This window comes from Miniopterus schreibersii, assembly GCF_964146895.1.
Source record: "Miniopterus schreibersii genome assembly, chromosome: 12".
NCBI classification, from domain to species: domain Eukaryota; kingdom Metazoa; phylum Chordata; class Mammalia; order Chiroptera; family Miniopteridae; genus Miniopterus; species Miniopterus schreibersii.
This window is the reverse complement of record NC_138112.1, coordinates 65558532-65630620: the sequence shown is the minus strand read 5'-3', so window position 1 is coordinate 65630620 and position 72089 is coordinate 65558532. Positions and strand designations below refer to the sequence as shown.

Sequence of the window (72089 nt, the reverse complement as noted above, 5' to 3'; positions counted from 1 at the left end):
AGAGATCCAAAAAGAAAAACAATTAAAAAACAGGAGGACAGCCTAAGGGAGCTGTGGGACAACATGAAACATAACAATATTTGCATCAGAGGAATGCCAGAAGAGGTCGAAAGTAAGCAACGGTTAGAGAACCTGTTTGAAGAAATAATGGCAGAAAACTTCCCTACCTAGTGAAGGAAAAAGTCACACAAGTTCAGGAAGCACAGAGAATCCAAAAAGGCCCACGTCCAGACACATCATAATTAAAATGCCAAAAATTCAAGACCAAGAGAAAATATTAAAGGCAGCAAGAGAAAAGCAATCTGTTTCCTACAAAGGAGCCCCCATAAGGTTGTCAGCTGACTTATCATCAGAAACTCTACAGACCAGAAAGGAATGGCATGAAGTATTCAAGGAAATGCAAAACAAGGATCCCAAACCAAGACTACTCTATCCAGTAAGGCTATCATTCAAAATAGATGGTGAAATAAAGAGCTTCCCAGACAAAAGAAAAAAAGGCTAAAGTTGTTTATCACCACCAAACCAGCATTGCAGGAAATGTTAAAGGGACTGCTGTAATTAGAAGTAGAAATAGAAGCATTGCAAGAAATGTTAAAGGGACTGCTGTAATAAGAAGAAATAGAGAAACATAGATATAAAGAATTAAAATGGCAATAAATAAGGAAGGACCTATTATTAATAACCTTAAGCACTTTAAGGGAGAGATCAACAGCAATACAGCCATAGTTGTGGACTTTAACACCCCACTGATTTCACTGGATAAATCTTCCAGACAAAAATCAACACAGAAACAGTGACTAAATGGCACACTAGATCAGATGGATTTGATATTTACAGAACATTTCACTCCAAAGCTGCATAATATACATTCCTCTCAAGTGCACAAGGGTCATGCTCAAAGATAGACCACGTTAGGACACAAAACAAGTCTCTACAAGTTCAAGAAGATTGAAATCATATCAAGCATCTCAGATCACAAGGACATGAAATTAGAAATCAATGAGGGGTGGAGGGAATCAATGGGGGGAAAAATGGGGAGATATCTGTAATACTTTCAACAATAAAGATAATTTAAAAAAAAAAAAAAAGAAGAAAAAAAAAGACAAAGACCTAAACATAATAGCTAAAACTGTAGAACTCTTAGAAGAAAACTTAGGGGGAAAGCTTCATGAGCACAGGCAACAAAAGAAACAATAGATAAACTGGACTTCATCAAAATTTAAAATGTTGTGCATCCAAGGACTCAATCAACAGAGTGAAAAGGCAAACCACAGAATGGGCAAAAATATTTGCATATCATATATCTTAAAAGGGACTAGTATCCAAAATATATAAAGAACTCATACAACTCAATAACAACCAAATTTTTTTTAATGAACAAAGGACTTGAATATGCATTACTCCAAAAAAGATATAAAATGGCCAAAAAGTAAATGAAAAGATGTTCAACATCACTAATCATTAGAGTAATGGAAATCAAAACTACAATGAGATACCACTTCACACCCATTAGAATGGCTGTCAAAGAAGAAAAAACAGAAAATAACAAGTGTTGGCGATAATGTGGAAAAACTGGAATCTTAGTGCATTGCTGATGGGAATGTAAAATGGTGCAGCCATTTGGTTCCTCAAAACGTTAAACAGGGAGTTACCGTGTGATCCAGGAATTCCACTTCTAGGTATTACATCCAAAAAAAATGGAAAACGGGAACTTGAACAGATATATGCCCACCAATATTCATAACAGCACTATTCACAATAGTCAAGATAGGAAAACAACCTAAATGACCATCAAAGGATGAATAAATTTAAAACAATGTGGTTATACATGCCGTAGAATATCATTCAGCCTTTAAAAAGGAAGAAATTCTGACACTTGCCACAGCATGGATGAACCTGAAGACATTATGCTAAGTGAAATAAGCCAGTCACAGGAGGACAAGTGCTGCACAATTCCATTTACGTAAGGCATCTGAAATAGTCAAACTCCCAACAGCTGAGAATACAATAGTGGTTTTCAGGGGCTGGAGGGCAGGGAAAATGGGGAGTTGTTATTCAATGGATATAGTTGAGATTATGTTCATCCCAGAAAGGAAATAATTACCTCCTATCTCTTTCATCCAGTATCTCTGACACAGAATTACTCACTCATGGTATAAAATTCGTGCCTCCAGGTTTTCCCATAGCACTTGACACATTTTAACATACTATATTGCTTATTATATCATTTGCTTCTTTATGATCTAGCTCCTCCATTAGGTTGTTATGCTCCACAAGGAAGGAGATTTTTGCCTTTTCTTCACTGATATAGCTCCCAAACTGCTAGCACTGTGTCCGGCATACAGTAGCCCCTTAGAAAATAGTTAATTTATTGAATTAATGAATAAAATATTTTAGATTGTCTATATGAAAATATAAAGTAACAGGTGTAGACAGGTATTAATACAATACTTTTGGGGGGGGTTCCAAACCCAAAGAAGCATATTTATTAAGGGCAGAATCAGAAAGAATTCAGATGTCCATCCCATTACAAGGGGAAAACACTTTCGCTAGTGCTATTGCTGTCATTTTTTTGTGCGTTTGCGATATTATGTCTTAAATATGGATAAAGGTAAATTGAGAAAAAGACACAATGTTCTTTTCAACAGTTCCAGAACAGTCTGTGGCTTTTGAAGAAAGATAAGTGAAAACAGCTGAGGCCTTCTTTCCAGGTAGGATTAAAGGATGGCTTGTGTCATGTCCACGAAGCATCTTGGGCTCCACGCACAGCCTGGCAGATGCACCACAGGAGGCAGGCAGCCTACTTTCCTTTCCGCTTCTGTCATCTTTCCCCAGCTTCCCAAGTGATTTGCCCTCCCACACTCTATCTAAGGTTCAGGAGAAAATACTGTTGGAGGTTTGAACTCAGCAACAGGCAAAATTGGACTCAGAACTGAGAGCGATCGCTTGAAACTTATATAATCCTATTAACCAATGCCACCCAATGAAATTTTTTAAAAAAGAACCCAGAGCTATTTTATCTCCTTTGAACTCCATCACCAATACAAAAAAATGCTTCATTTTCTTTTTACCTTCTACCACTATTGCTGCTAAAAAAGATATGGGAGATCCAGGGCGGGAGGCAGGGGTGGGGATGGGAGTGGGGGTGATGCTGAGGCCCGAGCAGCTTGTGGGCCTTTGCTCAAGGCCATGATGGTGTTAGCCCTTCCCTGTAGGTGAGACAAATAGGCTGTAAGCAAGGGGGCAGGAAAAGAAATCTGAGAGTAGTATTTCTGTCTGTTCTGTATAGATCTCCATGACAGAAAAAAAATTTTAATTTCTTTGTGGTTGTTGTTGATCTTATCTGAAGTGTTATGGCCCTCCCAGCTGCTATCCATACCCATACAAAAAAGTAAATAAATAAATATACACTGGAACCAAAGGCCCAAGATTACATGTTGTGTGGGTTATGCTCCATCTTTCTACCCTATACCCAGGCTCTTATGTAATAGTCTTGTTAATTTGGCTTTACACCTGCATTCGTGCATTCAAATTAATATATGTGAAAAAAGGGAAAGCACAATTAAAGTATTGGTGCTGTTCTTTTTCCCCTCCTAGCTCTATTGACATGTAATTGACCAGGTTTAAAATGCACACTATGATGATTTGCTGCACATAATGTGCTGTGGACTGTTTACGACCATGAGGTTAGTGGGTGCATTCCTCATCTCACAGCGTCACCGCTTTCCTTTCATTGCTGTTGTTCTGGGGAGGCCATTTAAGATCTATCCTCACAGCACCTTTCAAGTACGCAACACAGCGTCGTGAACTACGGCCACGATACTGGACTTTAAATCCAGAACTAATTCATCTTATAATGGAACGCTTATACCCTTTGACCAGCATTTCCCTTTTCCCCTACCCCCAGCCCTGGGAGCCATCAATCTACTCTCTGTTTCTAGGAGTTCAGCTTTTTAGATTCCATGTAAAAGTGAGATCATACAGTATTTTTCTTTCTCTGACTCACTTCGCTTAGCATAATGTTGTAAAGGTCCATCCATATTGTTGCAAAAGGCAGGTTTTATTTCTGTTTATGGATGAATATAGTATTCCCGTGTGTGTGTGTGTGTGTGTGTGTGTGTGTGTGTGTGTGTGGACATTTCTTTATCCATTCGTCTGTCAATGGGCATTTAGGTTGTTTCCATGGCATGGCTACTGTGAAAAGCACAGCAATGAACATGGAGATTCAGATATTTCTTCTAGACACTGATTTCCTTTGCATATATACCCAGAAGTTGGATTGCTGGATCACATGGTAGTTCCGTTTTTAATTTTTTTTTTTAGGAACCTCAATACTGTTTTTCATCATGTCTGTACCAATTTACACTCCCACCAACAGTGCACAAGAATTTCCTTTTCTTCGGTTCCTCGCCAGCATTTGTTATCTCTTGTCTTTCTGATGAGAGCCATTCTAACAGTAACGAGGCAACATCTCGCTGCAGTTCTGGTTTGCATTTTCCTTATGGTCAGTGATGGTCAGCATCTTTTCCTGTACCTGTTGTCCATTTGTATGTTTTCTCTGGGAAAATGTCTACTCAGGTGCCCTGCCCATTTTTAATTGGATTGTCTGCTTTATTGCTATTGAGTTATATGAGTTCTTTATATGTTTTGTCATTAACTCGTCAGACATATGGTTTGCAAATGTTTTCTCTTATTCTGTAGGTGGCCTTTTTATTTTGTTATTTTTTTGGTTTTGCAGAAGCTTTTTAGTTTGATGCAGACCCACTGTTGAGTTTTGCTTTTGGTGTCCAAAGGCTGTCGGAGGGCACTGTTGTGGCTGCAGAGAGTCGCCATGGGCCTGTGCACGGCTGCAGGGCTTGCTCACAGCTGGGTGGGCTGCCGGTGAGCCCAGTGGCGCAGGCCAGTGGCAGGGTCAGGGCTAGGTCCAGGCCCCTGAGCAGCTGCCAGACCCTGGCTATTGGCATATATTCTTACTGTTGCAGGGTCTCGCCACAAGCACACTTGCAGCTGTTTTGGTTCATGGATAGATGTGCCTTAATTGCTGATCTTTGTTGGAGACAGACGCTGGGGTCTCTTATACCACCACCTTGGTGACGTCACTTTTCAGTGTTCTAAATGATAACATGGCCCTTTGGCCTCTTGATGTGTTGAGTTAAATGGGTCAGTTCAAAGTCTGAAAGTCTGCTTTCTTCATCTTCTCTATATCATTTTTAGTAGATTGAGGAGGCCAGTATTATAGCTAAAAATTTATAATTCCAAAACCCAGTTCCTGAAAGGGATACACTTAGAAGTTAAAGGACATAAAAAGAAGAAGACTACAATATTACCGACTGGATTTTATTACTCAGGGTTCTCTAGAAATGCAGAACCAATAGGATCTAATTATGGAGATTTTTCTTAAACTACTTTGTAGATGTATGATTGGCATATAAAAAATTGTACATATTTAATGTATGTAATTCATATTTAATGTATGTAATTCAGTTTGGAGACAAGTATATGCCCATGAAACCATCACCACAATCTATATTGTATACTTAAAATTTTGCTAAGAAGGTAGATCTTATGTTAAGTGTTCTTATCCAAAACAATAATAAAAAGGTATTTGGAGGTGATGGATTTTAATTGCATGGAAGGACATTAGTTATAAGGAATTGTCTTATTTGAGTCTTCATGTGGAAGCTGAGAAGTCCTGCAATCAGGAGATCCAGGAAAGCGGTGGGGAGGTTTAGCCTGAAGGCCCGAGAACCAGGGAGGCTGGTGGTGAACCCCAGTCCGGGCGCAGACCAGTGTTCGGGCGCAGGCGGTCAGGCAGGGCCGAAGGAGTGAACTCTCCCCGCCTCTGCTTTTTGTGCTGTTCAAGCCCTCAGCCATGTGGGTGATGCCTGCCCACGATGGGAAGAACCACCTACTTTACCAGGTTCACCAATTCAAATGCTAATCTCATCTGAAACCTCCTCACACACACCCAGAAGTAATGTTTAACCAAACATCCCGGCACCCTGTGACTCAGTCAACCGTCCCAGGATTCTATTTTCTAAAAGATTATGTCTATTTTAAGAATGAGCTAAATAAAAACTCTTGGCATAAAGCCTGACACACATTAGGTAATTTGTGAATGTTTTCATTCATTTATTAATATATGTCATTGAAAATTCAACATAAATGCCATTTCTTCCAGCACCTTCTCACATTAATCAGAAGGTAGTCCCCTAAAACACATTAAAGTTCATTTTATTTTTATCCACTTTGTGCATCCGTGAGGCAATTGTATATACATCAAATATTGTGCGTGTATCAAAGGTCATTTATTTATAGACGGAGCTGGTCCCACTTACCAAGTAGGAGGTGGGAGGAGTGTGAAGCAGCTCCCACGGCTACCAAAATAGCACACCCACTGTTTAGCATTTTTTAAGTTGAAAGTTTCTCCTGCCTTTAAGTATGCAACAAGCCTTGCAGGGAGTGACTTCTTCAGCCTATTAATACAGCCTGGCATATAATAGGAGCTAATGAAAACGTGTCAGCCTCTTAAGAGGGAGTAGTTGATGACAATTTTGATGGAGAGGCACATGGTGTGTACCTGAATACCTAAAGGAGGTCTCAAGTCAGGAAGGAAAGGTGTACCAAAGAAAAAATGGGTGCCTCCAAAAATATGTTTCCCCAGTTTCACCGCTGTGCCAAGAATCTGTCCTAGACCAATATCATGGCCACGCTCCTGCTAGCTTTCTGTGGCCTAGCATGCATTCTAGAATGAAACACACAGTATCGTGTGCAAAGGAAGAGGCATGCGCTGGGGTACACCGTTTGTTTAGGTGAAATAGGTGTTTCCTTCCATCCCCTTCCCCCCATCGCACAGCGGTCAAGTAAAGTTCAGTCAGGATCATTTCGCGCCTTGCACCTGGCGTCAGGTCCACGCGTCCTGCGTGAGCCTCGAGGCCTCCGTGCCTCCTTCCTCCTGGAATCGCCAGCTGCCTCTCACACAAGCCCCTCGCTCCCCAAGCTGCAGCCCCTCCTCGCAGTTCCTCGAGGCATCCTGTTTCTCGGGCCCTTGCATTTGCTACTTTTTCTGCGTGGAATAGTCTCCCCCACCCGTGACTCTGCCGAACCTATTCTCTAAGCCTCAGCTTAAATGCTAGTTCCCTTAAGAAAATATTTTCTGACCACATCTAACTAGGTCAGAACCCTGTTATGTGGTATAACAATATCCTGTGTTTCTTTTGTTCCACTTTCCAATATCATGTGAAAAAATCAATTAACTGGGTCATGGTTTAATATCTGTCTATGCCCCGGGTTCTAATCTCCAGGAGGAACCGTGTCTATCTTATTTATTACTATGTGCTGGAACCTAGTATTATGTTCAATACATAGTAGATTATCAGTAAATGTTTTCTGACGTGGTAAATAAAATCGAATCTCCATGGAGATGTTTCCCAAGCAATATTTCCAGCAGATGCAGAAGTCATTAAAAGGTGGCACCCGGATTCATAGTTATCTGCCTTCTGATAATAAAGTAAATGTCCTACAGGAGATGGAAGCAGATAGTGGTTTTCATTACGGGAGAACAGAAAATAGCTTGTGTTGCTTGAGGCAGATGGTTCACGGAAAATGCTTCAGAAATAAAATAGAGCTTCTGACCTTTGGTGATCAAGAAATATTTCAAAAGTTATATATGGGACTCAGTTCAGCTCTACATCAAGATCAAATTGTTTCCAGTAATTAGTGCAAATCATTACATCTTTCTTTTGTTCTACAATGTCTTGGTCCTCTATGCTATCTTTGAAAGCCGACTAATATATTCTAGTTCAACATTTCCCAGTCACATCTCCTTGCCCCTCCATTTTTTCTTCCTCTATTTATTTACTTGTATTTTCCATGACAAATACCTAAATCAGATAGGATTGAATATTGAGAAAACGGTTTTTGGTTAAGGCTGATTTCCACTTCACTACCCGCAACCAAAGAATGTGACTGCCCTTACTAGGTAAATAATAAGCTATTGTTTTGTAACTACTCAAGGTGCAAAAATTCATTTTGTAGAAAAAAAAATTCCAGTAGCTAAGAAAACACTCAACAATACCCAGATAGGGTCAGAAAAATAAATGTTACATTTTATAGCATGTTATTATTCGGAAGATCCTTTGACGTTCCATGTCTCTTACTCATGGCTTTAATCACAGCAGGGCAGAGCTTTTTACTGATGTGAAGACTGAGGCAGAGAATTCCTGGATCAAGGTCATAGAGCTAATAAATAAATTGCTAAAATTCAAACTCGATTTTTCTGCCCCAATATGTCTTTGTAATTATGAGATCTGGTTCCTGGGTTAAGGGGACAAGCCCAAAGCCCGAAGGATGATTTGCAGGAAACTTCTGAACTGATGGAGCTCAAGTTTTTTGCTACTTGGAAACCCCCATCCTATGAAGGGCTTTCTTCAGAGCCTCCTTCATTTCCTGTTTCTCAGGCTATAGCTCACTGGGTTCAGCAGAGGAATGACCACAGTGTAAAATACTGAGATAAAGAACCACGTACGCAAAGACGAGACCCATCTGCAGCTTCGCCTGCAGCTGGAACCCCATCATGAACTGTCACCACAGTGCCATTTTCTGCCATGAACCCTAGGACGCACTGAAATAATAAATCACTGAAGACAAGTGAAGGTGAACATGGCTGGATTTGATAATTTTTATTGATGATAACCACCTTCTAGGTTTGTATAGCACTTGACGAACTGTATTTCACCAGACCTTTCAGAAGTCCTTGGAAGCACAAATAGTTGATCCCATCATCAAAAGGGTACTCGGGCCAAAGAGGGGAAGCAACTAGCTTGTGATTTCCAACTTAGTCAAGAGGCAAAGCCAGAGCTAGTACTCAGTTCCTTTGACGTTTCCAAACTTCTGACAGGTTCCAAATTGAAAACTGCATCGGCCTCACCCCAGAGCCAGAGAATCCCACTTTGTTAGAGAAACGCTGGTGGCAGAATGTTAAGGACGTGGGCTTTGACATCAGACGCAGGTTCCAATTCCTGGAGACCTTGAGCAAGTCAGTTCATCTTTCTGGGCCTCAGTCTCCCTGTTGGTTGAATGGAGATGTCAACACCAAAGTCACAGTATTATCGTGAAGGACATAACGTACGTACTGTGCCTAGCACATGGTCTGACTCACACACTGAGAATTGTTTCTTCCTAAATTATGCAACAATTTGAGTAACGTGCGCCTAGGTTCACGTACATTTTGGAATTTTATCTCCCAGTCCACAGCCCCCTGGAGTCCCTATATCAACTCTATCATTCTTCGCAGTTCTTTTGATGTGCATATAAACACAATGGAACTGGGTGCAAGACCGTGAGCGGTGAGCCATGAAGAGCAGGCACTGTTAGAACCTCTGCAGCCTGTTCCGGGCCAAGTCACCTCCTCTTAGTTCCTGCCAAGCACCATAGCCTGGTTTCCAAGTTCTTCTCTTATTCCAAAGGACCTGCCCCATTTTTTAAAATGCCAGATCAATATCAATCCGTGAGATACGTGAATCAAGCAGTTCCAGAATTAGCCTGCCCTGCTCGGTAGGGGACAAAGCCATCACACTGAGCTTGGAATTCTAATGCAGATGGAGTTCTTGCTGCGTACTTGGACAATCTCGCCTCTGTACCTTTGGGTGCTGATAATTTGGGGTGATGGAAATACTTCAAAGGTGATTCTTCTTGTAATTCTTCCAACCTTGAAAAAAACTGAATTTGAGAAAGATCTCATAGGATTTCAGCTAAATAAGAAAATAAAACTTCGATTAATGTTTGACAAAAGCTGAACTACTGGTAAAATAAAGGTCAGCATCTGGTGTTTTCCCTCCACTGAGTTCCTGATAATGTAAGTATTTGGGAGTTTTTTTCTTTCCTTCGGGGCCATTCTAATTCTGACCTTTGACCAAAACAATCACTTGCTGTGTTCTGAAAGGAATTTATACAAATCATCCTAACCAAAAGGAGGAAAAATACAGAGAGAGAGACTACATTCATTTATTTATTCAGTAAGAATCTACTGAGAACTCACCATGTGCCAAGCACGCTTCTGGTTGCTCAGAACAAAATAGACAGAGATCTTTGCCCTTATAGAGCAGTCATGCTATCAGAGAGCCAAGCACATACAATATATTTTTAAAGTATATTTTCTACTATGATAAAAGATAATAAATGCTATGAAAATTTTTTAAAAAGAACAGCAGGGTGTGGGGAATTGGGAAAGCCAAGTGAGGAGAGGAGTGATAGGACTGTCAGGGAAGGTTCATTGCAAAGATGACATTTTAGCAGAAAGGCTGGGAATCAGGCAAGTATTCATGCTTATTTGCATACATCATTATCCACAGACAATAGAAAATAAAGACACAAATCACCTTCAGTGAACCACCCCATTTCCATTAAAAAATATGCTGAGTTCTTCAGGTCCGTGGGAGACACCTCCAAGGCAACTGTGTTCCCAAGGGTCCACCTCCTAACAGAGAGAGAGACCCCTGAGGTGTCAGAGGCCCAGTGATCAGCTATGATCACTTAGTGTGAAGGTAAGGCTGGAATCCCAACAATAGAGCATAGAGGCTAAGAAAACGGGTCCTGGAGACAGACAGGGCTTGTTAGTCCAAACTCAGGCTCATTTCTATTTGTGTGACCTTGGGGAAGGCACTTGACCTCTAGAGTCTCAGTCTGGACATATGTTGCAATAGCAACAACAGCACTGCTGTGTTGTAAGAGGTAAAGGAGATAATTCATGAAAACACATGCACTGCACCTAGGACACAGTAAACAACCCGTGTAATTGTTACAAGAGTGATTTTTCAACCACTGCGTTGTTCCGTCATTCAGAAATTTCACGTATCTGCATTTTATTGCTGAGTAAAATGAGGCCCAAAGTGGCTAAACCAACTCTCCCAAGGCCAATCTCACCAGGACTGCAGGCTCCAAACGCCTGGTGCCTTCTAGCCTACGCCGTGGCTCATCACTTTGGCCCGGGAAGCAGGATGCTGTAGCCCCGCTGCAGGCAGCCCCAGCTGGGGAGGCCAAGTCAGGAGGGCCGCTTCAGCCCACTGCTCCCTAAGGGACACCCTCAGGCCTCCTCTGGAGGGCAGCTGTTTCCCTTTGGAGAGGAATGTCATGGGGGGGGGGGCAGTTGATTATGATGAGCCTGAGAGAACAGATAGGGCAGGAGGGTGGAAACAGCACCCGGAGCCCTGACTTCAAGTCGGGTTTCTCCCCTAGTGTACTGTGTAAACGTGAGCTATTGCCTCCCCATCCCTGGGTCTGCGTCAGCCCATGAGAAGGCTGCCCTGAAGGACCTCAAACACTGCACCCTGTTCTATGACATAAGGCTCTCTCTCCTCCTCTTGGAAGTCCAACGAGAGAGGGAAAGAGCCCATATTAATATAAAGACAAAGAGTAATGTTAAGACACCGCTCACTCTGTGCCAGATACTGTTCTAGGAGGTTTACACTAACTGCCTCGCTCACTCCTCACAACACCCAGCCGCCGCTGCCGTTCCCACATGCACGCTGGGGAGCGGGCCTCGCAGGGGGTAGGCCAGGCGGCTTAGCAGACCCTGAGCTGGGACTTAAACCACAGTCTGTCACACTCCAGCTCCCACCCCCGTCCCCAGCTCACAGGTATGGTAATAACGAGTTCCCATGGAGTGAGCCCCTTTTTACGCCCAGTTTATATACATGACTCTGCATTTGAGCCAGGGGCACAGGAACATATCCCCTTTCTTCATATCTCGTCTGCAGGGGTGGGAGGGTAGAACTGATGCCAGGGCTGCCAGCAAATCAACTCTGATGAGGCGGGTGCAGCCCCCGAGGCACCATCCCCTTTAGTACCGGCTTCAGGGGCCAGACAAAAGCCGTGCAAGCCGCCCTTGCTCCTGGCTCTACATTGTCACCTGCCTCCCTGTCCTCTCCCTTTGCCCAAATCTCATCCCTCATTTTTAATTTATTTTATCTTGCTGCATGTCATGCATTTTTATAAGCCACTTTGCATCTCCTTTGGAAAGAGATATTGATGAATAAATAAATGCAAAATAAAATGGCTTGTTGGCCAGATGCCGGGATAATCCGAAGGATCGACCCTATCAGGGGCAGACCAATAGCAGTGCCACCGGGAGACTCAGCCAAGTGGCTTCTGGAAAGACAGCGCAGGCAGGGTGGTTCAGCCGAAATCAGACTGAGCTGTGGGTGACAAATACAGGCAGACGCTTGGGGAGGTCTCCAGGTCTGTGTCCCCTGGAGCCAGCTCAGAAATCTTCATAAATTCAAATCTCAAGACAGTGACCCGGGCCTCCGTAAGAGACAGTGAGCCGCACGAAGGTCTCTTAACTCATAATACGCCTCCATGTCATCCTTCCGAGCATCAGGGTGTCCATTTTGCAATGGGCAGAGGAAATGTTAAAGGAAACCGAGGTTGCCCAGTGTGGGCTGATGTCCCGAGGAGCTGGAAAGTTCCATTCTCTCCAAGACCAGTGCTTTGCCTTGCGATGCACTGTTTACATTCCTGAACTGACCCCAAATGACTGATAACTCCAGACAGACCAGCAGATCCCTTCCCTCATGATTAAGATTAGGGAAGACAAGCAGCAGCTCCACAAAGTCTCCAGGCAGGGGGAAGAACCCCGGATCCGTGCAGCCTCCAAGGAAAGTATTTGGTCCCAGGCCATGTAGATAAGCTAAGCTGCTGGAGAAATATGCACAGAACACTGAAGCAGCAGCTTCCTGTTTTTGAAGCCCACAAAATACTTGAAATTGCTGGCTTTGTGTGATGCACAGGAAGAAGGTGAATTCTTAATGCCATCATGAGCCCACCGTGCTCCGTGGTGTTGAGCAACGTCAGCATTTCACGTTCTCAGAGATCGGCTGTTGAGCTGTTGATCAGGCACAGAACTGTTTCGCTCCCAGACAGGCCTCCCCAGCTAGACTTCTGTAACCCCAGGGTTATCTTTCTCCCACATTTCTTACGTCTGCCCAGACCCACAGGCCAGTTTTTATGTCAGCCGATGGTAAACACACCTAGGACATGTGATTCTCACGCATTCCACAGCTAAAGGAGAGACCTTGAGATGGGCAGCTCTGTGAGATTACTGATGCTCCCCAAAACGTCCACTAAACCTCAGAAAACTAACAGGGGCTTCAGAAGAGAGAAAGCCCAGCAGGCATTGGTTTAATAGGCTCCCCTGTTGTCTTAGAGCAGAGAAGGCACTGAGCTAGGAGTCAAGAGGCTGCTATGGATCAAACAAGAAGATGATTCTAAAAGTAAACCATTTGCACTTGTTATAGGACTTGTTATAATAACACATACTGTGGGAAATATATAGCCATGGATCTAAAGAGTATTTATATAGCTCAGCAAAACTAATCTACTTAGATCCTCCAAGTCGGGTTTAAAGGTATTTAAAAAGGGTGAAGAATTAAGTTTGTATGATGTGCCCAAAGTTCAGGAGCCGTTGCTCTTGGCTGGAAGTGTGCAGCAGAAACGCCTAAAGGGCCGGCCTGCCTTTGTGCTCCATGCTGGGCAGTGAGCTGGACGCTGGGGGGAGGGATGAATATATAGAGCTAAATGGCCATAGATGACAGCGGTCCTCCCTCTGCCACTGTGATAGAACTGGCACCATCTGTCTGTGATGACTTAAAGGGGAAAAGGGAATAAAGGAATGAGCTACAAGGTGCTTTGATGGCCACTCAAAGAGTCAGGGTCGACTTGGGTCCTCAAAATGTTTGAAAGGTGAAAAACAGGCATAGCTCCCTCCACCCGCACTCTCTCTGTGTTCAGGTAAAGACGTGGCTCAATCTAAAAACGAAAACAGAGTTTCTGTTTCATTTTCCCTTTTCCTTAGTAACCTGTTTGAGAAAAACTTTAGTTGGTAATTTTTTAGTTGAATTAAAACTCATAAATATATAGAGAAATATTCTCCAGCAGGCCTCTGAAAATAGCAGAAAGGCAGACCAGCACAGGGTCACAGAACCAGAATGCTTTGAAGGTCTGTCACAGGGGATCAAATCCCAGCCAGTTGCTTAACTTCTCTGAACTTCAGCTCTTTCATCTACAAGATGAACATGAGCACTACCTGACTCACAGGACAGGAGTCAACCCTTCTTCTGGGTGTCTACCTGAAAAATGTGAAAACATTTGCAGAGACATACACCCCTATCTCATTGCAGCACTAGTCACAGCGGCCAAAACATGGAAACAACCCAAGTGTCCTTCATTAGATGACTGGCTACAGAAGATGTGGTGCATACAATGGAACACTACTCAGCCACGGAGAAGATGAAACACTGCCATTTGTGACAACAGGGATGGGTCTTAGGTATATTATGCTAAGCGAAATAAGTCAGACAGAAAAAATTAAGAACCATATGCTTTCACTCATATGTGGGATATGAAACTGAAAGCATCAAGCTAACAAATAAGTAAAACAAACAAACAAAAACTCATAGACACAGGCAACAGCTTGGTGGTTACCAGAGGGAAGGGGGTAGTAAAGGGTCAAAGGGGTCAAATATATGGTGTTGGAAGATTTGACTTTGGGTGGTGAACACAATGCAATACACAGATAATGTATTATAAAATTGTTACCCGAAATCTATATAATTTTATTAACCAATGTCACACCAATAAATTCAATAACAATTTTAAAAAGAGGTTGCCTGTGTCTCTAGCAAACTCCTGTCTCTCCCTGGTGGACAGAATCCCCGATGATTTTCACAGCCAGATGTTATGTGGGTGCCTCTTCCTGGCCCTGGTGCTCTGGGCTGGGGAGCCCGGCTTGAGATTGAGACCCCACTCTCTTCAGGGGGCACCCTGGCAGCTGGATAGCTCTCCAGTATCTCAGCCACTGCCCAACTATACCCAGAGCATTTTCCATCCTAGTGATCATATGAGCTCATAATGGCATTTATACTCCACCCCCTCTCATTTACTCCTGGAAGGTAAATCCAGCAGGAGATGCCTTTCATATATGTCAGAAATATTTCTTTATTATTTTATTTTTAATATAGTGGTTTTGACATATGGAATTTTAAACATTTTATGTAGACAAATACATATGCCTTTCATGGTTTCTTTCTGTGTTTTTTGATTTTAGAAAACACAGTTCCCCCACTGAAAGCTGACAAAGATTCACCTATATTTTCTTTATAATCTTTGATATATCTGAAGTTTGCAAACTCAGATAGATACAGGTCAATTTCTCTTCCCACATAGTTAACCAATGGTTCCACCATCAGCGATTCAATGAATGTTTCTTTCTCCAATGATGCAAAATAACACCTTTATTATTTACCAGCTTCTCATGTGCACTTGGACATGTCTGGAAAACACTGTCTCAATCATTAAGACTCTATAGTGAGCTTTTATATCAGGCAAGTTAATTGTTCTCTCTCCTATTCTTATTTTCCCAGATTTTCTTGGCTGCTTTCATCCACTTATCCTTCCAAATGTACTATGAAGATTGAAGTGTTTTTGTAATGATATATAATTTTTCTAAGAAATCTCCACGTAATGATTATGAAGTGACCTCCTTTTCATAGCATCCAATGATACTCCTTTTGACGGTTTGGTAGATATTCTTCCAGATATTTCAATGTCCACATAAACATATAGAACAACAAATACCTCAGAGTTGATATCAGACCTTCTTCAGTTGAAATTGTTAGAAAACCCAATAAAATTGACTTAAATAAAAAATGAAACATACCGACTCAGGTAACTAAAAATAGTTGATGTGGACACCCTCGGGCTGCTTTGCTCCAGGAATACAGATGATGTCATCAGGCTACGGTCTCTCTTTTTTTAATTGAGATATAATTGATATTGAGATATAGGTGACATTGTTTAAGGCATACAATGTGGCAATTTGATATATTTATATAGTGCATTGTGGTCACCACCATAGTGCTAGCTAATACTTCCATCTCCTCACACAGTTATTTCCTTTTTGCAACGAGAACATTTAAAACCTAGTCTCTTAGCAACTATGAAGTACCTGGAAGTTGTTAACTATCATCACAATGCAGTGCATGAGATCTCCAGAAGTTATTCATCTTCTAACTGCAAGTTTGTGCCCTTTGCCGCCATCTCCCCAACTCTACCACCTTCCAGCCCCTGGCAACCACTGTTCTCTCTGTTTCGGAGTAAGGCTGTTTCAGATTCCACATATAAGTACTATTATACAGTATTTCTCTTTCTTTGTCTGACTTATCTCATTTAGCATAATGCCCTCAAGGTTTCATCCATAACCCAAACAGCAGGATTTTCTTCTTTCTTATGGCTAAATAACATTCCAGTGTGTGTCTGTGTGTGTGTGTGTGCATGTGTGTGTGTGTGTGTAACATTTTCTTTACCCATTCATCCATTGATGGACCCTTAGGTTTCCCCATGTCTTGGCCATTGTGAACAGTGCTGAGATGAACATGGGAGTGCAGACATCTCTTTGAGGTTGTGATTTCATTTCCTTTGGATTTGTAGACCCAGACATGGGATTGCTGGATCATGAGGTAGTTCTTTCTCAGGATTGCTTTGGCTAGTCAGGGCCTTTGTGGTTCCATATAAGTATTAGGATTGTATATTCTATTTCTGTGAAAAAATGCCATTGGAATTTTGATGGGGATTGCCTTGTAGCCAGTCTTTCTCAGTCTATTTCTTAACTCCCCTCTGGGCTGTCTCTTCTTCCCATCGTAGTATCAGAAGCTTCAGATATAAATACTCAAATGTCTATCAGGAAGAAAGAGCATCCTTCAGTATCCCAGTTACCAGATCAGTGCAGCCACCTGTAGCTGCTCTGAGTGTTGGCTGCTAACCACTCACAGCTACAGCCTTCTCTGGAGTATTGCCCTCAACCAAGGGATCCACTTCTCCCACAAATGTCTAGGGGGTTACACCTCCACATCTTGGGAGTAGCCCACAGTCAACGAATAAATGACATCAGCTGCAAAAGGCCAAGTCCCTTGCCTGAAGGCAGAGCTGAGTGTGTGATATAATTCATACTCCAGAGTTCCCCTAAGGATCAGAACAAAGCTAGATCCCAACTGAGATCTATTTTTGCTTGTCTATTTCCTGTACCCTTCACTCCTTTACAGGTTTCTTCTGAGAACGCTCCCTCGGTGAAACACTTGCCCCAAGATCTCTGCCCCTGGTCTTCTTTTAAGGAACCCAACCTAAGACACATCTCTTCCCAAAAGTCCCAAAAAAGTTCTAGGCAAAATGCTTAATATTAATAACAACAATAATAATAATTGTGTAATACATCAAAGTACTTCAGATCGCCTCAAGGTAGGAAGGGAATAAATACTCTGCACTCACCCACTTCCACAAGTTCCCCAAGGGAGGTTCGATGGAATACTAACTATCATGACTGACATATCCTCTCTCCTTCTCTTCTGTGTCCCCATTGCCACCCTTCTTTGTAAACCGCTCCAGGGAACATTTGCAATACAGTACACATACTCTTACTACACAGTTATTTCAATAGGTCTTTAATTACAGGAAATGGTAATAAATATTGTCAAAAATGCATTGGAAGATAGAATTGTCTGTTCTGCCAAAAGTCCCGATCTGTGGCTGCCTCCCTTCTTTGTAATATAGTCTTGCATCATCTGACATCTGCAGTTGCAAAACCACCCTGGCCTGGCTGAAGGCTTGTTCATTACCAAGGGGTTTTATCCCAGCCATGTCCCTTTGGAGTAAATGGGGCACATGGCCTCTCTGAGAGCCCTCTTGCTCAAGGGCTTCTGATCCTACATTGATGAGTGGGTGAACACATACAGGACAAAGGGGTGATTCTCCTGAAAGGGGTCATTTTCTTTGGGAGCAGAATACAAGTTATTAGAAGGAAACAAAACAGGTTCTCCAGAAACCCACAGTCTAGCTGGGGAGATGAAACTAACCACCAAGGAACAGCCGCAAACAATGTAAGGGAAGTGGAATTAAGTGCCAAATTGTGTGGCCATAACAAAGGGAGTGTGGGCTTCAGAGACCAGGGAAGACACGAGAGCTGGAATAACCAAAGAAAGTAGAAGCTCCGGAAATAGATCTTTACAGAAGGTTAACTAACAAGCTACTCTGGATATAGATTCAAATGACTCTTGTTTTAGACCACCCTCACTGCATTCCCTCCTGAACCAACAACCCTTCCTCATGAAATTCTGAGCAGACAACACAGCTCGGTTTCAGCCCTTGAGATGAGACCTGACATCAGCTGGATGCAGTTGAAAGAGAACTTCACAGGAGTCCTCAGATTTGAGTTCCAGTCCTGGCTCTAGCAGTGACCAACTGGGACAGCAGGACCTTGAGGGCCACTGGCAAAGAGGAACCAAGTTCATTCCCTACAGAAGCTGCAAATGAGCTTTCAGACGAATGAGACTTAGGAGCTGCCATGAAATCCCACAAGATCTGTGTTTTCTTAATAATTTTTTTATTTTTCAATTACAGTTGACATACAATATTATATTATTTTCAGATGTAGGGCGTAGTGATCAGACCTTTATATAACTTACGAAGTGATCACCTGGCAAGTCTAGTACCCACCTGGCACCGCACACAGTTATTACAATATTATTGACTATATTCCCTATGCTGTGCTTTACATCCCTGAGACTGTTTTCCTAGCTGACAATTAGTACATCTGAATCCTTTCTCTTTTTTCACCCACTCCCCACCCCCCACCCGCTCATCTGGCAACCATCAAAATGTTCTCTGTACCCATGAGTTTGTTTCTGTTTTGTTTGTTCATTTATTTCCACAAGATTTGTTTTAAATCCTCTTGGATGTGTGCAGAAGTTGAGATAATGAGCTCCTGCTGAAGTGTGTTCTCCCAGGCAAGGCCGGCTTTTCCCGGGAGCCCGGGGGCTGTCCCAGGTGCTGATTTATGATTTGGGAGCAACATTGTGCTCACTGCGTCCCTCCCACAAGACCAGCCCCAGAAGCACTTTAAATATCTTGCTGGTTTCCCTGGTTAAAAATCTGTCAGCTACATTAATCTATTTGAGCAATATTAGCTGTTTTCCACAAAGTGCTTAAATTACCTTAGATTACTTTGATTCTGAACCTAAAATAAACCCAACTGGATTATTTCCTCAAGTAATTAAGATGGAATTGTGAAGCTGATAACGTTGAGAGGACACTGGCTCTGAAGTAAGGTTCGCACAAATTAGGGCAGGTGAAACTGGGCGGAGAATCTGGCCCCTGTCATTGGAACTTGTCATCTAATGGGACTGTGTCCACCCTGGAATTTCAGCTCTTGTATAAAATACACAAGTAAGATTGGGTAATTTTTCTTAACCTACAGATATAATCTCTTTGGATTTATGTGTTGCCAGGTAAATTTTAGAAAATATAAACAGTTTCATGAAGCAAGGGGGGAGGGGTATTAGAGTGCAATGCTTAGACAAGGGATGTTACTGGAAATTATGGTCCTGCCTGTAATTATGCTGGAGGTGGGATTGAGCATGTGTACTATAGCCTTGGCTTTGGAATAAGACAGACCTCAGTCAGAATCTGGGCTTTCTCCATAACTAATCATGTCACCCTGGGCGAGTTACCTAACTATTCAGAGTCTTCATCTCCTCCAGAACAAAATAATACCTCTATCAGGGGGTCACTGTGAGAGCTGTATCAGATAATGTGCATAGAACATTTAACATCCTGATTGGCACATAGCAGGTGCTTAATAAATGACGACCAGCATTAAGAAGAGCAGCACACCATAGTGGTTCAGCCCCACAATTCTAAGGTCAATGAGACCAGGGTTAAGACCTAAACATCTTCTCTCTCTAGCTATGAAACCTCAGGCAAAATACTTAATGTGTCTAAGCCTCGGTTTCTTCAACTGTAAAATAAAGATAAATATTCCACTCTGATAATGTTATTGTCAAGTTGAAATGAAATAAATAAAGCCTTTCCAGTGCTTAGCATGTTACCTAACTCAGGGCAAGAGCTCAGTAAACACTGACAATATTTTGAGACACCAGTCCCAATAAGGTCAAGAGAGTTAACTTTGTTGAGCTCCTTTGTTCCCCCCAAAGAACTCAACCTTTGGGAACAAGAGAAGGAAGAGCTTGGGAGAACATTCAAGATACAGTAAGCACAAGGTTTAGGGGTCATCTCTTCTCTGAAGGGTTCCCCCTGGTAAGACAGTCGCTCTTTCCTGACTCTCTCCAGAGATATCATGTTTTTCTACATCACTTGTTATAATCAAAACATTTTATAAGTGAGGATGCCAACCAGTGTCCCTAGGCCTTCTTAAAATGTTTACTGGTCATACACCTGGGTTTCTGCCTTTGTAAACAGTGCTGGGTTCAAGGAGCCTGTTGCTTCCCTCTACTCTGGGCTCATCCAGGCTGCTGGCACCCCAAACCTCTTCTTAAATAAGATCATACAAAACTGAGTGTCACCAGCCTGGTCCTGAACTTTTTCCTTCTGGGAAATATTCTGGAAATTGTCTTTCTGAAAAATAAACATACTCTACCACATTAGGTAAAAAATCCACTTAAGTTTTCAAAAATCATTATTATGTTTCTATTTTATTATTGAGAAAATTGGGACTCTAATTTGGTTAAGCAATTTTCCCAAGATCATACCAAAGATGGAATATGGCCCAACTAAGACGATCTTAACCTTAAAAGAAGAAAAGACAGGAACTACAAAAAAAAACACCAAAAAAAAACCCCAAATCAAACTTAATCCTTTTATCCCATGGAAGTTGAATATTTGCCTAATAGTATTAGAGATACTATAATTTTTAAAACTGAGATTTGGGTCTACAGAACATGTAATTCTTTTTCTCTAAGAGGACAGCATGTTGTGGCAGAAAAACCACAGGATTTAGAGTTAGGAAATGCCAGATTTAAGTGTTACTTCTGTTTTTTCCAGGTGTGTGGCAAGTTAGGCAACTTCTTCCACCTCTGTAAGCCTCCCTTTGGTCATCCATAAACCAGTCATGGCTACAGCCAACTTGTGGGGCTGCTGGAAGGATTCGAGCTAATACATGAGGTGGGCCTGGCACACATGCAGCACAAACCCCGCGGGGCTGCATCTGTAGCCCTGTAATCTGCTGCCTAATCTCCGATCATGTGCACGGAACAATCTTGTCTTTAAATCAGAGGGAACTCAGGACCTTGGCATGAGATGGACAGAAAACAGACTCTGACAATTTCATAATTAGATGTTGAGAAAGATGTTCCGAGTTGTCTCAAGAGTTACAAGCAGGAAGGATCTGATTATCTAGAGAACTACAGGCAGATTTTTCTGATTCCATTCGTAATAAAGATGAGAAAAGTGTAGGGAAGCAGCAAAATGAACTGATGGCAGAAAGCACAGGATATGACACGAAGTCATTGGCATTCAGAACTCAGATCTTCCACGTATTAAACTAGGTGACCTAAAACCAGTTCATCTCCCGGAAGTCTAAATTCCCCATCGGTAATAAATAAACAAGATAATAACACTTGCTTCAAGGTCATCCAGACCATGCTACTGGAGTGGGGCCGAGGGAGCAGACCGAGGACGTCCTGTTTCGTGTACTATGTCAGTGTCTCCCTCTCGCTAGTGACCCCTGATTAGAGGAACCCCAAGTCAAGAGTAAAGTGGAGAAGATTAAAATGGAGAGAAAGACTTTTTAGTTATCTTTATGTTAATATCATGAGATATAATTGGCAATAACATTGTGTAAGTTGAAGATGTACAACGTGTTGATTTGATGCACTTATGTATGACAATATGATCACCGCCATAGTGTAAACTAACACTCTATCCTGTCCCATAATTCTGATGTCTTCTTTGTGGCAAGAACAATTAAGAACTAGTCTCCTCGCAACTTTGAAGTTTATCATACAGTTTTGTCGATTATAATCACTATGCTGTGCTTTAGACCTCCAGTACGTATATCTTCTAGTTACAAGTTGACGACCTTAAACAACATATTTTAATACCAGCTGACTAAGCAACTTTTGACCACATGATGAATAATTATGTAATTAGAAAAAATATGGCAACGGGTAAGATGAGGGAATAGTCAATATACAGGGCAGATTCATCATCCTCCTGCTTCTGAAAGGTTTTCATGAGAAGAGATTAATTGGTTGGGAGTGTCTGGAAGGGGTAAAAACTAAGACAATGTGTGGAAGATAAAGAGAGAGAATTGAAATGAAAATTAACAAGTAGAGCTGTCCACAGACAGAGGCTCACAGAGCAACTTATGGCCACGTGGAGAGCATCGGGTAAAGGTGACGCCAGCATACGATGGGGATTAAAACAGATGCTAAATAGCTTCTCTCCCAGTCTGACAGTCTGTGTGTCTCTTATCTTCACAGAAATTTCCAAAGATAAACCAGAATTTGTTCGAGTGAGAAGCACCAGCTCATGGCTCAGCTCCACATAATACAGGACAATAGGAATGCCCAAGGAGAATCAGCCAGGTACAGGATTTCTCAAAAACAAGCTCAATCATTTGGCCTGAAAATATAAACCTAACCTCCACTGGGAGAGAGAGAGACTGTGCTTCAATTCTGAAATTTTTTTCTTTATTTTATTCTCATCAAAAGTCCACATTGAGTCCATGGCCAAGAATAATCTCACCACAGTGACCAACTTCATTCTCGTGGGCTTTACGGACTACCCCAGGTTGGAGACTCTCCTCTTTCTGGTGTTTCTGAATTTCTATCTAGTCACCCTTCTGGGGAATGTAGGGATGGTTATTCTGATCCAACTGGATGTCCAACTCCACACGCCAATGTACTTCTTCCTGAGCCACCTCTCCTTTCTAGATGCCTGCTACACCTCAGTCATCACCCCTCAGATCCTGGCCACACTGGCCACAAGCAAGACGGTCATCTCCTTTGGCCAATGCGCTGCCCAGTTCTTTTTCTTCACCATTTGCGCAGGTACAGAGTGTTTCCTGCTGGCAGTGATGGCCTATGACCGCTATGTCGCTGTTAGCAATCCACTGCTCTACACTGCAGCCATGAATCCCAGAATCTGCTGGAGGTTCGTGGTGGGAGCTTATGTCTGTGGGACATCGGGGGCCATCCTGCGTACCACAAGTACCTTCATCCTCTCCTTCTGTGACGACAATCAGGTCAACTTCTTCTTCTGTGACCTCCCGCCCCTGCTGAAGCTTGCCTGCGATGACACAACAAACACCGAGATTGTCATTGTCTTCTTCGGCAACTTTGTGATTTTGGCCAATGCTGTGGTCATCCTGATTTCCTACCTACTCATCATCAGGGCCATTTTAAGAATAAAGTCTTCAGGTGGCAGGGCTAAGTCTTTCTCCACATGTGGCTCCCATCTCACTGCTGTGGCCCTTCTCTTTGGGACCCTCATCTTCATGTATTTGCGGAGCGGCTCAAGCAAATCCTTAGAGGAAGACAAGGTCGTGTCTGTCTTCTACACTGTGGTCATCCCCATGCTGAACCCTCTGATCTACAGCCTGAGGAACAAGGATGTGAAAGCAGCCTTCAAAAGGGTCACTGGTCGATTCCAAGTGTCTCGGAGCATGTAGATCTGAGAGAGGGCCTCTCCTTTCGCTCCACTTTCTTCCCATATCAATGCATTCTAAGAGGCACCAGCACTATATGCAACCTGTGCCCATGAACATAGGGAAGGTAGATAGGGGCCGTGAGGCACACAAGAGAAAATTGCAAATGTGGTAAAGCTGTTTCCAGCATCCCTATGGTACTCTCTTCTTCTCCCAGTCTCCCACCTCAGGTCCATTCCTCGCACCCAGAAGTCACATGCTGCACTCTGACATCATGACTTTTAGAATCTCAAGGGCCCAAGGTATCTTCAGTTTATTTCTTCCAACCCCATTACTCTTTGCACCTATGCTTGGGTTTCTCATCCTTTCACTCTTATTTTTGCTCCCATCAATACTGTCTTTTTCTCTATGTCTAAGATTATATCCGGGGATCCCTGTAAATAATGCCAAGTTTCTTTTTTCTTCTTTTAATGCCTGAGTGACTGATTATCTTAGTAAGCAGGGAGTGTTGTATAAGACAAAACCAAGTCTAAGTGGTCAAGGGAAAGGGTTATTTGAAAAATAGGCTTTCCTCTTCACCATTCTAGGGACCCCGGTCACCCCCTTGGGAATGCCTTCCTTCTTGCTCATGCCAGAACAATAAAATTTTTAAATTTGCAAATTGTCTTCCCCCTTGACCACTCATTGATTCTGTTGTTCCTGCTTTAATGCCACTCTGACATCTTCAAGGTTAACTAAACCACCTTATCTTTGGAGATGTCTGCTCAACGGCCAATACCATAGTTTCTGAGGGATATGGTGTCACAGGGAAATGCACCTGACAAGGCCAGGAAACCACGGCAATGCTGAATGACTTCATTCAGAATGTGTCTTGTATCCCAAGGTACTCATCCAAAAACTGCCCAAATGTCAGTGTCATTGAGTTAATCTAAATTTCTCAAAAAAGACACTTAAAATCTAAGTGTGGTGGGTGTTGGGGAAAGCAGAGACTATTAGGGGAAAATCTTTCAGGAACCAAATCAATAAAAAATGAAGGTGGGCCATGTCTTTAAGACCATCTATTCCATCAGATGAGCTATTGGTCTAGACCAAGAGGTGGCAATTTTTTCTGTAAAGGACCAGATAGTAAATATAGGTTTTGCAGGCCATAACTTTTCTGTTGTAAATATCTTACCGTTTCAGATCAGTTTCCTCAAATAAAAAAAAAACAGTATTTCTCTTTTTTATTTAATTTTCTTCTTCCAGTGCACTTTAATGAAAATTCCATCATTGGAAGAGTTCTTGTAGAATACATGGTTGGGACGGGCATGTCAACTTGGTCCTACAAATGGAATTTCCACAGAGTTGCACTTTGTACATGTATGAAAAATAAAATATATAATATTTAGCTTGATAAATGTCCCCACTAAATCACTTTATCTTTGAAATAATTGCTACTGCCTCTGTCCAATAAATTAAGCAACTTGGAGTCACTAAGCAAGTGTCAGCCATATGACACCCACTTCCTGAAAAAGTTCTGGGGGATATACTCAATTAATATTTCTTATTTGAAATAATTGTTACAAAGATTAAGGAAGATGATAAAAATCAATTTCAAGGTTTAGATTAGTCAGAACAGGCTGGGTTTGCAGTGGCAACAATCAGCTCTAAAACAAAGGTTTTATTTATAACTCACAATATTTTCGCCTGGATTGTTGCAGGCAAGAAACCACCAGAGAAATGGGAAGAATCAAGGTCAATTGTTATTATATGTACAAAGAGATTTATTATAAGGAATTGGCTCATGCAATTATGGAGGCTGAGAAGTCCCACAATGCACAGTCAGCAAGCTGGAGACCCAGGACAGCCAATAATCTAATTCCAGTCCAAGTTCAAAGGCCTGGGAAACAGGAGAGACGATGATATAAGTTGCAGTAGGAACCTGAGTCTGAAGGCAGAAGAAAGCGTATGCCAAAGACAGTCAGGGGGAGAGAGTGAATTCTCCTTTACTGAGCTTTTTTGTTCTGTTCGGGTCCTCAACAGATTGGATGAGGTTCACCCATACTGAGGAGGTGCATCTGCTTTACTCAGTTCCCCAATTCAAATGTTATCTCACCCAGAAACAGCCTCACAGGAGGCATACCCCAAAAATAATATTTAATCAATCATCTGGGCACCCCATGGCCCCACCAAGTTGTCACATAAAATTAACCACCACAGGACTGGCTACCTTGCCTGAATCAGTGAGAATATATCTAGTATTATGATATAGGATGAAGACTGCTACTCTTTCATCCCATAGTTCATAGTAGTTAACCAACCCATAGATTATGAACAGTGCTCTCCTGAAATGCGATGCCCAGTAAAGGCAAAGCTCTGGGAACTATGAGGTCTCTCCCACACGAGGAATTCAAGACAGTGTGATGGGTGGGTGCTTCTACAGGCACCGGGTAGTTTCAAGAAATTGAATGTCATGAGATTTCCTAAAAATTTTGGTTAAAACACAAAATAAAAATCAAGAACTATAAATTATTATATATTTTAAAATATCTGAACTCTTTCAGCGTTAGGGTTGAGATCACAAAAACGAAACCCAGCAATTGAACTGTGGGATGCCAAATTGTACTGCCAGCGGAATTACTTCCCCTTGTCCAGAACTGTTTCCTATCCACCTAGGCTTAAAGTTGTCCTACTAATTAAGAAACAATGAGACAGAGAGATACTAACAGCCCACTGGAATGGAAACATCTGGGAAGAATTGGACGGCTCAGACACAAGGATTTAGGGAAGAGTCATTTATCCAATCTAGGGTGATGGTAAGAGAAATAGTCAACCCCAGCAGCCACTGGTGTACCAACCAGTTCTATTGTGGCCCATGCCACAGCGCATGAAGCCAACAATTTATCCGCACACAGGCTCTTGGGAATAAATTGAAAATGTGCAGAAAATAGGGCCTAAGAAGCACAACCGTGGATCAGATGCAGAGTAGCCTGAAAGCTTTTGCTACAGTGGGATGATGCATTTTTGTAGGGTACAAAGCCACAGCAATATATTTTATTGTTTGGTATCACTTTCCTATTTTGCAGTAAGCACTTTCGGTAGCAATAAACTCAAAAAACAGACATGCATGTTACTCAAGAAAGTTGATGATGAACATGCATTTTGCACAAAATGTTTGTCGACTTTTGTCACCCTTCATGGGAGCCAGGGTGACGTCCGTGAGGACTTGAAAAGTAGAAGATACAAATCTGCTGCAGGAACATCAACACTTGCTTTCAAGCCCCTGGCCTGCTGATCAGGGCTTAAAATAGCAGGTGCATTTACGTTTCACGGCAGCTGGAGCTATAATAAGAAGAATCTAAGGGCATGTTCACAGGACCAATGAAAGGCAGCCCCAGGCCCACCCTGTCAGCAGCTCTCTCCATGAGCCCCGCTTCCACAGATATCTAAACTCCAGTGGTTTCTACCCACACTCAGTCTACGAGTCTGCAGTATCTGTCCACAAAGATGCCCAGGCCCCAATGTCACTCTACCTCCTGTCTACGTCTTCCTGCCCAAGTCTTTGTCAAAGGCCTTCCAGCACATGCCTTTTGCACCTGCTCATGGCTCTCTGCTATGTCTGCAGCTATTTGTCTTAGTGTTTACCTGTGCCTGAGCCCATCTGTCTGCCTGTGTGTAAAGCTACCATTCTCTACTTATGTATGTACATCCAGGTGACTATCTGTGTTGCCTGTCTCCCTGTCTCATCCACACCTGAATTTCTGTCTCTGCATCTGACCACCTATTTCAATTCACATGCCTGCCTGTTTATGCGTCACAGCCACTCCCCTTGGTGAATGCCTGAGCCTGTGCACCCAATGCTGTAAGTCTGCCTGTATTGTAGCCAGCCTCTGTCTCCGTGTGTGAGTGACTTTATGTGTCTCTTTACCCATCTCTGAGAAGCCTTTCTCCATGTCTGGACACTTGTGTATGTGTCTCCCCTAGAATCTGCAACCCTCAAGGCTTCTTTGTTTTCTGCAAACATACATTTAGATTCAGCCGCACATCATCTGGCCCTCACTCCTCCCAAGGAGAGACTCTCAGGGCTGTTTTGGGCAGCTCTTTCAAATGCTTCTGACTCATCCTAACTCCCCCTGTCCTTCACCCTCTGAAAGATTCAAAGTCCGCTTATTCCTGCACATCCTCGGCATTCTCTTTGCCGTGGCCAAAGCCAAAGGGGACCCAGCCTTCCTGCCCAACGTCACCGTGGGACTGCAGATGTATGATTCCTGCACCTCAGGGATCCAGGCCCTGAGGGGCACACTGGCCCTGCTGTCAAAGCAGCCCTGGCCCACACCCAACTTCCGCTGCGCCCCAGCAACTGCTCCTGGGAGTGGTTGAGGGATGCACTCCCCGGAGTCTGAGCCCGTGGCTGAGCTGCTCGCCACGTAGAGTCCCTCAGGTGAGAGAGGCACCCGGAGAGAGGAAGTCACTTGAGTCCTCAGGCTGGAGCACATGAGAAGGTGCTAGCTAGAGGACAGATCTGCAACCAAGTAGAACAATCACAGGCTAGACCTTGAAAGGGTCACTTTCCTTTCCACAAATGGGATATTAAACTAGACTGGTGGCTCCCCAGTGCTGGCCCATGAATTGGTGCTGACCTATGATGATATTTTCTCCGGATTGCAACAAGATGACAACGAAATGACAGTGTAGACGGGTATCTGTGTGAGGTCACCAGCCTTTCTTAAACAGTGGTTTTATTTTATTTTTTTTACTTTTTCCAGTTTTACTGACATATATCGCTGATTAAATTTAAGGTGTATCGCTTTATGGTTTGACTTACATATATTGCAAAACGATTACTGCAGTAAGTTTAGTTAGCATCGATCATCTCATTTGGGTGCAATGAAAAGGAAAGAAAAAAGAAAAAAAATGTTTTTCTTGTGCTGAGAACTCAGGATTTCCTTACTTTCTTAACAGCTTTCCTGTAGATCTACAGCAGTGCTAACTACAGACATCATGTGGTACATTACATCCCTAGCACTTATTTATCTTGGAACTCCAGGTTTGTCCATTTTGACCACTTTCTCCAATTTCCCCACCCCCCCTACCCCCAACCGTCTCTGATAACCACAAAGCTAATCTCTTTTTCTATGAGTTTGGGGGGGGGGGGGGTTGGTTCTTGTTGGGTTTTTTTAGATTCAACATATAAGTGAGATCATAGATTATTTGTGTTTCTCTGTCTGACTTATTTTACTTAGCATAATGTTCTGAAGGTCCATCCATGTTGTCAGGGTGTCCTCATTTTATATGGCTGAAAGATATTCCAGTGTGTGTGACACCTTCTTTATGCATTCACTCACTGAATGACACCGGGCTTGTTTCCATGTCTTGGCTATTGTAGGTTTTATTTTTCCAACAAACTTTTGTAGCAAAATAAGAATTTGGCAACTGTAGGCCTAACTTCCGTAATTTTTGTTGTTGATGATGATAGGTTAAACAGACTGGGACGTGTGTTCTCTGACAGCCAGGATGATCTCACTTCTCCTCCCCACCCTTCTTAGAAAGTTGCAAAGTTGAACCAGTGACCAACCATTCTGATGGATCTCTTGATGTTTCTGTGAAACATTTCCCTAGACTTGAGTTCTGTTTGTGGTGATGGTTTCCCAGGTGTATATTCACCTGCAAATTCATCGAGTTGTATATATTAATTACATACAGTATGCTTAAAATGTTTTTAATAATAAAGGCAGAGGGGGGAAGAATGAGACCAAGTCCCAGGGTAGCTGGCGAGAGCATCTGGGGACACTGAGCAGGATGGGTGGTGGGATGTTTGGCCAGAATTTGCAGCCCCATTTCTTCCCCCAGATTAGCCATGGATCTCAGCACCCCCAGTTCTCCGACCATTTCCAGTTCCCGTCCTTCCTCAGCACAGTGCGCAGCACCGCCCACCAGCCCAGGGGCCTGGCCAAGCTCTTGAGTCACTTTAACTGGACCTGGGTGGGCCTGGTGGGTTCTGAGTGGCTGGATGAACAGCTGCAGACGGAGCTCAGGCACACAGGCAGTTGTGTGGCCTTCTCGAGGAAGATCAGCCCCCAGAGCAACAGCATCAGCATCACGGCCAGAATCGTCACCTTCAGCCCTGCTGCCACCGCCGTCGTCTGTGACTGTTCCCACTCTCACTTCAGGCTCCCGGCTGAGGTCCTTTGGGAGAACAGCGTAACTGGGAGGACATGGATCCTCACCACGGCCTTCTCCCATGACCCTTTGGTGCTGGGACCCAGGGCCCTAGACCTGCTGAATGGCAGCCTGAACCTGGCCATACGCTCAGGGATAGTGCCTGGCTTCAAGGACTTCCTGTTGGCCCTGCGTCCCACCATGTACCCAGGCACCAGTCTGGTGAGGAAGCTGTGGGAGGAGCTGCATAGATGCAGGTGGTCTGGATTTGGGGCTTCCACCCAGAGTGCCAGAGAAGGGGCTCAGAAGTGCACGGGGCTGGAGAACTTGACAGCTGTCCACCTGTTGGCATACAGAGCCTACCTGGCAGCCAGAGCCCTGCTGACCGCCTACCAGAACCTGCTGTCCTGCTCCCCGGGAGAGGGACCATTCCTAGGAGGCACCTGTGCCAATGCATGGAATGCCAGGCCTTGGCAGGTGAGCAGCCAAAAACCCTGCCCAGTCCCTGTGCATCCCAGCTTGCTATGAACCACAGACTAGCAGAAAGTCTAATAAAAGTTGTACTTGAATTTAGAGCCAAAGGGATTCGGGCTCAAATTCCTTATTATTAACAATATCAGGGTCTAGATATAGAAGACAGAACTGGCTCCTACTGGCAATGAGAATCAAAGTAAAATTTTCAGAAATTATACAAATTGCTGGTTAAACCACAGAAATCAGCAAACACTAAAAATCCTGGCTTTTCTCCCCAGAGAGCCAGTTGTTAAACATTTAGCAGCACACTGCTGCAAATATCCAAACAAAGATATAGAAACGAAGTCAGAATATAAGAAAATCTCTTCAATATTAAAAGAATGTCTTCAAATGGCACAGCTTCTTTAAGGTGGGTTTTAGGTCATTTTCTCAATAATTATGTAATGAGACTTCTTAAAGGCTGTAAGAGTAATACACTTCTTAAGTGTTACTTTATGCCAAATAATGTTCCAAGCACTTTATATGTATTAATACATTTCTTCTTTATGTATGAAGATACAGGTATAAAGAAGATACATTCAAGGCAGGTCTCATTCTCAGAGATGAGAAAATCGAGAGGTAGAACAACATATCCAAGGTCACACAGCTGGTTCAAGATAGAGTCAGGAATCACACCAGGCAACCTGGCTCCCAGATCTGGGCACCGGGCCACTGCCTCTACTGCCTCTCAAAGCTGACAAGTTCCAGAAATCTTTCAGGATTCTAGACCTAGCTCTACCCCACCAGGTGATTTGCTCCAACTCCCTCCTCTAGTCTTACTGGGCTTCTGGGTCCTAATCCAACAAATACGTGTTTGTGCCACAAATACTTAGTAAGCAATTTTCATGCACCTTGGAGCAACGGGGGCTACAGAAATGGCCAAATGTATGCTTGTCCTCAAGGTGTTTACACTCTAGTTGGAATGAGCAATAAATAATCATACTACCAGGTACTGGAGGCTATGGCAGGAGCAGGAGTGGGGAAGTGATACAGTTGATTCAAAGCCTGGGACAGATTCAGAAAAAAAAAATAGCAAATTGTTGGAAAGGCAAGTGGAAGCTCCATCAGAAACAACTCAGAGGTCTTTTTAAAGAGTTCTAGGTTTCTGGAAAAGACCACAACCCCCTTTCCTAATCACGGGATCAAAGACAACTCCATTTTACACCAAAGGTGTTCACAGATCCAGAAGCACCCGCCCTAACTCCCGGCTGGGACCCTGAAGGCCCTCTGCTTGTCTTCCCTTTTCTGCTGCTTAAACTCTTCCCAGAGGAAGTGCTAATGGGGTCTTGATAGTCCTGTAATCTGAGGTTCTCCCAGCTCTGAAAAGTTGGGGGTACATTGAAACATTCATACTCCTCAGTCCCTAGCTTCTTTTAATCAAAAACATTCTCTCTCTGCCACACGGCTAAGTTGAACCAGGGGCTCTCTGAAGGCAGGACTGAGCTTTCTCTCCGAGCTGGTGATCCTGTCTGGGCAAAGAGGGCGCTAAGTAATTTGCGTGCGTGGACCATGGAAAATTGGATAGATGGAGACACCCACTGCCCTACCCAGCACAGATTAGCACAGCCTTGGGAGCTGTTCTGCTCCTGACAGTTTCCTCTCGTTTACTCTCTGTTCCTGTCTCAGGTGCTCCATTACACCCAGAGGGTTCACTTCACCACCGGAGCCCAGGAAGAGGTTTCCTTCGGCAAAGACAGGGAGATGCTGGCAATGGTTGACATTAAAAACATCTATACCCTCCCAGACCAGAGAGAAGAGATGCCAGTTGTTGGACATTTTGACTTCAATGCCCCTCCTGGAAAAGAGCTGCTGATAAGTGAGAGCACCATCATCTGGGCAGAAGGGTCTTCGCAGGTGAGGGCCCCCTAATGACCTTGCCCACCCAGCACCTCCCACCCCCACGCTCACAACAGAATTTGTTATGTTGAATTGACTTGGTCAAAGGGAGGGCAGGGTGGATTATTGACTTACACAACTCTGAGGCTGTTCAGCAAATAAAAAGCTTCCAGAACCACTCCCAGGCTCCCCAAACAAAGGAGCTTGAAATGGCAAAGGTATGGGACAGCGATTTCGTCTCCTAGGAACATTAGCAAAGTATGCAGGCATTTTTGGATGTTACTACTTGAGGAGATGCTACAGGCAAGCAGTGGATAGAGGCCAGGGTTGCTGCTAAACATTCCACAATGTACAGGACAGCCTCCATAACAAGCAATTATTCAGTGCCAAATGTCGGTAGGCTAAGGGTTGAGAAACCATTGACCAGTGGCTTAGCTGCTGTTTGCAGTCATGTTTTCTGATTCACTGTTGGTGACTCAGTTCTGTTTAGGAAAACAAGTCCCAGGAAATAAGGGGTCTGGTGAGCCCAGAATGGAGGGTAAACTCCCCAGACTATTCAGAATATAACCCTACCTCACTAGCTCTTGCTGTGTACTCACAATGTTCTGGGCACTGTGAGATGGGCTTCACTTGCATCATTTCATTTACTCTTCAGACAATCTTCCAACTAGATACAATTACTATCCCATTTTACTGAGAGAAAATTGAGGTGGAGGGAGGTTAAGCCCCAGGTTCCCAGCCCATAAATGGCAGAACAAGAATTCCAAACGGTAACCAGGGTCCAGCCCTTTGTCTGTGGAGCAGTGATGCTCATATCTTTCTTATGAAATCCTAAGAGCTTATTTGTACCTATTTCTGTTTTCCTAATACCCTACACAGTGCCTGATACATGGAGCACATTGATAACTATGTGAGCAAGAAAAGGAAAGAGGAAGGAAGGAAGGAAAGGAAAAGGAGATAAAGGATTTTAATTTAACATAAAAGGGGATGGGAGAGAAAGGAAGGAGAGAGGCAGCTGGTAAGTGAGAATGTTGCTGCTGCTGGTCCCTCCGAGACCTGAGGCCCCACTCAGTCTCCCCTGCAGTCTTCATGGCTCTCTCTCCTCTCATGTCCAGGTCCCTCCTTCGATCTGCAATGAAAAATGTCCTGTGGGAACCAGTAAGTCAACACTATCTGGGAAGTCAAACTGCTGCTACAATTGCCTTCCCTGCCCCAGAGGAGAAATCACCATGACACCAGGTAAAGAAGGGAGGCGGGCCCTTGGTCAGGGTCGGCTTCAGATGACAGCTCCCCACTGATGATCACATCCAGGGAAGCTTCCTTTAAGAGGAAAGAAAAATCCAGGGGAGAGGAAGTCAAAAGATGATGTCACTGTGCCCTTCCCACGTGCTGCATTAAAGCCATTTAAGGCTATGCATTCATTCTTTCATCAACCATGAGTTTGTCTAAATTCTGAGCCTGGTTTAGTATCTGAAACATTGTAGGCATTCCATAAATACTGGTGGAAAAAAATCCCCAAATGACGGAATCTGTATTTTACTAAGATGTCACTCATTCAACAGGTATCGACTGGTGCCTGCTGTACACAGCCACTGTGCTGGGTGCAAGGGTAGAAACAGTAATTAAGACACAGCCCCTGGACCACAGAGCTCATGATCTCTGAAAGGAGAATGATCCTTGTACAATACAGAAATGAGGCTACAAAGTAAAATCAATCACTTTAATAAAAGCTCAAGCACTCAGCCATGAGAGCACAGAGAAATCATTAATTCTAACGAAGGGTATTTAGGGAGACTTCACTGGAGGAGGCGGTGTGTGGTATAGGCCTTGAACAAGTAGGGTTTCAAAGCTAATAAGGCGTGATAATAGTCCAGGCCAAGGAGTAAGTGAGGAAGGGCTCAAGGCATGAAAGCAATAAGGAGCCAAGACTGGCTTCAGTATAGACTGTGATGGGAGACGTAGGAAGCAGCTGGCCAATCACAGAGGCCCTGACTTGCCAGACTCAGGACGTGGACTCTATTCTGTAGGCAATGTGGATCCACTAAATTCCTTAAGTAGAAAAGCAGTGTGCATTTCAGCACGTGTTTGGGGACATTGATAGACGATGAGTGTACTGGAAAAGAAAGAGGTTGAATCAGGAAGACCAGGTTCAGAATCCAGGTAATGGCTGAAGCCTGGGTTTGGACGAGGCCTCTTCTCACACTGAAAACTCTCAGCAGGGGGGGAATGGTGGGGACTTTGAGGATACTTTTCCCCCATTTAAAGAGAAGGCACCGCTGAATGAAGCTGAGGAGGAGCCATCAGATGCTAAAGAGAGGATGATGAAAAATAAAATATCCTTGGACTTGGAGATTAGGACATGGAATCAAAGTATCTAGGAGCACGGAGATAGAGCCAAATTGAGAAAAGAGGTTAAATGAGTATATATAACTGATCCAGAACTCCAGTCACAAAGCCTGTCCTTAAAATCACTATAGGAAGCAAGGCTCTAATAAGTTCTATCAAAGGGACAATTTAGAAAAGTGTGGTTCTGTAACAAAAGAGAGTCTGTGTACCTAGTAAGCACCCCCATAAACATTCCTTAAATTAAATAGGCTGATGAATGGATAAATGCATAAATAAATGAGCTGTGACTATGAAGTATGGCATTGCCACAACGGCTGTCCAATTCAAAGGGATGAAGTCTAGGTGGGAGCTAGAGCTTCCGTACATTGCTAGGTCACTTATTTCACTACAGTCTGATGCATGATAAGCAGCTGCTGTCAGGATCTCCGCCATCTGTGTCTTTGGCCCTGAATCTGAGGACATCAGGCAGTCTGGAAGGCCCACAGTAACAGGACTAAAATACACTGAGCTTGCTCGAAAAGTCAGCACAAGTCATAACTGCTTGACCATGGGAAAGTTTCCAGAAGCTTCCCCACTCTGTTCTCTGACCCAGTTTCTCTTTCTCCCTTCAGATAGTGCTTTTTGTGAGAAGTGCCCTGAGGACCAGTGGCCCAATATGGAGAAGAGTCAGTGCCTCCCCAAAACCCTTGACTTCTTGTCCTACCATGAGCCCCTTGGCACAGTGTTGGTTGTCTGCACGGCCCTGCTCTTCCTCCTTGCCTTGTCCATCTCAGGCATCTTCATTTGGCACCACCACACCCCCATCGTCCAAGCCAATAACCGCCAGCTCAGCTACTTTCTGCTGTCCTCCTTGGCCCTCTGCTTTCTCTGCCCCTTCTTGTTCGTTGGTCACCCAACACCTCTCATCTGTGCTGTGTGCCAGGCAGCTTTTGGAGTCACCTTCACAATCTGCATGTCCACTGTGTTGGCCAAGACCATCGTGGTGGTGGCAGCCTTCCATGCCACCAGGCCACATGCCAGGATTAGGAAGTGTGTGGGGCCAGTTGTCCCCCGCACCATCCCTGTTGTCTCTTCCTTGGTCCAAGCAACCTTGTGTACGGTCTGGGTCGCCAGATGGCCCCCCCACCCTGTGAACTCTACGGAGCCGCGGTCCACGATGACTGTAAAGTATGATGAGGGCTCCTTGGAACTGTTCTATGCTATGTTGGGCTACCTGGGTTTGCTAAGCCTTGTCAGCTTGCTGGTGGCCTTCCCCGCTCGCAGGCTGCCTGACACCTTCAATGAAGCAAAGTACATCACTCTCAGCATGGTGGTCTTCTCCTGTGTCTGGGTGTCCTTCTTCCCTGCCCACATGAGTACCCAAGGCAAAGAAGCAATAGCCGTGGAGGTCTTTGCCATCTTGGCATCAGGAGCAGGCCTCATGTCCTGCCTCTTCTTCCCCAAATGCTACATCATACTTCTCCATCCAGAAAAGAACACAAAAGAACAAATGCTTGGCAGGCACCATCTCCAGTGAGAACATCAGAAGTGGACTGCAGGGAGTGCCACCTTCTCAAGGATGCCTTCCTTAAGCTCACCCCCAGGAAAACATTCCTTCTTATGAGCCCCAGCTCACTGGTCTGGACCCCTCCCAGTCACTGAGCTGCTTCTATTTTGTATTTCATTCTTTCAGAGGGAGATGAGACATGTTTGCCAATAATGTCCTTGATGGAAGCATCTGGTCTAATTATCCTATGGCCCCTTAGCAGCCAGCCAGTGCCTGGTGCAGAGAACCTAAGACAGAATACTTGTTTGATGATTGAATAAATTAACTTACACAGTGTTAGCATTGGGAGAGGTCTCCAAGAGGAGGCAGCGAGGTAGAGTGGTTGAAGGGAGTCAAGCAGACCTGGTGCACATCCTCCCGGCTTCTCCACGCTGTGGTATGAACTTGGGCATGTTGCTTAACCTCTCTGGGCCTCAGTTTTCTCCAGTGTAAAATGAGATAAAGTCCTTCTGCAGGTTGTTGTGACGATGGAATAAAAAATTTGTGCACATGCTTAGCACATATTAAACACTGAGAAGGTGGGTATTTAAAACCATCCTTTGAAAGGTAAAGAAACACCAGGTGTGGGAACTACTTTACCCAAGGCATCACTGTGCAGACATTAAGAGTAAATTTCAAGCCCTAGCTCTGCCATTTACTTAGCTATGTGACTTTGGGAAGGCTACTTAACTTCTGTGTGCTTTAGTTTCCTCACGTATAAAAGAGTAATCGCACCAACTCTGTGGGGTTATCAATGAGGAATAAATGAATTAATATTTATAAAGCACTTAGAATAGTACCTGGCACATACTAAGAGCTAAATAAGTACTTTTAAATAATTCAATAAAATTATACATAGTGGCAAACCTGCATCTCTTGGTTCATTGCTGAATAACTGAAGCTTTTATGAGACCCTTGCTCCAAGCTAGGTCCTGGGGAGGAACCGTCAGACAGGCTAACGTGTAGTCCTTACAATCAAAGAGCTTATGATCCAACACTCCCAACCTAACCTGATGGGAGTAAACTAAATGTATCTATTGTGAAACTGTTTCATAAGGTGTAAGTAACCTGAACCTGCTCCAGTTAGCTGCTTGTCTTGGTGAGGTGAGGACAGGTGATGGTCACAGACCCAGTTGAGCAACCACTAGTACAAAGTCTGGTCTAAATGAAGCCCCTCCACTCCTAGGAGAATGTGAGGATGCTAATGAAGCCCACAAGTCCTGGGCATCAATTAATTAAGGGATGGTGCTCCAGGACTTCTCTCCAGGAAGGGACAGAGCTGAATGGTGTTATGCAAACTGTCTCAAGGTATCAAGTATCCATGTTTCTGAATATTGAGATCCATCCTAGGATCCTGCCAAAGAGGGTTTAAAATGTTCCTATTTTGCCAGGGCTGGCCGACAATGTTATTTACACCAATGACAGTGAAACCAGCAAAGGAAACAAGTATATAGATAAAGGAGACTCATTTCAGAGAAACAAAGAACTGTAACATCCCATAGTCAAAGCCAGTTGCGCCTTGGAAATCAATTGCATGTGAAAATTGAAAGGCAAGGTACTAACCAAAGACTACAAACCCTGAAAAAAGAAATGGGGAGCCAAGCACAGGTGCAAGGAATAAAAAGAGCCTGCCACCCTAGAAGAAGCTCCATCCAGATGGGCCACAGTGAAGTAGACTCATATCAAAGCCTTTGATGGTGTCACATAAAGGTACACAGCAAACTGTAGAGTTCTGATTTGAGGGTGTGCCTGCAGTCAATTCTCCCCAGCTCCCAAGGTTACTAGGTTACTACCTACTAACCAGGTAGTTCCTTACTAACAATTAAGTCAACATCCTGATACCCAGATGGGCAAAGCAAGAAAAAGAGCACTCCTTACAGAATTCCTTCTTAGTAAGTCTTGTTTCTCTCTGGAATTACTCCCTGTGACTTTCTCTGGATACCAGTGAAGTCGTGTCTACATTAAGCTAGCATGTCCCATGACTATGTTTCATTCTAAGAATAAATATACCCCCAAAGTAGGAATTATATTCTCAGAAATTCCCTATTTGAAAAAAAAAAAAATGCATTTTTCCCTGACATGATTTCATAATTTATCTTTATTAGCAGTGGCTTTTAACACCTTGCTAACCGGTCACGAGATTACTCATGTCTGCACTTACATTAATTTAAGTAATTTTAAACACTTTGCTGACCAGAGTAGCTGGCCACATGGGCTAGTTCTGGCCTGAAGTAGCCGGTCAGCAAGGTGTTCAAACTTTACCTGTCCATAGGAAATATAGTTAATGACTGAATGGAGCCAGGTGAGTGCTGGGAATATCAGGGGGACACTTTGTGAAGTGTATGATTGTCCGGCCACTGTACTGCACACCCGAGACCAATACAAAGTGTTGAAGGTGAACTGTAATTGAAAAAAAACACAACACTTTAGCTGTCAATACCTGCACATATCATGCAACTCGGATTCTGGTAGGTAGGTCTGCTTTTTAAGGGCGTGGTTATTTTATAATGTAAATAATCTCACAAAGCCTTTTTTCCATTTAGTTCCTTATGTCAGATTTTATTAAAGCAACATTCACTTTTACATGTATAGAATCCTTTCTAAGGGTATGCCTCAGAGTGTGTACCATTTTATGTAATTTATCTCAAAATATAGGTTTCTTCTTCAAAAAGCTTAAAATTGTAAACTTTACCGCTACTTCCACAGACTGGTCCTTAGAGTAGTTTCCAAAACCCAGAAAGCACTTCCTGTGTTTGAATTCAAATTCTTTCTGTCACCATATATGAGAACTGTGGAACCCAGCGTGATGGTTAATTTTATGGGTCAACTTGCCCGGGCTCAGGGACGCCCCCACAGCGGTAAATGTTACTTCTGGTTGTGTCTCTGCAGGGGATTCTGAAGAGATTGACCCTTGAGCAAGTGGACTGAGCAAAGAGGAGAGCGCTCGCCGGCACGGGTGGGCATCATCCAGTCCGTTGAGGGCCTGAGCTGGACCAAAAGGCTGAAGAAGGGTGGACTTGCTCTTTACCTGAGCTGGGACGTCCATCTTCACCTCCCTCAGACATTAGTGCTCCTGGTTCTGGGGACTTCGGTTTCAGACTGAGTTATACCACTGGCTTTCTTGGTTCTCCAGGTTGCAGATAGAAAATCATGGGACTTCTCAGTCTCCATAATCGTGTGAGCCAATTCCTATAAATAACCTCCTATATATGTATATATATCTCATATATATACATATCTATATAGCTATATATATACACATATATATATATATACACATAGATAGATGATAGATAGATAGATAGATAGATAGATAGATAGATAGATAGATAGATATATCCTATTGGTTCTGTTTCTCTGGAGAACTCTGACTAATGCACCCAGTATGTTTCACTTTCTATCAGCCAGAAACCTAGAAGTCAAATTCATTTTGTTTCCAAATCCACTCAAGTCAGGTGTCTCAAAGTATCTACTTCTTCGATTTCATTCAGATGAATTCTTATATTTGATCTGGAAAGGTTCTCATCTTTGCACTGTTTTGGCATCTTACCATCACCCCAAAGAATATAAAGCACATTACTAATATAATATTCAATAAGTAAAATTGTTTTCAAAACATGTGATTTGTACCCTTTCTGTTAATTATTAACGGCTAAGATACTGGGTTGGGGTGGGAGTGGGGGATGTAAAGACTGTGATATAATCTGCTCAGTATTGGCCAGTTTAGAAACGCCATCACAGAAAATCTGTCCTTCCCCCACCCAGTCCCAAGCTCAGCACTTTCCTCTTTCACATACTATAATTTCCTGAATCAAATGATGATTATAAATATCTTCAGGAAGGCAACTATCTACACGTAGCGAACTACTTGAATTGCAATTGTTTTTTTAAATCTTATTTCAAGGGAGCTGAGATTGACATAGAGATCCTCTTAAAATAATTTTCAAAGAGCCATGTGGTATAGAGGAAGGACCGTTCTATGTTTCAAATAAGAAAATGTAGACACAAAGCAGATATGTGCATGGACCCCATGGATCACATGGAAAGTCAGCTGTTATTCTGGGGACTTTGTGATGGAAACTGCTGGTTGCCTACCAAAATTTATTTTTCTCTTTTTCCACAATAATCAGTTCTGGCTGAGTACCTGGCAGCTTAGCTATGGACTATATTAGATGTGACCTATGGTCAACTTCTCACCAACAGAAGTGAGTGGCAATGATGACTGCTACATCTAGTGGAGAAACCTTAAGACACAGTGTGTGTCTCCTCCATGCTCCATCTTCGCCCTTCCTACCAACTGGATCCCAGTGCTTCCATGCAAATTACAAAAAGGCCCTAGGTTGGGGGTTGGCCAATGGTCTGTCACAGCTATTCAACTCTGTCATGGTAGCACAGAAGCGGCCAGAGACAATTCATATGGTGTGACCGTGTTCTAATAAAACTTGATTTATGGACACTGACATTTTAACTATATAAAATGTTTATGTGTCATGAAATACTATTCTACTTTTGATTGTCTTCCAACCATTTTAAAGTATAAAAACCATTTTTAGCTTACAGGTCATTAAAAACAAGTGTTGAGCTGAATGTGGCCCATGAGCCCACAAGATGGAAGGAGCTTGGATCCTTATGTGCTGCTGAGCAGAGCCACCCACCAACCAAGAGCACTCACCTTCGACTCCTGCAGGAAAGAGAAAATCTCCTTCCTTCTTTAAGCTACATTATAGTTAGGCCTCTCTTGTTATAGCAGATTAGCATTTTACTTTAACTAATGCATAGTCCATAACTCCTGACTACCCAGGCCATTGCTCCATTTCACCACCCTCTTTCCAAAGCGCATGGAAACTGGATCCCACCTGCCCCCTCACTGGCCTTTCCAAGACCTGAGGGAAATGGCTCTGCTCAGAGCTCCCTTTACCTCCTTGTTTCGAAGACTGTAGATGAGGGGGTTGAGCATTGGCGTGACAATGGAGTAGAAGACAGATACCACCTTGTTGAAGTTGATGGAGGAGGCCACTTTGGTTCGGACATACATAAAGAAAAGGGTGCCATAGAAGAGGCTCACCACAGTCAGGTGAGCTGCACAAGTGGAGAAGGCCTTCCAACGCTCAGCCGCTGAGCGGATATGCAGCAGCGTCCAGACAATGTTGCCATAGGACACAGCAATGACCGCAGAGGAGGCCAGGAGCACCGCCAGGGAGACCAGTAAGTCTGTGGTCTCCTTCAGGGTGACATCCGAGCAAGACAAGGCTAGCAGAGGTGAGGCATCACAGAAGAAGTGGTCGACAACATTGGAGCCGCAAAATGTCAGCTGGGACATGAGGTAGATGGGCAACATAGGTGTGAGGAAGCCCACCAGCCAGCAAGCACCAGCCAGACGGATGCAGGTGCCCCAGGATACCAAGGCTTCATATCGGAGAGGCATACAAATGGCCACATAGCGGTCATAGGCCATGGCAGCCAGTAGGAAACACTCAGTTGCCCCAAGGAAGGTGAAGATGTAGAGCTGGGAGAGGCAGCCAGCATAGGAGATATTCTTGTCCCCATCTCCCCCAATAAAACCAGCCAGCATCTTGGGCACCGTGACTGAGGTATACCCAATTTCAAGGCACGACAAGTGTGTCAAGAAGAAGTACATGGGTCTCTGTAACCGATGGTCCAAACTCACCACCATGATGATGGCCAAGTTCTCCACCAAGGTAAAGACGTACATGGTGAGGAAGAGTGTAAATAAGAGGAGGCGTGCTTCATGCACCCCAGCAAAGCCCACCATGACAAACTCTGTTACGTGGGTCCAGTTTGGGGTATATGTCTGCATATTGGGAATGAGAGTTCAGTAGACTCATAGTCTTGTAGATAATGACGACTAAAAGAGAACCCGTGAGGATGTTGGACTGAAATATCTTCCACTTCAGAAAAAGAAATGGAAGACACTATTCCTCCCCTCAAAGAATTTATAGTCTTTTAGGACCACAAGAAAATAGACAATTTCAGTACAAAATTAAAAGTTCTAGATAGCAATAAGACAGGATATAATGGGAGGGAATAGATGGGAAGCTCAACCAGGCTTGGGGAATGAGAGAAATCTTCCTGGAGAAAGTGCTGTCTAAACTGGAACCTGAAAAGTAAGCGTAAGTTACCGAGATAAAGTTAGTGATGTAGAGACGACATAAGAATAAAATCTCAGACACCAGAGAGAACACTGTGCATTTGAGAAACTTCAGGCAGCTCCAGTTTACCACAGAGGTTAAGAGTTTGGCTTCCTGATCAAGTGTACCTCGCTAGGACTTCACACGGAAGAAGGGGAAGCCTGAATCCTCTCTCTCTCTCTGTATGTGTGTGTGTTGAGAAATAAAAGTAGGTTGTTTCCATTTAACTTACCTGGACCAGAAACAAGCTCCCTCAGGCTCTGACATCCTCTCTCTAAGTCATGGATCAAAGAACTGAAACTATTATAAGGCAATATCTGCTCTGTACCAGGTACAATGGTGGGTGCTGGGGGCACCAGCTCTATACCAGGCCCTGTCCTGGGTGCTAGGAGACAGATGCTCTATGCCAGGAAGCCTCTCAGCATCACCGTGTGTCCTGCCTGGTACAGAGCAGGTGTCCTGTCATGTGTTGGCCTGAACTGCATACAAGTTTGGAGGAATGAGGGAAGGAAAAGTCTTCCTAGTGAAGACAGGACTATTCTACTTGAGTCACAACCGAGAGGACAGGTAAGATTGAGGAATAATAGTAGCAATACATGCATGAGGTAGCCCAGCTAGTAAATTGCAGAGCCAGGGTTTGATCCCAGATCTGTTTCACTCTGAATCTCATGCTTCTGATGACTATGAATAAGAATGAACATTTCAGAAGGCATTACTATGAAATTTTTCCTGTGTCTATAACACAGAGTCAAAGTCAGGTTTCTACAGTAGTATCTCTGTGAGGAAGGGCATCTTGGGAGAGCAAGCATTCTTCCTAGGCTGCCGCATTGTGAGCCAAATTGCTAAGGGGAGAGATGTGCAGGATTTGTGCCCTGGAATTTCCTGGAGCCAAGGGAACCATGAAGCATCTGGGGCTGCAATGCAGTTATTTGGCCAGGAAGCCAGTGTTTATAGACCACCCACTGTGGGGGTGTTGGGCTCTGGACTTAGGCCTGGTGGAGACACGTACAGGAATCTGAAGTCTCTGGCCTTGTTCCTTTCTGACTTTGTATCTCCACATGCTTTCATTGCCATGAAATCAAGGAATGTTCAAGCCAGAGGGAACCTGCTTAATAATTTTTAGGGAAAGAGCAAGGGTTTTAGAGCCTGACAAACCTGGATTCAAATTCCAGTTTAGGCATTTTTAAAATTTTTTTTTAATATGTCTTTTATTGATTTCAGAGAGAGGAAGGGAGAGGGAGAGAGATAGAAACATCAATGATGAGTCATTGATCGGCTGCCTCCTGCACGCCCCCGACTGGGGATTGAGCCTGTAACCCAGCCATGTGCCCTGACTGGGAATCGAGCCTCGATCTCCTGGATCCTAGGTCGATGCTCAACCACTGAGCAAGGCCAGCTGGGCGCATTTTTTAATTAAAATAAAGCACAATTTCCCAAGCAGATCACAGTATGTGGGGTGGGGGAGAAGGCACTCTATGACCTGCAAATCCAAGTTCAGCAGGAAGAGAGTAAGGCATTCCTGGCAAGCCAGGGAAGAGAGATGTGGAAGATAAACCCCTGAGAAGACAATGTGAGGTCAACGGGAGGCAGGAGGGCAGAGGGTTATAACCATATTCAGGTATTAGATGACCTGGTGCCTTCAAACCCCAGTTCTGCCACCTCCCAACCAAAATGCAAAGAGAAAATCAGAACAGAAGGTAACACCTAACCCAGTGGAATGAATTTCTGATGGAAACCTTTAAGCCAGCAGAGATGAGCTAAATGAGGAGAGTTTTCTGGGCAAGAGCTTCAGGATGAACTGAGCTTCACCTCCGAGCGCTCAGATCACGTGTGCTGGGCAGATGAGCCTCCCTCCAAAAGCAAGAGAAGAGGGTTTTTATTGAGCCCCTCCCACAGGCCAGATCCTGGTGGGTTTAGATTATCTCATGTAATCCTCACGACAATACTATGATCCCATGACCCATCCTTCACTCCTGGGTTTCATGCAATTGAAAACACCCAGGCTCAAAAAGAAACTTGCATCAGATCAAAGAACTAGTGTGTGGCAGAGATGGGATTCAAACACCAGAGTATCTGACACAAAACCCTGAGCTTCCCCCACACAGTGCCATCTCCCTCTGTCATTTCATCTCTCCGAATGACACACCTGCAGCCCTGGCTGCCAGCCCCGCCTGGGAGGTTAATTTTTCTGTCTGTGTCTCATTGGTGGAATCCGCCACAGGTTCCAGCGACCTGCAGGGGCACAGCGATGTTCCCAGGCCTATTAACCACACGAGCTTCCTCCCTGAGGCTGAGAGAACTCATCAACCAAGTGACACCTAGGAAACAAGCGGCCAATGGCAGAGGGTCATAGGGGACAATCACTGAATGAGGAGAGCGGCCACACAGGAACTTGGCCTAATTTAGTGTCCTCAGAATGGAGCTCTCTGGGCTAAGGTTTTCCCTACCAAATATGGAAAAATAGTTTGGGCCCATGCAGGGAAATTAAAACTTGGCTCCTGCTGCAACGTGCTGTGCAGACACGTGCCTGTGAAGCCTGGTGAGGGCTGGCTTCCTCCCCGTCTCAGCTCTCTCCACCTGGCCTCTGGAAGACTTGTCCCCAAACATGAAAGGAATTGGAAAATGAACTTACTAAGGTCCAGACAATGATTTCAGAAAACAACCACCAAATCAAGGTGAGCAGGCGATGGAGGACGGGAGCCATGAGGCAGGCAGAAGGGACGGCCAGATGCCCGCGGGGTCTTGCTCTCAGCTACCTCTTCGCTCTCATTCACTGTAGCCACCTCCTGTTCGCTGCAATGTGACAGCAATAGCATAGCTCACTTCCAGGAGCACAGACAGCCCCCTGAGGTCACAGCACCGGCTCTAGAATTAGAGAAGCTAAGTTTGATTCTGGCTCCACTGGGTACCAGCTGTATTTTGGGAAAGTCACTTAATCGTGCTGAGCCTCAGTATTATCTTCAAATAGAGGGCATAGTCTATACATTTGCAGGGCTGGTCTGAACACTAAAGGAAACAGCATTAAGTGAAAATTCAGGGCCTTTGCTCTTATTGTTCCCCCTGCCTTTCTGTGTGGCTTCCTCCGGCACTTCCTCCAATTCTCTGCATGAGGCCATCTCAACAGAGAGGCCCTTTTTGACCACCCATCTGAAAACGCAACTCCCATCACTCTCCAACCCCCTTGATATTTTTGTCACAGCCTCATTGTCATCAGTCAGATATTTATTTATTTCTCTATAATATCACACACACACACACACACACACACCCTGGGCTCCTTGAAGACAGTGCCTCTGTCTGTTCACTCATCACTGTGTTGCCAGTGGCTAAGAGAGTCGTTGGGATGTAGTTTGTATGCAATAAACATGTTGATGTCATCATAAAAGAATGAACACTTGCTCCAAGCATCATGCTGGCCCAGAGAATTGTTTCCTTTCCACTTCCAGCTACCTGTTTCAAGGAAACAGGAAGGAAAGAAAACCCACCAATACGTATGGAAGAGCCTTGAAATGTGGGCGTTAAAGTCCATGTGACCATCCTGCCAGTTCGCTCCAAGACGGCAGGTGCCTGAGACACTGCAGGTACTTGTGTTCTTGGAATAGCCACTCTCACTGGCCTTGGGTGGGAAACAAGTTGAACTGATTTTTACATATAATTTCTTTTTCCTAGCTACTGAATTTCATTTTAAGTTTCCTGGAAAGCTGTACTATCTCAGCTGTTTCAAGCTCTGCTCCCCCAAGCCCTACCTTTCTCCAGTTGCTAGGAGCCATAAAGGGAGAGAAAGGGACCTAGCATGTGGGGTTCCCACGAGCCCTGTTTCAACCAGCTGGTAAGTGGCAGAATCCAGAGAAGAATACAGCTCAGCCTGACCCCAGCGCCCACCATCTTTCCACCTCACCACCTCCCTGGGATGCTGGCACTGCTCAAACCAAATTAACTGAGTGCTCCTCTCGTTATCCCAGCGGCTTCCATACTGAGCAGGCATGACCTGCTCCTGGAAGCTGCTCACAGATGGTCTCCTCATGCAGGGAACAAATGGGAAATGGAAACATAAGGAAAAAAATGGAGGCCTCTTCAGTCATAGGTGCAGTAGAGGCCCCGACCCCAGGCATCCTGGAGAGTTCACTAGAGCATAAAAGAGCTGAGGTGGGAATCAAACTTTCTGAGCTTCTGGCTCCTAGTCTCCAAACAGGAAAAATACCTGCTGAATAAAGTCCCCCCATAATATGGGAATCAATGAGATGGCGGGTAGTCAGGCTTTCAAAATGTTAGAGGGATGCTCTGGGAAGGCCTTCTTACTATCTTGCCTCCATTGCTGTGGTCTGTGCGGTGACTGCAGAATTTCAATAAGGGAAAGCCTAGGGGATGGCAGTGTCGGTGGGGCCTTGGGGATGGCCTGGAAGCTGCACTGGAGTAATAAGCAAATTAAGCTGTTTAGATTGTGAGTTTATTTGAGATGGCTTAAGGGGCTGACAGAGACCATGCGGAACGAAGGCCCCCAAGCATCCTTTAGGCAAATCAATCCGATTCTGTGTGCCTGTTTTCTCACTTGAAAAAATGACTTGATATTTAACACCACAATGACTCTGTAAATGAGCCTTTGAAAGAAAAAAAATGAAATAAACTAGGGGAAACTGTGAAGAAAGGATTGGGTGGATCTGAAGTCAGGAATCCTTACTCTAGGTTTGGTATATCTTTGGTTGATGACGGTCTTTCCATACACCACCTTCTGCATGCTCTTTGGATATATGCCTGTTAGTTTCCAGCACTGGTGTAAACAGAAAGTTAAAGAGCCCACATCCAGGTGCTCAGGGGTCTCTAGAAGAGCCACTCACCTGCCCCCTGCTACTTCTTTGTCTCTTCTCTGAGTGGAACACAAAAACCCAACATTCTCAGAACCTATATCTCATTGTAGAAGAGGGACCCCGAATCCAAGGATCACAGCTTCTCTGAACCAAAGGGTCAGGGCAGAGACCTACCATCAGCTGAACCGGAGAGGGAAATGGGGGTTTTCACTGACTATAAAATGACTCATACTCATGTATAAGCCTCTAACACCCTAAGGGTGGCCCATGGGATCAGGCCTCAGGGGAGGTTTGAAGCACTCAAGACAACAAAGGAAAGAAGATAATGAACTATGGGAAATTCTTCCCCAGTGGATGTGCAGAAGCTACGTGGGAGTCCCAAGTTTGTAGACTAGCTGGACAAATGCCAGTGGAAGATGAGGGGCCAACCAAAGAAGGTCCCATGCCAGCTAGACTTTTTGCTAAGGTCTTGGGCTCTCACCGACTCTGGAATAGGGTGAAATGAAATCTCCTTATTTCCAGATTTATCAAGAATGCAATAAGGCCTTCCTCTATCAGGATGGCTCAGATATCCCCACCCACCTATCTGCCCTTTATCTCTAGACAAGGAAAATCTACGATGCTAACAACAGACATTGCTGAGCAGTCACTCTGGGCCAGGCTACTTGCCATACACGTATGAAATGCTCAGCCTCAGTCCCGAAGGAGCTCACAGAGGCTGTGACTAAGGCTGTGGCTTGGGATCACTTTTATCCAGGATGTACCTGTGCCCTGTTGCCTTCATTCCAAAGAACTTCCCTCAGAGTACTTGAGGATTATCTACAGGCTGAGCAAACTTTTTTCCCCAAAAGGAAATCTTACCTTTTGCCCCAGCATGGATGGACCTAGAGGGCATTATGCTGAGTGAAATAAGTCAGATAGAGAAAGACAAATGCCATACGATTTCACTTTTATGTGGAATCTAATAACTAAATCACCTCCTAAAGGCCCCGCCTCCTAATACCATTACATTGGCATTAGTATTTAGCACAGGGATTTGGGCCTAGCCGGCGTGGCTCAGTGGTTGAGCATTGACCCATGAACCAGGAGATCATGGTTTTATTCCCTGTCAGGGCACATGCCCCAGTTTCTGGCTTGATCCCCAGTAGGGGGTATGCAGGAGGCAGACGATCAATGACTCTCTCTCATCATTGATGTTTCTCTCCCTCTCCCTTCCTCTCTCTGAAATTAATTTTAAAAATTTTTTAAAAATACATGAATTTGGGGAGACACGAACATTCAGTCCATAACAATTGCCAAAGGCTAATATTTTATCAAGCCAGGAAGTGGGTATAAAGTTATCATTGTGTTATGTTCCTTCATGGCTATTAATTTGAATTATTTCATGATAAAAAATGTATTAAAAAGAATAGCTGTAAAAATACTAGGTCAGACTTTATTTTGGGGTGTTTTTAGGCTAAAAAACATCATTTGGAGGAGACTGAGCCTCTATTGCAGAATGAGAACTATCTACAATTTCGTAATGATGTACAAAAATTCTAAGTACGAGGTGGGATTTCAAATCCCTTTCAGAGGAGTGGCGTTTCAGTCTGGTCCGTGTTCCTCCTCTTTGTCACAGTGTCGGTTCTGTGATCCTCCTCTCTGTGTCCCGGTTTCGGGGCTGGGATATTTGATTCCTCGGGCAAGAGGAAAATAAAAGGAGTACAATCATTCAAAGCCTCTTTCATTATGGTCACTCACAGAGGAGAGTTCCGCCTTCAGATGGCTCAATTCTGGACTTCTTTGGTGTCAAACTGGGACAACAGATAGGGTGACAAAACTTAAGAAACCAGCAAGGCTGGATGGGTTTACATGGTAAAGGCAGAGTATTCCAGGCCGAAGAGAAAGAAAATGTTCTGGAAGATGAGAGCAGAGGACTGGGTTTGAGAGCAGAGGTTTCGGGTCTGCCTGTGTTTCCTTGGCCCTCCAGGCTCTTCTGTCCTCCCGAGGACTCGTGGCCTGCTGGCAGGGTAGTTTTCCTAGTCGCTTTTAATCAGTGCAGAAGAGGGGTTTTTGCTTTGTGCTACTGGGAAGCCAGACTCTGTCAGATCGGGTCAAATTAGGCCAGAGCTGCAAAGGGGTTTTTCCATTCACATAGAATAGCCCAAAGTTTTTCTCTTTCTTTCTTTCTTTCTTTCTTTCTTTCTTTCTTTCTTTCTTTCTTTCTTTCTTTCTTTCTCTTTCAAGTGGTTTTTTAATTAATTTTTCAATTACAGTTTACATTCAATATTATTCTATATTAGTTTCAGATGTACAGCAAAGTGACCAGAAAATCATGTACTTTACAGAGTGGTCCCCTCACTGCTTCGGCTACCCACCTGGCCCCATGCCTAATTCTCTCAATATTATTGACTATAATCCCTATGCTGTAACCCGCATCTCTGTGGCTGTTCTGTAACACCAAGTGTAGTGCATAATCCCTTCACCTTTTTCACCCAGCCCCCCCAAACCCCTCCCCTCTGACAGCTGCCAGTCTGTTTTCTTTATCTATGAGTCTGTTTCTATTTTTTTTGTTTATTTTGTTCATTAGATTTCACATATAAGTGAAATCATATGGTACTTGTCTTTCTCTGTCTGATTTACTTCACTTAGCATAATGCCTTCTAGGTCCATCTCTGCTGTGGCAAAAGGTAAGATTTCCTTCTTTTTTATGGCCCAATTGTATTTCATGGTGTAAATGTACCACAGCTCTTTTATCCACTCACCTACCGATGGCCACTTGGGCTGCTTCCGTATCTTGGCTACTGTAATTTAGTAGTTTGGACTTAATTATATTAATTTATTTTATATTTTCTGTTTATTATACTTAACTTTTTTTTCTTTTCTGTATACTTTTGTTTGATAATGTTTATTTTCTGATTTGGAAGCCATAAGTTTTATTCTAATAGCTACTCTACATTTTTTAACCTACACACTGAACTACAAATTTTCTGACAAGTTCTACAATTTTTTTTTAAAAAACTACATTTATTTTTTATTTCTTTATTCTCATCCAAGAATATTTTTCCCATTGTTTTTCAGAGATATTGGGGGGACGGAGAGAGAGGGAAAGGATGAGAGAAGGAGAGAAACATCAATGTGAGAGACACATCAATTGGTTGCCTCCTGGAGGTGGCCCAGGGGCCAGAGCCTGCAACCGAGGTCAGTGCCCTTGGCTGGAACCAAACCCGGGACCCTTCAGTCCGTAGGCTGATGCTTTAACCACTGAGCCAAACCAGCTAGGTGGCCTATAGTTGTTTAATTTCTCTCATCTTCAATATTAAATCCTTAACATACCCTCCCACCTTATTATTATTGTTTTATAAAACAGAAGTATGATTTTTAAACTCTAACCATTAATTAAACATTTCAACACATTTTATCAATCTCTGTGCTCACTACATCAACTCAAATGGTTTCCAAGTAGATGGGGAGAAGAGCTCTTTAGAGGAGGCCAGTTCCTTGTATTCCACATCTTCCTTCTGTTTATAATTTTCTATTTCAGAAGCAAATTATAACAGTCTTTCGTAAGGAGCTGTGTGTAATAATGTATTTAGTATTTGTGTGTCTAAAAATGTTTTTACATAACCCTGTCTCTTGAATAAACTTTAGCTGGTTGTAAAATTCTAGATTGACAATTTTTTCCTTCAGCACTTTAAAGTTATTGTTCCATTACCTCCCAGTGTCTATTGTTATTAATGAGGTTTGCTGTTGGTCTGTCATTCCTCTGTATGTAATTCTTCTTGCAGCTTTTATCTCTCTGCTTTCTGTACTGTATTCTGTGTGAGTTTTTATATTCTACTTTTCATTTCTCTAATTCTTTCTGTTCCTCTGCCTGGCTCAGAGTTCATTTTATTCATTACGGTTTTTTAATGTTTTTTTTTAAAATAAGTGATACAATCACATGATTCAGATCCAAAGATTACACAAAGGCAAACAATGAGAAGTTCCCTCCTATTTCTGCCTCTTTACTCAGTCTACTGGGCATTTGGTGAGTCCTTTTACTATCCAAATACATGTCCTTTAATCTGAGAAATTTTCTTGAATTGTTTTATTAAATTTAAATTTTTCTATCCATTTTTTTCTGTTCTCTTCCTCTAGAACTTGTGTCATTTATATACTAAATTTCCTGGACTGGTCCTCCAAATTGTTTCTATTATTTCTCCCTTATTTTTCTCTTTTATATATTTGTGTTCTAATTTCTAGGCAAATTCTTAACATCATCTTTCAGCATTTTCACTAAGTTTTTTTCATTTCTGCCATCATGTTTTTAATTTCCAAATGTTCTTTTAAAAATATTTCGGTGGATATTTTAAAATTCTGTTTCATAGATACAATCTTTTTCATCTCAATAACAATATTAATGTTTGCTCTTTTTGTTGGTTTGTTTTCTTTTCCATTCCCCCACATAGCCTCTGCTTCCTTCAAGTTGCTTTTTTATGCCTGTTCATTTGTGTTTCCTATGTTTCACATTGGAGGCTTTCCTCACATTTCTGGTAATTTAGATATTTCTCCTCAGAATTAAGAGTAAAGGGGATTTAAAAGCAATTTAGACTTTCTGAGCAGATGGGTACGACTTGTCAGTCAGGAGCTTCATCTATGGCCATCTAAGTTAGCCGTTTCCTGGGGAATCCCCAATGTCTGTATCTTCAGGACTTCCCTCTCAGGCTAATCCTGTTCCACACAGAAGAATCTTCCAGGCTCTTCCTGAAGGGTAGAGTTCTGGCCACCACCGTGCTGAGAGCAAGAGGAGCGAGCCTGGGGGTCTCATCACTCAGCACCCTTTATGTCCACGGTCGCTGAATGCTCCTCCTTTTAAAGCGGTGGCCCCACCCTCAGCTGTGCCTGCTGTACTCCTGACACTGTTTTATCATTTCCAGGAACAGCCTTTAAAACAATCCTGGGGTGAGGGAGGGACAGTTGTCTAGCGCTGTGAGTGGGAAAGAGGACCTAGAGATGTACAACTGCTTCTCGAACGGCTTTCACCGGTCCTTTTGGTGCAGCCACTATTGTTTTGCTCCAGGTCCACGAGTTTCTGGAATTGCGAATCCCTGAGACCTAGGGGGTTCCCAGCATAACCCGGGTTTATTTTCTTCAGCTTTCTCAGACCGGAATGGCATAAGGTCCAGCTGTCTCAGGTTTGCTAACCAGTTATTGCTCACTCATCTCCTTCCCAGATTCCAGAACACTGTTGCCATTGTCTCTTCACCTGTACTCCCCATTCTTGTTGGTTTGGGGGGTTTTTCTTTATTTATTTATTTAATCTCTTTACAGTGATTTTAAAAGGTAGTGAAATTAGGTAAACATGGCCCAACAGCCATCGTAATTCGAAGCCCCATGTTTTTTATTTCGGTGACGACATTTTTTTGCTGTTCAGATATTCCAGTCGGTCCCTTTCCCTATCTCCTCATTCTCGTTTTCAGGCTGGCTTTTTTCCCATAATTTCTATTATTTTAATGGAAGTTTCTATTTCATTTACTTCCATGAAATAATCAATACGTGTACTTTAAAGCCTTGTCTGATCATTCTGTAAAATCAGTTTCATCTGAAGTGAACCCATGTTCTGATTGTTGGTTTGGTGGCTGTTTTTTTGTTGGGTTTTTAAATATATCTATATTGATTTCAGAGAGAGGAAGGGAGAGGGAGAGAGAGAGAGAGAAACATCAGTGATCGGCTTTGATCGGCTGCTTCCTACAGGCCCCCGACTGGGAATCGAGCCCGCAACCCAGGCACGTGCCCTGCCCGGGAATCGAACCGCCATCTCCTGGATCCTAGGCCGACGCTCAACTGCTGAGCCACACCCAGCCGGGCTGGTGGCTGCTTTTCTTAGTACTAGCCTTTAATCATCAGTTTTTTATTTGGTTTACAGTCTCATTTGGAATATGAGGTGGTTTTCTTTTTTCCATTTTCTCTTCTCACCTCTACTTTGCCTCCGTATCCAACTTTCCTGTTGAGCTGCTTTGGGGGTCCCCAGTTCAGATCCAGGTCTAGTAAGAGCACTTAGAGTGGCTGTCCTGCAGAACCACTGGGCTGTGGCAGGCCCAGGCTGGGTCAAGGGGAAGCTTGACTCAGCTCTTGGTCACAAGGTGATGTCTCATCCTTTCTCCCAGCCTGGAGCTGGATATGAGCCACTGCTCCTTCAGCATTTGGCTGCAGTTGTATTTCTAGCCTCCTCGCATGAGGGTGGAGTATGAGAAATGAACATCACCCTCGCCCTGGGCTTCAGTCAGCGAACCTGCCTCTGCTTCCCCAGCTCACAGGGAATACTTTTGATTCATTTATCACCACTGGCTGCCTCTGCCTCCAAACCCAGCAAGTTCACCCACCCCTTCAACCCTGATCCCTGTGTGCGTTTCTGTGCCAGCTTGGATCTTCACAAGTGCTTGCCTTGTCTGTAGGCAACTATGCCTTCTTCTGTTTTCTCTTTTTGTTCTGTGTAGCACCTCTATGTTTGTGGAGCAGAGGGGATTCTTCAAGCATGAACTCCACCTTGATCTGGCTGTCAGTAAGTGGTCTTTAAAGTTAGATAGATGGACTGTGTAAATCTCAACTGTGGTCAAAATTCTGATGCCCAAAGTGGCCAGACCCAGTCAGCTGTGATACTGAATGCTGCCTTAGTCAGGCTGAATTTTGTCTCCATCTGTTGCATATTACAGACACACCAGGCATACAAGAGGCAATCAAACTTAATATTAACAACATATTCTGAATATTCAGAATTCAATGATAGAGTAGAATCAAGTGGAATCGAAATAAAGATCTGAAGTTAACTCATTTTAGAAAAATCTGTTCCTGTGACGCACAAACATAGAATCCACAGGGCTGTGAGGAAGATTAAGTGAGGGGTCTGCATAGGACACTTAGTACACTGTTCAGCACGTCTTCAGCCTATTAGGATGCACCTGGTATTAGAATACATTCCAAAAGAACCACAGGGTCCAGTGGGCATAGAGGTCCTTTTGAAAATCAACAGGAAGAGAGAAACAAAAGGGAACAGGAAATGACTGTCCAGCCAACGGGGGAAAGGATTAAAAACACTTAAAGATGACTATCACCAATAAAATGAAGTTTTCCTCCTTTCCACTAACCTTTGCCCTGTACACAATGAATGTGGAATTGTTAGCATAAATCCACAGGCTTTGTAAATCCAGAGAAGCTACCAGGAAGACAACATATTCCTAGACCCTCTGGAATATATTTGTACATTCTCTGAGGAATGGGATTTTTCTGTGCCGTCCATTGCTTTCTGCCTCGGTCATAGTAAGCATTTAATAACTGTGGGATAGACTAAAGGTGCTCAGCCAGGGGTTGCTGTAGTAGATCCCAATGCTTGCTCCTGGGAGAATGAGTTTATATCGTGGATACAGAGGGGTAGCAAGTCAGCAGAGGATATATTCTCTCAGCCTCCAACATGCACAAAGGAGAGAATCAGACCAAATAAAAATGTGTCCAACTTTGGCCATGCAGAGGATTAGAGTAGGAGCATTCAGGGATATGACATCCCTCTACGCAGGGAAATAGTGAAGTCTGCATCACCAGGAAGCCCACCAAAGGAGCTCACACACGAGTAAAGCATCACCGATGAAAAGGTGTGTGTGTGTGTGTGTGTGTGTGTGTGTGTGTGTGTTATAATACTCTCTATCAAGTAAACACATTAATTCAATTGTATGATAAGAATGCTTGACCTGAATTTCAGATATACCTAGAAGTACTAGGAAAGGAAAATATGACAACAGGAACAGCCCTTAAAACCAATTATGAAGGGATTCAAAAATAAACCACGTAGCTTACAGGGCTCTGTAATCCCCATGTACTCAGACTGTAGCTGGTTTCCAATTCCAAGGCTCAACAGAGATGAGTGGCTGAGTAGATTAATGCCACTTACCATACGTGCGCCATTGGAACATCACTTCCCCCTCTCTGTTCCTCGTAGTCTGTATTGATAAAATGAAACTTTGTCTATCAGGAATTTGTTGGTTGCAAACAAGAGAAAAACCTACTCAAGCTCACTTAATCAAGAATTCCAGTTTATGGGCTTGTATACGAAGAGTCCCAGAGATGTAAACAGGCTTTCAAGGTCAACTTTCTCCATCCTGTTCTGTCCTCTAGTTTGGCTTCACTCTCAACAAGCCTTCTCCACTTGGTGGCAGACTTATGTCCTCACACTTGTAAGTCCAGTGGAAAAGAGAACACACATCTCTCACAGTCTAGGTCATGAGATGGCACCTTGCTGACTCCAAAAGAGTTGGATCAGCTGCCAGGGCCAGAAGGATGTGATGTCCTCCTTCCCCTCATCTGACATTCACGCTCTGCCCAGGCTTTCCCCACCTAGATGCAACCAGAAGTCCCATCCATAACACCACATTGCATTACGTGTTAGATCAGAGCCTGGCGTTCAGCATAGTCTTACAGGAACTCAAGACAGAACAGCAGGGAAGCAGAGAGAAGGATTCCCAGGCTGTCTTGGAAAGGATGTTGCAGGTGATCGGCAGTGTCTGCTACAGAGCTCAAGCCAAGACAGTGACTCACCAGTAACATAGATTTGCCTTCCCTAGAAGAGGTCACCCGGACCTCCATTCCCAGGACCGAAAGGCAGAGAGAGCACCAACTGTGCTTCTGTAACCCCACAGATTCCTGGAACCAAGACTTTAATTGTGTTCTTATGTCCAATATGAGAGGAAGAAAGGAAGACTCAGGGAAAACGTCATGAAGGAAGCAATTGGAATAATTCTTGAGAGAACGTAGGCATTATGGTTTAGTTTATTAAAAAGAAAAAGTAATTAAAATGGAATAATCTGGGTTCAAAGCCCAGACACATTTTTTGGTCAATTTGATTAATACATTTCTCACTGACTGGTTAAATTCAGAGACCTTAGTTAATATTATCCCGACACCTAGCACAGTGTCTCTGGCAAGGAATACATGGTCAGTATGTAGAATAAATGCTAACAAGTGGATAGCCCTGACGAGATTAATTCACCCTCTCTGCACTTCAGTTTTCTTTTTGTAATAAAGACCTAATAGCTATCCCTATGGCGTTGCGAGGAGGACTCCATGGGATTATTTGTATATAGTGGTCAGCATGCAGTGGAAACTCATTCAGGTACTCTAACACACCCATCAGAGGCACTGCTCCTAAACATTAGTCAATAAGAACATTTGCCCCGGCTGGTTTGGCTCAGCGGTTAGAGCATTGGACCACGGACTAAAGGGTCCTGGGTTCGATTCCAGCCAAGAGCACATACCTCAGTTGCAGGCTGCAGGCTCAATCCCCGGTGCGTATAGGAGGCAACCAACCGATGTGTCTCTCTCACATAAGTGTTTCTCTCCCTCTCTGTCTCTCTGTCTCTCTCTCTTCCACTCTCTCTGAAAAGCGGTGGAAAAATATCCTTTGGTTAAGAAAAAAAAAGTACATTTACTAGTCCCTAGTATATACTCAGCACCTGGGGAGCAGAAGGGATGGGGTGTAAAATATTAAGAAGACACAGGTTGTAACCTTAGAGACTGCCAGAACCTAAGTGTCCATTGCAGCAGCAACTTCTCACTCGATCATCACTGGGGAAGGGGAAGTCAGGAGAGGGCAGCAAAGAGCTGTGGGGCTAGAAGGAAAGATGAGCCTTCATCTCTGGTAGCCTATCCCTCAAAAATTCTAAATTCTAAAACCAAGCCAGGAATCAGGACCTTCATACTGGCATCCTGGTTCAGCCACTTGCTGTGTGACCTCAGATAAAGCACATAACCTCTCTAGTCTACATTTCTAGATCTCTAAGAGGAGGATAATTAGGTGTCAAGGCCACTGTAAAGGTTGAAAGAATTGGAAGAGTTGCTGAGCTCTGCAGAAGAGTGGTCTCAGGACTCAACACACTCTAAGAAGCAAGAAAAGAGCTGACTTTGGGAATTACATAAGATTTTTTAATATTGAAACTTATGTCATAACCAAAATACAGATGCCTTTTCATGATGGTACTATACTCCCTTTGACATTCAGACACCTGCACCCTAAAAAGCAATTGAGGCAAAGACTATGATTTGTGTTCACCAAATGCCATTTATTTTCCTCCTTCTTAGGTACATGTAAAACTAGTTCTGGCCAATAAAATGTGAGGGAAAGATGTCCATCACATCGAGGCTGAACCAGTAGAAAGGCCCTATGTGACCCGCCAGCTTCTCCCTTCTTCTGATGTGGAACCAGAACCATCGCTTAGCCTGAGTCCCTCCAGCCAACCTGCTCTGGATACCTAATATGAGCGAGAAATAAAACTACATTGTGTCAAGACAGGTATTTGGAATCTATATGTTATTACAGCATCTCTAAAGCTGCCCTGACAGGAACAGAAGATAAAAATGTTTAGAAGGGAAGCATGTGTGGCAGTATTCATTGAGTAAGATAGAACTTGAAGCCAAAAAAAAGCATCCAATATCATTTATATTGAGTAACGATACACCCCGCCAGGAAAATACGTCATGGTACCTTATGAATTTAAGCACATCAATTCAAAATTTTATAAAGAAAATTGTTTAAAAATGTAAAGAAAAATGACACTCTCAAAAAGAGAATCATATGGGAAGCCAGTGAAGGGATGTGAGTAGGGAGGCATGGGCTGGAGTTTTTAAAGAGTTGTTCTAGCTATTGCATTTCTATTTTTATTTTATTTTTTTATTTTTGTTTAAAATATTACAGATGTCCCTTTTTCTAGCTATTGCATCTTTAAAAATAGACTGCAAAAAGGCAAAGGCAGAAGCAGGAAGACAAGTTAGGAGGCTGTTGCGGTAACCCAGATGGACAACCACAGTGGCTTGGAACAGAGAAGTCGCAGCAGAGGGGATGAGAAGTGGTCAGGTGCTGAATACATTTGAAAAGCACAGACAACAGGAAGTTTTGCCTGGTGGACTGTGAGGTTCAAGGGAAAGAGAAGAGAGGACAACACCAAGGTTTGACTAGATCCACCACCATGTGATCAAAGCTACGGAAAGAGCATGCTTGCTGGGGGGGAAGGCCAGAGCTTGGTTATGGGCCTAATAAAAATGTCCTTGTAGGACATGGACAATGGTGGGAAGAGGGACTGAGGAGAGGGATGGGACGGGGTGGAATGGGTCACTGGGGAGAAAAAGGGACATCTGTAATATTTCAAATGAAAATAAAATTTTTTAAAAAAATGTCCTTGTAGACACATTCAAGTAGAGAGATTAAAAAGGGAACTGGATCCGTAAGTTTGAAGTTCAGAGGAGAGCTTTGGCCTGGAGATATAAAATATGGAAGTCTTCAGCTCATAGAGCATAGTCAAAGCAATGAGAGCTCCTGCGCACGCCTAGGGAGTGAGCGTAGGTTAGAAAGAGAAGCCATCCAAGAACCGTGCCCTGGGCATTTGCACATGACGAGGCTGGGAGGTGAGGAAACACAAAAGGGTCAGAGAAGGAGCAGCCCATAGTAAAGAGAAAACCAGGAGAGCTTGCCCGTGTGGGTGCCAAGGAGAGTGAGTGTCTCAGGGAGTCCAGCACCGTCACTATGTCAAACTCTGCCAATACGTTAAGATCTAAACTGAATTCATCATTGGGTTTAGTGACAAGGAGGCCATTAAAGATCCTGGGGAAAAAGCCATTTTAGTAGAGCAGAGGGAGTCAAAGCTTACTGGAATAGGTTCAAGGGAGAGTGGGAGAAGACTTAAAGACAATGAGCTTGGACAACTATTTAGGAAAATGTGTATGTAAACTGATGCAGGAAAAAAAATGGGGCAATAGCTGGAAAGGAAATGGGGTCAAAAGAAGGTTTAGGTTTTTTTCAACTAGGAGAAATAACCAAAGGCTCATGTGCTAGCTGCATGTTTGTTTATCCTTAAATGAGTGAGAGGCTCCGTGCCCGTTTCCATCCCTTGGTTCCCAGACCTTCTGTTCCCACAGGGAGTAAGAGAACATGATAAGCTCGTGATGACATCAAAGAGGACGCCGCATTCCCAGGACCAAGCCCCAGTGGCGCTGTCTGCAGGCCCTCACTGTGGACGCCACGCATGAGTCCACTCAGCTGCAGCTGAGGTGGCACAGAAGACCATCACCACAACAGTACTGCTTTTCATTTCATGGGCTTTTTTATTATCAAAGGACTCCGTTATGCCCCTTAAAGAGTCAAACGGTACCACAAGTCTCAAGACAAGAAAAAGCCTCCCTGTTCCACTCCTCCCTGCACCCAGCTCCACACCCCAAAGCAATCGTTTTCAACTCTCCCATTTGTTTCTTATGGTGTCTAATGTCATATTTCCAGATCACATGCTTATAGTTTTTTATTTCAAGATTTTCAGTTTTTGTTTCATAGGATGGAAAACAAGCACTTCGTTCTTTTGACTCACACGCCACACCCATAGACTTTGTTCCTTCTGTTCTCTCAGTACAGTTATATCAAGGTTTTCTTGTTAAACTGATATTTAGTGCTTGCGTTATTGGCTATAAAAATGGAATTCATAGCCGAGTCATTTGGTATATTGCATACCCTTTATTGTATAACATTTTTGTTTTTCCTGAGTTAATAATGACCTTAGCTTTTCATTTGCTTAGTTTTCATGGACCTATAGTTGATCCACTCTCAAACTATCCCCGTGCTATTTCCAAACAGAACCTAAAGCCCATCTCCATACGCATCCTGCGGGTTAAGTTATTCATTCAATGTATTTCTCAGAGACACGTCTCCTGGGGCCCTGCACACCCCTGCTCCCCGCTGGAAGGTTTGCCCTTCTGATCTGATGCATAGCTGTCCTCCCAGGGCCACCCTCAGGATGGGAATTCTCTTTTCCTCTCTCCTCTTTGGATTCTCTGTTTGCTGGGTCCTACATCTTTCTCTTTCTTGGTTTATTTCCTAGCTTTGCCAGCTTTCTCCGTCACTTCCTCTGCATTTACCTTGCGCTAATCATGGTAAATGAAGAAGACAGAGTTCCTGCTCTCATAGAGCTTACATTCAACCGGGAGTAACAGAGAATAAACAGCGAATAGATATGCTATATAATATCAGGAGGTAATGCTGTTACAAAAGAAACAGATGTAAAAGAAGACTGGAAATAAAAAGTGATGGGGAGTGGCTATTTCACTCCTTTCTCACCTCTCATATGATAGTAAGTACAGTGTTTTGAAGTTGACATCTAATCTCTGTATTCTGTGTCCTCCAAGTTCCTTCTCTATTTGTTGACCTTTATCTTGTCTTTCATTTTAGTGTCTTTCCCGAAAAAGCTTGGCTGTCCACTCATATGTAAGAGTGAGGCCCAGCTTGGCATGCCTGGGCAGGACTTCTTGGCCTCATAGGCACCAGCAAAGAGGAGCCGAGAGGGGTGCTGGCCTTTGGGGGTGGGGGATAAGGGTAGCACTTTTCTCGTAATTGATGGTCTCCCCAGACAGGACTTCTCTGCATCGCTTCTTGGCAGCTATGAACCTGACCACCAGCATTCCGGGAGCCAAACGGGGGTAAGCAGGCTAGGGGTGCAGATTTTCATTAATTTTCATTTTCAGTCTGGTACCTGACTATTGTGCCTGGTATCCCCAAGTCCAAAAGCAATGTGGTTCAACTTCTCCAGAGAGAAAAGTTGCCCTCAATCTTTTACTGAGGCAAAGTAGGGAATCTGGGGTGCAACTGCTCTTCGTTTGGATTTTCAGTTGCCTCCCTATTTTTAGCCCCAGCCCACTGTTGCCCCTGTAGATACCTTGTGTCCCAGCTCCTGAGTCTTCAGGGACTTCCACAGTGAGACACACTTTATGTCTTGTTAGCTTCTCCTTTGCAGGGGCATAAGAATTAACTTTCTTAATCTCTCAACTGCTCTGCTCTCCTTTCATGACTCTTTGTCCTTATACATTCATACTTTTTCTTTTCTTTTGCTGACATTTTAGTGGAGTCATAAAAGGAAACATATAAAATCATATTTCAATCCCCTGTGTTTAACCAGAATAATTCCTTTGTGCAGCCACTCCTAATTGCTTCTTACAAAATAAAAAATAACAATTTCTGATTCATCATGAGTGTTAGTCTGAGTTCACTGCCGGGGAAAATGGGAGTATCAGATTCCACAGAGAAAAATCCAGTCCTGAGTGATGGGGTCTTCAGATGAACTCCCAGAAAATAACTCAGAGACAATTAGCCCAAACTTTGAGTGTTTCATCATATAAAGGTGTACACCAAGCCTGCTTCAGGGGTATGTGACCTGCGCAACTACACAGGGACCCCATGCTCAGAGGGCCCCATGCTTGGCTTAAATTTCCAGAGTCACCATCTTGAAATTCTTAATTTTTCAACAAGGGACCCCACATTTTTATTTTTTCTGGGCCCCACAAGTCCTGTAGCCAGTCCTGGCTGTGCATGAGGTACAGGAACCCTGGGAAGACCATCGTCTCTCCAACCCAAGACAAGAGCAGGGTATATAAGGGCAAAAGTCACAAAGTTCATATGGAAAGAAGATTGTCTGGTTTAAACAATCCATCATCTTGTCAACCCAGTACTGACCAGTAGTGAAGCCCAGCTCAGGCCAGTTGTTGAACCTCCAAGTCCATTTTTTTTATTTTTAGGAACCATGTGGCACATCAGGTTCATTAGTTTGGGCTCAAGGAAGACACATCTGAGTCACACACAGAAAGCAGTCACAAGTTCACTCTCAGGCCATTTCTCTGCTGATTCTGATCAGTTTTCTGAGAAGCAGATACTCTGGTTTCTTTCCCTGGGGCCTGGCTACTTGCTATCCATCTGTCTAACAGTCTCTCACACCTTCCAGACTGAGGGTCTTGCATGGACAAGTCTACGTGTATGTGCTAAAAGTCCAGCAAAAATTTTCTTTATTGTTGCTCAATATCCATTTCCCCTTCTTTCTGACTTACAAAAAAAAAAAAAGAATATTTATGTGTGGGTGGCAGTAATGTGCCAAGCCAAAAACTTTATGTCCCAGCCTCTCTATGGTGGCCCTGAGCTTGGCCAATGCAGCGCAGATGAATTGAGCTATGGCTTCTAATTCATTGGCTATGGAATGTTTCATTTTCTTGACGTAGAGGTTATCTGTTCTTTTGCATCCTGTCCTCTTTTCTGCTGCCTGTAGTTCTTATGTAATAGCTGGAGTCATAGTAAGCCACTCAGCAAACATTCAGTTCATGCATATTTGCTACGTGCCCAGCACTCTTCCCAGCCACCGAGATACGGCAACAACAAAACAAATATCCTTGCCCTGTGATGCTAATATCTCACAATGCAGAGAAAAGCAAAAAGGGTTCCATGGGTCTCAACTTTGACATTTCTGAGCAGCTGAACTAAAGACAGAAAGTTACTGGAGAAAAAAATCATTTTATTCAGCCTCTTGGGGCTAGTAAATTGGCATAAGGGATACTAGAAATAACTTACCTGAAGAAATTAGAGTTGTGATTTATTTTGGAACCACAATTAAAAATATACATTCTAAATATATATGCATATGTGCTTATAATTTATATATGTATGTGTGAGTGTGTAGATAAGTTTTTAGAGAGGAAAAACTGGCAAAGCAAGTGTGGGAAAATGTTACTGTGAACCTGAGTAAAGGATGTATGGCGTATGTTATACTATCCTTTTATTTGTCTATATAAGAAGTAGGGGAATCTGTGATTCTCTTGGAATCATGTAGCAGGGCTCATGGTCTTTCTATGAATAAAGTAATAAAAAAATTAAGGCAATTCCAACAGTCCATGTGGAGAGGGCCCTGGGGCCCATTTTACTTCACTGTGTGGAGAAAGGAGTCTGCCAGTCCTTTTGTAAAAAGTACCTGCTTTGGAGCAAGACTTTCTAGCCAGTGCTTGGCCTGACGACCAAGACAGAGCCCCCTTCCAAAGTCCAGGCCGGCTGTTCCTGCCTGCTCACCGAGACAGGGCTGTACAGCTGCTGGCATTTGGCCTGAGACTTGCTCTCCTACCAACGCTCTGGCAGCAGCAGGGTTGTGTTGGGAGGAGATGTAGAATGCCCCCACCACCACCTGCTCCTAGCACCATTCACCAAAAATAATTCGACACTCACGTCATGTCGGTTGGCAATAACAGGACGCCAACTGTGGAATGCGTGCCTCCCAAATCCAGAGGCGAGCCATGATGTAATGGAGGGTGACAGGAGCAAAATGCGGAACAGTGATTCAGAATGATCCCACATGTGTTAGAAAGAAAGGAGGGACAGGGAGGCAGGGGGGCAGGGGGGAAGGAAGGAAGGAAGGAAGGAAGGAAGGAAGGGAGGGAGGGAGGGAGGGAGGGAGGGAGGGAGGGAGGGAGGGAGGGAGGGAGGGAGGGAGGGAGGGAGGGGGGAAATTTTTTATACCAGAGTGAAAGGGAGGAAAAGAGAGGGAGAGGGAAAGAAAGGTAGATAGGAAAGGAAAGGGAAGGGAATGAAAGAAGAATGAAAAAAAAAACCCTTTATTTGTATGTCTATATGTATATTTCATTATGTGCACACACACGTAGAAGATCTGAAAAGACTCAACAGAGGTTCTTCTCAGAAGATGTGTGAAGGTAAAGGGAAGGTTCTCACTTTTTCTACTTTTTCCTGTCTATTGTATAAATTTTCTGAATTAGTCTCTCTAGATTTGTATTTTTTTCTAGTGAAGAAAAATTAAGGTGAGGGATTATTTAATGGGGAGGTGGCTCTCTCCTTGAAGAAAAGGGCTGCTGCCCCACTTTGAAATAAGTAGAGGCAAGTGCCATGGAGATCAGGGGTCAGCAAACTACAGTCAGTGGGCCAAATCTGGCCTGCCCCCCACCGTTTTGTAAATAAGGTTGTATCAGAACACAGCCCCTTCTGTTTAGTTCCTTTTGCCTATGGCTGTTTTTGTGCTACAAACAACACTGAGTTGTGTAGTTGCTACAGAGATGGTGTGGCCTACAAAGCAAAAAGGATCCACTATCTGGCCCTTTACAGAAGAAATGTTGCTGGTTCCTGGTCTCAATTCATAGTCACCTTGGAAATGGGAGTTACACAATCTGCATGAGAACACTGACCCAAAAATTCAGACTCTGAGGGTTAAATCAACGCATGTCACCTCACCATAAAGCCCATCCCTATTTACTCAATGCCAGGAGCCCCTACCACAGCCCATCTGTCCCCTGTTAGTTTGTTCCAAGGCTGCATCACCGTCTGCTACTTCCTCGTTTGTTTGTTTGCCTCCCCCATCGGAACGTAAGAGTAAGAGCCGTGAGAGCGGAAATCTTCCCATTCTTATTGGTCGCTCTATCCCCAGTGCCTAGAGCACTGCCTGGCCCGTGATGAGTGGTCAAGAAACATGAATGAATGAATGAATGAATGAATGAATGAATGAATGAATGAATGAATGAATGAATGAATGACAATTCAGTGGCAAATGTTTTATATCAAAGTGAAGAGAGATAAAGGCAGTCAATGGCAACAGGAACCAGTCCCAGGGTAAAGAAGATGAGCTGCGGATCTATGAGCAATCCACGAAGATGTTATAAAGAGATGAACTCCAACGCTTGGTAACTGTGCATGTGCGACTCTGCTATGTTTCAACCAAATGCAAAGCTAGCCCCGGGGAAGAGGGTCTGCCTGGCGGGAAAGACTGCACCGAAATGCAACAGTGTTGGGGGTCTGGTGAGGCTGCTGTATTATGGTTTATGTGTCTAAGGCAAGGCCCAGGGGTCTTCGCCTGAAAAGCAAGGTGAGAAGAAATGGGGAATTCACCCAAGGATGCCTCTTTGGGGAGTTCCGAAGCCATTGGTGACTCAGGGGAAGAAGGAAGAAGCGGAGGATCCAAACTGGAAATTTCAGCCCTTCTCTTAACCCTTTAAGCCATTGAGCTATCCAGTGGGACCCAACAAATCCCCAAACACAGCTCCCTCCTTTCAACACACACAGGACATAGAGGAAGTGAGCTAGAGCACAGCATCCAGGAGGGGCCAGGGCCCAGGGGACCCCAGTCCTGGGGAGGTAGAGGGTGCCACAGGGGCCTCTCCTTGCCTTCCCTGGTGCATCCTGCCAAGTTGGAGCAGGTAATCAGATGCCTGGGGGTGGACTACCAGTTGCAGCCGGTCCTCAGGCCCTGTCCCCTTTCTAAGGCAAGTGGATCCTATGGAGGGTCTTTTCTTTGCCAGGCAGAGGGGTAAAAGGGAGGTTGAGAGACTGGAGACTTTGAAAGGAATTCTATCATTTTGCATAAAAACACAGGGAAAAGAGATGAAGGGAATGTGAAACCTTCTCCTTTGGAAGGAAAACATATGTGACTAAGAGGAATTTTTATTAGGTTTTGTCACAGATCAAAACTATCTCCCCAGGACTCAGAGCTTTTCAGTCTCCCCAAGACACTTTCAGCAAAATTGCCTTATTCGCTAATTCTCTGCTGTGTGGGATTTGCTTTCTGGGAAACGAAAACAAAGTTCCTGCTTCACGGTGGGTGTAGGGTCAAGAACAGAGGCTACTCCTGGTGCCGAGTCACAATGGAGGCACAAGAATAGCCTTTTGTATTCTGCGGCCCTGGAGGTCTTATCTCTGCCTGGACTGAAATGCAGAAAAATGTGCAACCTTGAAAGACATAGACCCATTCACTCTCCTAGGTGAAACCAAAAAACCTTGTACTGTTTTAGAAACAAATTAACTCCCGTTGGCTAGCAGATACCAAAGGAAGACAGCAATCCATTCAAAGGTAAATTAATCCTTTGTACAAATAACCAAACTTGAATATCAGGACTAGTGTGGAGCCCCATACCCATTTAAAATTTCTCTAACCTTTGTACAATGTGCCCCATTATCCCAGTTGAACAATTTAATTACTTGTCTAAAACAAGCTGTATCTGTAATCCCTGGATCTTGTATTTTTCATTAACCCTTTCACTAGAGCATCTTCCTCAGGCAGATACACTTGACCTGATTAAATTTGCCCTTCAATAAGAAAATGGAAAGTTTATCCACCCAAATTTACAGTTTATGACCTTAAAGGCATCTACTGATTGGAACCTTCAGGAAATACACAACATACATGTACAGATTTACTTTGTCTCTCGGACCCTGCATCCCCGAGTATGTTTCTATTCAGATTTGGCAGCCTCCTTTTCAGACGTTTATCTGGATTCAGACCAGATTTGCCAATATTTGCTCCAAGTTTTCAGCCATCACCCTCTTCTCTTTCACTGAAATTAGATGGCCTTTATGCATTTTGTTCTATTTGTTGTTGTAATTGAGGGAAATAGAGTAAGAGGGTGGCAGAGCACACACATGAGAGCTGAAAAAATTCAGACATACAAAAAAAAGAGCAAGTCCCACCCCTATTTCCCTGCACTGCAATAACCATCATTAACACTTCGGCATGAATCCTTACAGACCTTTAGGTATATATCACTCATGCACACACATGTACACTGGATTATGTTGGACATCTGGTTATGACTTGCTTTTTTTCAGTTGCTCTATATATCATTCACTCTCACATTTACTGAGCACCTATTCTGCTCCAGTGCCCTCTGGGCCCTGGGAACACATCAGTGAACAGAACAGGCAATTCCTGTCCTCATGGAGTTTACATTCTTGAGAAGGCAGACAAGAGAAAACAAGTAAGCATATGCTATTGCAGACTGTAGTGAGTGCTATAAAAATAAAAAGAGGGAGTATCACTATTTAAATAAGATCAGAAAAGGTCTCTCTAATAAGATGACATTTGAGCAGAAACCTGGGATTTAAGTCAGACAAGGAAACGGGGGGTGGCTGGAGAGAAATGGGCAAGGGGGACATACAAGAAGCCATGTGGGATGAGTGACAGAAAGAGATCAAGTACAGCCTTGTAGACCATGGTAAGAGCCTTGACTTTCATTTGGAGTGAGATGGGGGCCCACTGGTAGGTTTCAGGCAAAGGAATACTTCCAACCCATTTTCCTTTCCTCAACATCCACAATCCACCTTGAAAAAAAATTTTAAAGTATTCCCATGTCCTCACTATACCATCTACCAGCCATCCTATGACTATCATCTACAGCCCCAGGTCTCTCTCCTCATTTTGGAAAGATTGTTGCTCCTGGCTTAAGATCACTTTTCAGGTGATTCTGATATCCCTGAAACTCAGAGGTTCTTAATCCTCACTGCACATTAGAATCACCTTGGGAGCTTTAGAACAAAATACCTGTATTAGAATCTAATCCATAGAGATTCTGCTTAATTTGGTCTAAGAAGGACCAAGCCATCAATATTTCTTAGGTGGTTATAACATGCAGCCAAGGTTGAGAATCATGTTGTAACTGATCCTTCTAACACCCTGAATTAGCAGCTCCTGGCATCCTCCTTATGTCCCATGCATTGCTATGATTATGCGATAAACTTCCCTGAATTATCAGCTTCTTATGATTATGCCACAAACTTTGACACTACCAAAAACAATCCCTCCACAATCTCAACTTTAAGCCAGTACTTTTCACCTTTCAGTCTATACTTTCTGATATCCCAACTCTAATAACCTTCTGGGACCTACAGCTCATTGATTCTACACATTTACAAGGCCTCTCAGCCTCCTCCTGGCCTCACATTCTCCTTGCTCAGTTTAGATTCTATGTTCAATCATTAATTTTTTCATAACTCCCTCATGATAATAGGAGGAAAACTCCTTAAGAAAAATGTTGCCAAATTAAACCCAGTCATATCTAAGAAGGGTTATACATCTCAATGCTGCATTTCTGAATTAATTTCTACATATGTTCTGGGATTACAAACAAGATTCATTTAACATGTGAAAATCAAAGTAATTTACCACGTTTTCAGAATATAAATTGAAAACTATACGGTCACCCTGGTGAGAGGGAGGTCTGGCCTTTGCCCTGTACTACTGGGAGGTCATCTGTGCCATACCTGGTAGCAGTGTGTTTGTTTAGGGTGAGGCTGCCACACCCTACAGTCCTAGAGTGAGGGTTTGCCACATTGGAAAGACCAACCCTATGGCGTCAGGTCGGGGCTTTGGACCACGAGATATTAGTCAGCCTGGAGACTGAGTTCAGTCACCTCGGCAATCAATCAATCAGACCTGTATTTAAAAAGGTCCAATAAAAACTCTAGACCTTGAAGCCCTGGTGAGCTTCCCTGGTTGGCAATACTCTTGTCACACATCAATGCCAAGAGTCACGCATCCTGAAGACCACAGAAGCTTTGCATCTGGAACCCTCCCAGACTCTGGCCTATGCATATCTTCCTTTTCCCAATTTTAATTTGTATTCTTTTTATGTAATATACCATAACCTTCAGTACGAGTGTTCCTTGAGTTCTGTGAGTCCTTCTAGAGAATTCTGTAGCCTGATGGTAGTACGGGAAGCCCCCTTGAATTCGGAGTTGGTGTCAGAAGTGAGAGTGGTCTTGTACGGACTTGTCTCCCTAACTCTGTAGGTGGACCCTAACGCCTTACAGTTGGTGTCGGAAGTCTTGGATAGTCTTGTGTGGAGACCGTGCCCTCTAGCTGCATAGTTGGCTGAACTCTCACAGTTGGCTTTACCACCTCATAGAAAAGGAGATGAATACAGAGAGGTGAGGAATTGTAGCCAATAATTAATCTGTTCTGAGTCCTTGCTTTTATACCCGAAAGTGGTGATACATGACTAAGATACCATCAAGGGGTGGAAAGAAAATTATGTCAGAGAAGGTTGAAGACCGTGACTAGAAGAAAAACAAATCCATTAGCCTGTTCAAGCCATTCGGTAAGATAACAGGGAGCCATGTGTGTGGATGTGCAGTAGAAGGCGACAATGAATGGGATTTGAGGAAGGTGGGTGTGAAAGCTGAGGATAGGTAGGAAAGTCAGGACCTATAGGACATGCCAGATCCCGGCCCTGCAGAGGGGACTTGTGTGCCTCTCCAGAGTGTCCACTACCTTCTCCAAACCCTCTACACATCTCTCTATGCGAGGGCTCCATCCCAGCTCCAGGAGTCTGGATTTCCTTCACACAAACAAGCTATCTGCCTAACAGAACTCTGTTTTGCATAATAATATCCCAGTGGTGCAGGAGACTAAGGGTCTCTAACCGCACAGGAGAGGGGCCTGCCCTTCACATTTTCACCGCGGAGCAGCAGCCTCACTGCTGTCCATTCTGGTTGGTTCTTCCAGTCCTCAGACTTGGCCTCAGGGAACCCAAATAGGGAGAAAGAAGCAGGTTCCTCAGATTCAGAGCAGAGATTTCCGTAGAATGAGAAGAAGCTGAGATTCTGAGCACTGGGCTAAAGGTAGATGGGAAAATTGAAGAACCCAGGCAGAGAGCCCACAGAGAGACACCCAAGAGCCAGAAAAAAACTGTCCCACAAACAAACTTGGTGCAGAGAGCCCAGGACTCACTTCTGACCTCCCTCCACTTCCCTGCAGTCTCCCTCGTGTGCCTCATGTACCAGGCTCCCTCATCTCCCCTCCACCACTCAAATCCACTAATGAAACAGAGCCTGCTATGGCTCATAGGATGGAGTGAAGTGGACTTGCACTGTGGGAAATTGCCCTGGCAGCCTCCCAGGGCACCGCCAGAAAGGCTTATGGACCAAAATAAGATGCTCAGATCAAATGGTTTATTAAATCAGTAACAAAACTACAGGGAGAAGCAAGAGGGGAAAAGACAAATTTAGGAAACAGTTCAAGCAGAGTGGAAGAACCATGCTGCCTGGAGAGCTCCTGTGTTGCACTGTGCATGTGTGTGTGTGTGTGTGTGTGTGTGTGCGCGCACGCGCGCATCTCCATCTCCCACTCTGTTACTTTCTTTCTCTCCCACATCAGCTTCCCTACTGACATATGGTCATGACAACATTGAGTTGGAATCACAACAGGTGTCAGAAGACAGAAGGTGCCTGGAGCCAACAGATATTTCATCAGAAAGGTACAGGAGCAAGTATATAGCTCATCACTATCTTGCTAGGCAACCACGCCTTTTATCCACATGTCTTGGGCATAGAACAAGTAGGACCAAAAATGGGCATCACCCAAGGGTGCCAGTGTAAGACCTCATGGCTATTGAGTGCTTTATAAGTATGCACTGCTTCCTGATCCTTTTATGCCCTCCTACAAATATTCATCACCCATAGTCTCTAGGTCCTTTCTCACAAGCTCCCTCCCTCTATACTTAGTTTTTCTTATTTTCTATGGTATAATTATTCTTTAATACAAACACACATTACTGGTGGGAATGATGGTCAACCTGATCTTCAAGATACAGTAAAGAACTGTCACATCTCAGAGCCACTAGGGCATGACTCAGATACCCGTAGCCAGACAGAAAGAAACAGGAACTGAAGTCACAGAAATTCACGGGGAGAAAAAGGTGGGATATCTCCAGGAGCAGCAGGCAGGTTCAGGAGCAGATGCTGCAAGAAAGAAAGGCTGTCACGCAGGAAAGCATCCAAGCCTGCAACAAGCAGTCAGCATCATTGGAATGCTCCAGGAGATGACCTTCACAAAGAATGCAGTGCAAATGAGGTCCCCCAAGGTTGTGAAAGATCATACTGGTCTAGAGTGGATGGAGAAAAGAAGACAGATGCAGGCAGAGAAGACCCAGGGAAGAAAGTGACATTTGGGAGCGAGGCTGCAGCCACCCATTTGGGATTCAGCAACAGGCTCCGGGTCCTATGACAAACAGGATTCAGTCCTGCATGGGGACACAGTCTGGAGGGAATATAATAGGAATCCTGTTATCAAAATCTGCTCTGGCCTGGCTGGGCGTGGCTCGGTGGTTGAGCATTGACCTAGGATCCAGGCGATCAGGGTTCGATTCCCAGTCGGGGGGGCGTGCAGGAGGCAGCCGATCAATGACTCTCTCAGCATTGATGTTTCTATGTCTCTCCTCCTTTCCTCTCTCTGAAATCAATAAAGATTTTTTTTTTTTTAATCTGCTCTGAAGTGTAGGGCAGGCACCTCAAGTACATGATGCTGTGGCACAGAGTATAACGGTGAACGTGCTTATGTCTCTCCTGCAAAACATTTTGGATTTTTTTTTCTCTAGACTAGACCAATATCAAGTAACTCCAAGATGACTGAGCTCCTAAAAGCTGGGAGCTGTGGGAGGAAGCAAAGATCAAAGGCCAGAAGATCCTGGCTTTGGTCCTGACTCTGTCACTTATCAGCTATAACTTTGAACTGGTCATGTTGCTTCCCTAATGGATCGTCTTTGAATTATTTTGAAATTAGTCCCAGAACCTATTTTTAGGGAGGCAGTGCATGCTTGAGGTTCAGAGCACGGGATGTGGAGACAGCAGACCTGGGACTGGATTCCGACTCTGTCTCACAAAGTTGCATGACCTGGGCCTCTTCACCTGAAAACTGAGTACGTCAACATTAATTACCTCATCAGGTGGTTTGTGAGGATTAAGAGATTCAATATCTACAAAGCACTTAAAATAGTGCCTGATCCTTAATTAGCCTTCAGCACATATTAGCTATTATTAGTCATCCTTATGCTGAATACTTCCTCTAGCCAGTGTTATTTTATTATTTTATCCCCTTATTATTTCTATCGAGCGGAGAAAGTTTAATAAAGCCACAAATTGCATGACAATAAGACCAGCCTCTCCACTTCCCCCAGCATTATCCATTCTGGGCACTAAAAGAGCACTGGCTGGTGGTCATGCAGAAGGACATCAATTTGCCCTCCTGTGGCCCCAGCATCATTAATCACTACTTCTGTGACCTCTGGCCCTGCCCAAGCACCAGCTTGCCTGTGCTGACATTGCCAAGGCCGGGGCCATCTTCTTCCGTTGTTCTGCTCACCTGCTTCGCCATCACTGTGGTCCTGGCCACCTTGGGGGTGAGGCATCCCCTGAAAGCCCCAAGCCAAGCTCTCCCCATCTATGCCTTTCGTCTATCACCTCCCTCTTCCATGGCACCATCGTGTTCATACACACTCACTCTCAAGGTGATAGGCCACACCCTGCAATCCTACAGCAGGAAGGGGTGGGGGAGCCAGGGAAAGTGACGTCATCCTGGAGGGCAGAGTGCTGACTTTAAAGCAAGGATGATCCCAGGGCCAAATATTAGGAGAAGAAGGAAAATAATTCAAGATAAGAAAAGCAGTATCATGAATGAAATCAGGACCAGGCGATGTTCTTGGGAGGCAAGAAAAATACTGGATTCCTTGTCCTTGAGGCCACTGGAAGTCAAAACGGACTCATGAGGAGCCAGACTCGGAGTAAAGGGGTGTTTCCTGATCTCTCCATACTCCTGCTGATGCACAAAACTTGTTTGAAATTAAGCTTTTAAGGAGAAAACCCTCCCCTCATATCCTGGTGCCTGACCTTGACCTCTCCTCCACACTATCACATCAGATAAGAGACAGTGGCCTGAAACAACACC

At 43.9% G+C, this 72089-nt stretch overlaps 3 protein-coding genes across 3 annotated transcripts; 2 read left to right on the top strand and 1 right to left on the bottom strand.

The window, feature by feature from the left end:
- Positions 1-22570: 22570 nt before the first annotated feature.
- LOC308565758 (olfactory receptor 9I1-like) lies at positions 22571-23515 on the top strand (the record flags this gene model as incomplete). The annotated part of the gene is made up of 1 exon (XM_081155359.1): positions 22571-23515. The coding sequence occupies one exon, from the start codon at positions 22571-22573 to the stop codon at positions 23513-23515; it is 945 nt and encodes a 314-aa protein (XP_081011485.1).
- A 4338-nt stretch (positions 23516-27853) lies between these two features.
- Positions 27854-35840, top strand: LOC308565585 (extracellular calcium-sensing receptor-like; the record flags this gene model as incomplete). The annotated part of the gene is given in 6 exon segments (XM_081154899.1): positions 27854-27897; positions 27899-27911; positions 29321-30106; positions 31769-31996; positions 33094-33217; positions 34936-35840. Coding segments are annotated over 6 exon segments (2100 nt in total).
- Positions 35841-40713: 4873 nt separating this feature from the next.
- OR6Q1 (olfactory receptor family 6 subfamily Q member 1) lies at positions 40714-41667 on the bottom strand (the record flags this gene model as incomplete). The annotated part of the gene is made up of 1 exon (XM_081155353.1): positions 40714-41667. One exon carries the CDS (start codon positions 41665-41667, stop codon positions 40714-40716), a length of 954 nt encoding a protein of 317 aa, XP_081011479.1.
- Positions 41668-72089: the final 30422 nt, after the last annotated feature.